The 72089-nt window shown below is 39.7% G+C and overlaps 3 protein-coding genes across 3 annotated transcripts in view; all 3 read right to left on the bottom strand.

Annotated features, from left to right (window-relative positions):
• DRGX (dorsal root ganglia homeobox) overlaps positions 1 to 4450 on the bottom strand; it is a 16316-nt gene extending 11866 nt beyond the window's left edge. The window contains exons 1-3 of the mRNA XM_059477509.1: positions 4417 to 4450; positions 1703 to 1800; positions 1358 to 1459 (exon numbers count right to left, since the gene is read on the bottom strand). Of these exons, the coding sequence (XP_059333492.1) occupies positions 1358 to 1459; positions 1703 to 1800; positions 4417 to 4450 (234 nt within the window). The remainder of the gene's footprint in view (positions 1 to 1357; positions 1460 to 1702; positions 1801 to 4416) is intronic.
• A 9652-nt stretch (positions 4451 to 14102) lies between these two features.
• LOC132076399 (bone morphogenetic protein 2-like) lies at positions 14103 to 18916 on the bottom strand. Its single transcript, XM_059477452.1, has 5 exons — positions 18628 to 18916; positions 18385 to 18527; positions 17543 to 17659; positions 16163 to 16364; positions 14103 to 14548 (listed from the first exon to the last, which is right to left on the bottom strand). The coding sequence occupies exons 1-5, from the start codon at positions 18914 to 18916 to the stop codon at positions 14103 to 14105; spliced, it is 1197 nt and encodes a 398-aa protein (XP_059333435.1).
• A 5491-nt stretch (positions 18917 to 24407) lies between these two features.
• ERCC6 (ERCC excision repair 6, chromatin remodeling factor) lies at positions 24408 to 67537 on the bottom strand. Its single transcript, XM_059477411.1, has 20 exons — positions 67038 to 67537; positions 64569 to 64689; positions 62508 to 62616; positions 60139 to 60856; positions 53598 to 53723; positions 49705 to 49863; positions 45687 to 45822; positions 38974 to 39144; positions 38353 to 38529; positions 36855 to 36971; positions 35352 to 35447; positions 33393 to 33611; positions 32566 to 32676; positions 32012 to 32131; positions 30888 to 30982; positions 29186 to 29331; positions 28397 to 29098; positions 27580 to 27781; positions 27179 to 27257; positions 24408 to 26766 (listed from the first exon to the last, which is right to left on the bottom strand). Exons 1-20 carry the CDS (start codon positions 67535 to 67537, stop codon positions 26338 to 26340), a joined length of 4533 nt encoding a protein of 1510 aa, XP_059333394.1. The 3' UTR covers positions 24408 to 26337.
• Between the last annotated feature and the right edge of the window lie 4552 nt (positions 67538 to 72089).

Below are 72089 nucleotides of genomic sequence, written 5' to 3'. Positions count from 1 at the left end.
TGCATGAAAGCAGGCTAAACAAATGCTTGCATCTATTGTCTGTTTGCATAATAGCCAACAACAAGGCTAAACACCAGTCCTCAGCAATCTAATTGTCACCACCCCTATCTCACCCTTGCACCTTTCAGGAAGAAGTTATGATCTTCCACTTCTGAATGCTCAATAATTGTCCCATTTATCTCAATTTGCAGTTCAGTCTTTAGGCACCAATAGCCAAAATGGCATTTTTTATTATTTTTTTAAGCCAGTACCTACAATGCAGTGGTAAAAGGAGATTTTCATTTCCAAATAATAATCAGTTTAATTTGCCCGCATATGACCAATGATTCATGTTCAGATTTAATAATCAGGATCACATAATCTGATTATAGGAGAAATAATTTGTTTACAATCCCCAATTTACTGTGGTGAATTCCATTATCTCTCTTCAGCCATTGGGTTTTAAGAGATACTAACATGACCCTAGGGAACAAAAGGCAAGCTATTATATTTCCTACAATTAGATCTTTGCATAGTCTTAACCCCAAGCACCTAAATTAAAAAAAAAAAATAGAAGAACACCATGCAGAAAAGCCCCATAAATAAAAATGAATGCATAATCGTGTTCAAAAAATGGTTTGCAACTCTGTTGTGGATGCCTAAAGAGTTACGGGGATCCATCCCTGACGACTGCAGGACTGCTTGTTTTAGCAGAGAACCTGCATATACATATGGACTGGACACGGAAAAACAAACATGGAAAAAAGAAAAGAAAAACTAAAGAAAAAGATAAGGAGAAGGAAGAAAGGAAGGGCTGGAAAAGTGTGGCTGTGGACAGAGTAATCATGGCCAATGGTATTTATTGGATCATATTAAAGGTGTGGGAATTGCTCTGCAGGCTCTTTATCTGCCTAAATTAAGTGTTTAGAAAGAAGGCAAAAGGGAGAAAAGTTGAAGAGGTGGAGAAGCTTTCTTCCTGGCAGCCGGGCTCCCTGCAGTTGACTAACCTCACTGCTCGACAGTGGTCATAGTTGCTTTGGAGAATCACATCTCAGCTCTTTTCTCTGCACCACGCCCCCCCTCCAAAAGCAAGGAAATGGATGTGCATTGATGTAATTTAGTACCTTGGAGACGAGGACAAATTAGTGTAGAACATTATCACTAGTTAATTATGAATGACCGATTAATCAACCTAATCTAATATTCCACATTATGTTGATGTTATTAAAGTGCATCATGAAAATGACAGATCGTCTTCATTTGCGTTCTTTGGCCAAATGTGCACTCTGCAGTCATGATGTCAAATAAAAAAAAAAAATTAAAAAAAAAAGTTTGCCAGTTTGAATATCCGAGTTAAGTAATTCCCCAGGATGTTTACCTGCACCCTGGCCTCCGTGAGGTTGATTTTCAGAGCCAGCTCTTCCCGAGTGAACACATCGGGGTAGTGGGTTTGAGCAAAAACGGCTTCCAGGGCCTCGAGCTGATGGAGGGAACGAGAGCAGAGATCTGTGAGAGATCCGTGAGGATCCGGCCGCCCCACGGGGGTGTCCGCCAGGCATGGATGAGGCAGCGGGGCAGGATGGGCTGGCATGGCGCAGGGCATGCGGGAGGGAGGCTGGGAGCGGGCAGGGAGCAGGCACGGGGGAGGCAGGGAGCCGGTGCGATGCAGGCGAGCAGGGGGCAGTGGGTGCCGAGGCCGGGGGCAGAGGGAAGCGGCTCCTACCTGCTGCAAGGTGAACGTGGTGCGGTTGCGGCGCTGCTTCCTGCGCAGGAACCCGTCGTCGAAGTCGCCGGCGGAGTGACCTCCGAAGGGGGCAGCGCCTGCGGGCCGAGAGCCGCCTTAGGGCCGCAGTGCCCTGGGCACACCGGGCCGGGCACGGAGCCGCTCGGGCGGGCAGCGCTGCCCCAGCTCCAGGGCCGCGGGGTTCTGCTGCCCAGAGCGCACCCCGGCCCGGGAATGAACATTTTTTGGGCCATTTGTATTTTAAAAGAATAAAGAGACCAGGCTTTGGCATAGGCGTGCGGACAGCAGCTGGCAAAGGCCCTGCCCATCTGCCCGGCCGAGGGGGCAGCGGGGCCCTGGCTGGCTCCTCTGCACGCACCGCGGGAGTGGCCGGACCGGCCCCGGCTGCTGCCCTGGCTGCCGGAGGAGAGCGCGGGCACGGCGCTCGGTGCAGCCCAGCACCGGCCTCTCGGCCACGGCTGAACCGCCGGGAGTCGTTAGTGGGGCTGGGGAGGCCGCCCTGCCCTTCCCCGAGCGGCGTTCGGGGGCCCGACTGGGGCACCGGGCGTTTGTCCCCAAACCGGGGGTCGAGGGAGGGCAGATGGGCCACCGGGATGTGAATCACGTCCCATGGAGCGGACCCCGGCCTTGCGGCTCCCCCCAGTCACACATCATCCGTGCGCGCCTGTGTTGAAATGTGTCACTCCCTTTCTGTTCGCTAAAAAACACAAACAAAACAAAACAGACCAAAAAAACACTCAAAACTTAAAGCAAAGCAAAAATTAAAACCAAAGAAATCAACCCCAAACCAAAAAAAGAAAACAAAAATAACTCCAAACCAAAACCCACAAAGGAGCAAACAAAACCAAACCAAAATAAACCCTCACAGAACAGAAAAACACCAGAATGCCCAGAAGTGTTGCTGAGTGTCCCTGTGACCCCACTCGCAGAGCTGCCCCTGGAGTGCTCTGGGGTACGTGGGCTGGAGGTCACCGCTCATCTCGCAGCATCATTTGGAAGATAAACCCGGCCCCGAGCCCTGTCCTCGCACAGCCCTCACACCGTGTGGGCCTGGCTGAGGCTCATCAGAGAACAAAATACTGTCCCGGTGACCCCCAGAAAGCGGTGTCTTCCCTGCGGCACCGGGCCGAGCGCTGGCCGGACAGAGCTTTTCTGTTCCCCTTTCTTTGGGTCGGTGGCGGGATTTGGACAGAGTTACATATTTTTTATTTTTTACTTGTGATGCCCAGCGCTGTTTGCACCCTCTGGCAGGACAGATCGCCCCTTCCCCCCGCCCCGCTGCTGCTCAAGGCGGGAGAGCGAGGGGCCGGCCCCGGACAGCGCCGGGAGAGGCTCCAGCCCGCGGGGCCGCCAAACACAGGCACCGGCTCCACGCTGCCACCGGAGAAACAAACGTACAGCAAACAAACAAGCAAACAAAACCAAGAGCACGTTTCCAAAGCTGTCTGCCAAAAACAAGCAAACAAAGCCGCCCCAGAGTTCGGTGGCACTGGCGGAGGGACCCTCGCACTGTTCTGCCCAGTCCGACTCCCCTGTCCCGCCCGGAGAAAACTTTGGCGAGTGAATATTCCAGCCGGGATGCACAGACCGGCTTGGGTCCGCTGCCCCTGGGAAGCCGTGCTTAAAGAGGGGCTGACCCTCCCCGAAGTGGGATGGAACCGCTGGACCACATCCTCCTGCCAGCGCCGCCGCAGGGAAAGCCCCTTCCCGCCGGCGATGCCCGTGCAGGGAGCGGGGTGTCCTGGCCGGGGTTTTACGGGGCCGGGTCGCTTTCCCCGCCGTCCAGCCGTAGGGAGCCGGTAGCACTCGGGCACTGGGGACAGCCCTGCCGGGGGCTGGGGCTGCGCGGCCGCGGCCCCGGGGATGCTCCGGCACTGCGAGCAGCGGCCGGAGGGAGCGGGGCAGAGGGGCCCGGGCATCTGCGGGGGTGACACGGGGAAATCCTGAAGGCTGCCAATTTTTAGAAAGGGAATCAACTGCAGCAACAATAATAATAATAAAAAATTAAAAGTCTCTAATCAATAATACAAAGAAAAATCATCCTCCCAAATATTTATTTTCCCCCGGTTTTTTTTTTTCCTTCTGTTGTACCTCATTTTCCCCCATCCTCCCACAGAATGTTTGCAAAATAGCATTAAAGATTTATGCGGTCCCTTTGGCTGGAGGGAGGAGGCGTGACCACGTCCTGAAAGTGTCCCGATTACAGCCATGACACCAACATCTGTGCTGGGAGGGGAGAAAAGCATCTCTCTCTTAGCCTGAGGCTCAACTGCGGGATCGCTATCCACAGAGGGGAGGCAGGTGGCAAAATGACGGGCGTGGGGGTGTAAAACCAAGCCCTTTCCAGCAGGAATCAAATTTAAAAAAAAAAAAAAAAAAAAAAAAACCAAAACAAAAAAAAAAAAAAAAAAAAAAAAAAAAAAAACAAAAAACATGCAATCCTTCTTTCCTTCCTGTGACAAGAGGGGAAAGCTAGGAGGGGGGAGGGGGACAGGGTTGTATTTTCTTAAGGAAAAGGATGATATTTAGTTGTCTCTCTATAAATTTACATCTTATCCCAGCACGCATTTGTACGCGATAGTCGTGGCGCAAGTTCGGTCGCAGTTTCCCCTTCGGTCCCCAGCGCACCCCCGCCCACAGACACCTCGAAGTTCAGCTCTTGTACTTACACATCTCTGTGCGACAACACTCACCCTCTAGCTGCGGGGGGCAGTGGAAGTAGAACATGGCCCTGCGGCTGAGTGGGCGCCCGCTGCTCGCAGCTGCGAGCCCGACGGCGGCCGGCACCGGGGCCAGCCCGCAGCCACGGACCCGCAGCAGCTCCCGCGTCCGGCACCGCCGAGGTGCCTCCTGCAGGTCTGAACACACAGAGGGAATGAACAGAATAGGTGGAGAGCCAGAAGAAAACACCTGAAGAGACCCATTGATAACCCTAAAGCCCATCCCAGAGGAAGAAGAAAAAGTAGCGTCTGACCCTGTGCAAAGAATTAAAAAAAGACAGAGGCAGAAAACTCCGTGGTAGGCGTACAGTAATCAGAATCAGCAAAACTTTGTTGGTTTGTTGTTTTTTTTTTCCTGCCCAGAATAGCAGATTGTGTCTATCTTGTTTTTCTATATATCTATCCATCCATCTCTATATCTATCCATCCATCCATCCACCTCTATACCTATCTATCTATCTATCTATCTATCTATCTATCTATCTATCTATCTATCTATCTATCTATCTCAAATATTCCTTTATGGAGCAAATAGTTACATAAAGAAAAAAATGTTTGCAGGTAAGATTGAACTGCTTAAAAGAAAATTTAATTTATTTTGCCAAAATAAAACAGCAATAAATCCTAAAAGCTGCCTTCTTTTTAAAGCATCCAGCACACTGGGAGCCAATGTCCTCGGCAAGGAAAAAAACCCCAAGCAACAATTCAAATTTATATGCAGTCATACTAAAAACAAACAAACAAACAAAAAATCCAGAAGGTACAATGAATATAGTAATCCATACCTAAACCGAACAGAAGTAAAAATCACCGGTAAGGTTTGGGGGTGTTTTGCTTTAGAATAAGGCGCTGGGAGTTGTTGGCTGCAGAGACAGAAGGGCTCTGTGGAGTTCTGGAAGTGGCCAGATGTCTTTATATCTGTCTACAGCATGCTCTGCCTCTCAGCACTTGCCTTTATAATCTCACGCATAATTGGCCTTAATCTGATTATTTCCAGCGCTGTCTACAGTGAGTAACTTGGATAGGTCTATTGGGCCCTACAAATGGCCCACGTGGTGTGCAGAGCAGGGGGGGTGGAGAGGATGAAAAGAAAAAAACCGCGTAATTTCTCAGCAAACGCCAGGAATGTGAACGGCAACAACACAATCCCATTATTTTCCGAGCGCCGGCGCTCCGGGGCTCGCAGCCCCCTGCGTGTCCCCCCGGCCCGGGGTGCCCCGGGGTGCGGGCCGGGGGCCCCGAGCGCTGCCCGTAATTGCCGCCGGATGGGTTTTGGGGGGCCGCTCTGCACACGCCTCGCCTTTCCAAGCGATCGTACCACGGCAAAGTTTGATTTTGTTCGCAGCGAGGGGTCTCTGGATTTATGCTCGCTTCCCGTCTGCAAATGATATGCGGCGGGACCCTTCGCAATTACTTTTAAAATGCATCCGAGACATAGGCTCAGCGGAGAGAGATGGCCCTTGCCTCAGCCCGGGTGAAAATTAGACTTTAAAGTACCCAGATGAAATTTTCAAGTCAGGGACGCGGGATTGGATCAAATCACATAAACTGCAAAAAAAGCAAGTATAATGGCGCATAATTGGTTCTGTAATAGCATTACACAAGGATAATAGCCTGTTATGGCCCCCTGCACATTAAGTGCTTCCCTGGCGTAAAGCCTTTATGATATTAAAGGGGGAATATAATGATATTTTGGTTATTAAATGCGTGTAATTAATTTATGCACCACTGAAAATAAAGTTGGTATTATGACCCACTCAAGATGCATCAGAAGATGTAAGTCAGACAACTGTTGATAAGTTCTGGTGTCTATGTTTCGTCTAGACTGCTGATTTTATTTTGGAACAATTGCTTCTCCGGCAGACTACACAAATTTAATATTTTATAAAGATTGTAATGTTCTGTGCAGGAAGGGCGAGCAAATCTACACGGGCTCTCTTAGATCTGATGGGAGTTTAAAGACAGCACATTCATACCAGAGCAAAGGAGATGGATACAGGCAATACAGGTGCAGAAATAGTGATATTGAAGAGATGATGTCTTTGGAAAGTTGATTCTGTACATACGATCTCATTAAATAAACACTAATAAGCCTTAGAAATATCACCTGCTCTGTCTTTTACATTAGGCATAGATGTGGAAATTCCCCTAACGTATATTCAAGTTGGAGCTATGCCTCCATCCTGTGAAGCATTAATTTAGCAAAGTAAGGCAAAAATTAATTTTGAGATATGAATTGATTTGATCTGATCCTATCTTATCCATTCACTTATAATTTTAGCATAGTACTAACAGATGTAGAAGGCTGTCTTCAGGTGTGTTACATACGTTTAGATGTCTACACACACACTTTTAGGTATATCTTTGTTTGACAACAGACATTTGCTCGCCATCCAGGCAAGTCTCTGAGCAGTAAAGTATACTATGAATTGAGATGGTTTTTACAGCACCATGCAAGATCAAAGACCAGTGCTCTGAATCTGACTGTACTCAATAAAATAGCAGCACAAGCTTTAGGTCAAGTAACCTTAAAAAGAAGACCATAACCTAGAGGTGCTGCCTGCATCTCTCCTGACAGTCTCCCCCTCCTGAGAGGGGGAGAAAATCCACACAGGGCCAGTGCTGTAGGATCCCTTTGCACAGAGGCAGATGTGTCTTTTCCTTTTTCTCTGACATCGGGAAGAGATGAGTGAGATAGTGTTTTATCATAAGAACCCCTAATAAAATAATAATAACTTCATTATGGTGCTCTCAGGCCTTGCTCTAGTCAGGGGGCTGCATTGCTGTTTTGGCTCCAGGACTCACTTTCCCCAGCAGTTTGAAGCCTGCAAGTTCAGCGTATTACAGGAGGGGGAGAAGGCGGAATGGAGCACGGGGAAGTGCTCCAAGTCGCTGCTTTTTAAATAGAAGCAAAAGGACCGTGAGCCGGTCGAGACTCAACTTTCTCCCAAGGACCAGCAGCTGCAAAACAAGGAGATAACTAAGCAATATATAATCCCCCACTCCTCGCCAGCTCGGCGTCTGTTTAATTTTAATGCTCGAAACGCGGGGCTGACATAATTAAAAGTTAGCGTGGGGAGTCCTGGGTGCTGCTCTCGGGCGGACGGAGCCCGGGGCGGCGGCGCTTCAGCACCACGGAGAGCGCCCGCAGCTCCGGCCCCGGCCCGGCCGGCGCTCCCCGGGGAGCGGCTGCGGGCGGGGCTGCTCCGGCCTCCCTCCGTGTCCCCCTGCTGCAGACGCTTTCCTGACAATCCGGGACTACACGGGAAAAAATATGCAGTAGGTTGTTTGGGATCATGACTAGCATTTCTCTGGTGGTTCCTCTGATCTAGCAACCAAAGCACTAAAAACAAGAATGAAATAATGTACACGGCTGAAATATTTCAGGAAAAAAATACCTTTTAATGTAAAGGTAAAGTCTCCTTCATAAACTTAATTTTCATTACTATTATTATTAAGGTTGCTGTTACTGTGACTATTGTGACATCAATATTAGTTACTAACTCTGCAAGAAAAATTCCAAATAAGTATAATTCAGGATAGACACTTTGCTGATCGTGTCTGTCTTATAGCAGAGCTGTTCCTGTGCTGCACACACAAACACACCTCTTATATTTCACCCATGAAGACAAAACCTAGGGCTGAACTGCTGAGCAAAATCACTGAATGGATGTTTTCCTTGGAAACACTGAGCTTTGAGGGGATCATTTGAAAAACCCAAGGAACAACTCAGTCTGAATAAATGGCCCTCTTGCCCCTCCATGTCCAAATGCTTCCTTTCCTGTGATTCTCAATACCTGACCACAGAAAAAGGCTGGCAGCTAAAAGGTTATTTTACCCTAATTCATGTGCAGTAAAATGTATTTTCCAATTAACCAAATTTGCCGATTTGTCCCGCTTGGACACTCTTATAATTTATAATGTAAAAGTGTTCTTTCTTTATCTAAAGACCAAGGTGACTGCTTTTAATTTTCTGTAACCTCTTTACACTTGATGTTCACCAGACTCATAATGTTAATTGGCTTCATATACGGATCATCAGTTTAATGAAGGAATAAATCCTATGTTGCTTTATGTCCCTCTGTTTTAACAATGATTGCTTTAATGAAGAATGTGACGTGTTTGAAATCAAAGCTGCAGGAGACATTGGAGGTTTTTTTTTTTATGATGACTGCATTGCTTATTTAAAGCTAAAACCATGAGGTTTTCATATTTCAAAAGCTTTTCTTTAAATAATTTTCCATGGAAAATACTGGCACATTCCTCATCAGAGAACTCTTTCTTTGCAATTACAGGCAGGTACTGAGAATAGCACAGTCCTGTAATATAAACACCCCAATTAAGTTATGAAATTATCTCTAAGCTTTTATATCACTGCAGTTTTCATTCAGAGTTTAAGTAAAACTCCCATTGAGTTATAAGTAGTTATGCCAGCCTAAATAAGGAGTATTTGGGGGTAACTAATAAACCTCTTTGTCAACCTACTGTATTTCCACTGTACATGGGTAGATAAAGAAATTTAAAGGAGAGGAAGGATTGTCAGTTCATACACAAAAGCTCTAAATTGCTATAGTCTATTTTTCCCCATGGGAATTTTAGGATTTCAGGAGCAAGGGTAAAATGGAATGAAACATGGACTCATAGAGGTAAGGTGACTGCAAATCAGAGCATCAATTAGGTCAAGCTGGAAAGCAGCAATTAGACCCAACTGCATGTGCTAGTTACAGTAGCTACAACAGGTTTAACATGTGCAAAGAAAATGAATTCTGGTAATTGAACTTCTACATTCCTGGTGCCATTTATAGTAAGCTTTCCTTCTCTCTCTTCCTTCTGCCTTTAATGGAGACTTCATATACTGGTATGCATATACTGGGTATATTTTCTTCTAATTTGAGAGCTGTTGTTAACAGAAATTACATGACCGTTAGATAAAGGAACATGCAACATCAGAGAGGAAGATCTCTGATCAGAACCTAGACAAGGGCTAAGCAATCAATTGAATTGGATAGAAATTTCATGACATGGCAAAGGAAGTGCATGAGACTGAAAGGGATATTAGCTTAAATTACATACCACTGAGAAGTTATTCAGTATGCCAGGCCTGATCCCATGATTTCTTGTCTTGTTTATATCCTGGCAAGTGTTAGACTCATTCAATCCATCAATCAGGTTGCAAAAAGCTTCATGTATGTACACACAGACCTTCATCACTGCCCTCCATATAGTTCTCTTAGTGCTGCATGTTTCACTTCAGAGCTGGCCAGAACCCTATGAACAGCCCATCATTCACTCTTGCTTTCCCTCTCAATGCAAAACAAGAAGGAACCTTGTGGCACTTCTAGTGGCACACAGGGTTAGTCTGCCAGGAGCCTTCCTCAATATCCAGCACTCTGCCTGGAGCTGTGCCTTTATCAAACCTGTGCTTAGCACAGGCAGGGTCTGTGCCAGGATGAGGCAAACAACACTGGTTTTCAGGGGGATTATCTGGGTTTTTAGTGAAGATATCATACAAAGGTGCTTCTTCCTGGATAAAATAAGTATTCTAACCAAGAACTGTGAATGAAGACTTCCAAGGGAAGGTCTTTCAGTCTATGGCTTTTGAGGACACAGTTGCATGGCTACAAACACTGGCTCAGCACAATTAGCAGAAAATATGATGCAGATGAAGAGTTGATTACAATGTGGATCACAGCAGAAAGTGTACACAGATTTTTAAACACACACACGAGTTTTGTGCTGCCTGACACATGTAACCTGATGGTTAATCAAGCAAGGTTTCTGTGAGCAGATCTGAACCAGCATACTGGGGTTTATGCTGCTTTGTGTCACAAGGCCTGAATTTACAGCATCACCAAATCGTGGTTTCAGTTAAAGTTTAGTCACTTCTCAGTATCAGGTCATTTTCTCAGGGAAAATCTGCAGCTTCTGTTTTCCTCGATAAGGCAGGCCACGATCTAGCTCTGAATAAGGGCAGTTAGTATATGCAAGAATCTCAAGCTGCACACATTCTGCGACAACAGAAAGTTAGCAGTCTCCCTTATTCTGTGAATGGCTTCTAGCAGTAAACCCAACAGGAAGAAATAAAACGTTTTACTAGCTGCTTTAATGCACTGTTGTCTCATTCACCAAAGGTAAGACAAATTCACACCTACTAATTACTCTCCTTGGAGGTGGGCTGCACTCCAGGCCAGCAGAGAAGAGGCCTAGGTGTGACATACTTTTGCACAAAGCCATTGAAATGCACCCTCTGGATGTGGCAATGCTCTCACATTAGCCCAAGCACTCCATCTCAGTTCTGGGAAAGTTTCACCATCCTTGGGGCTGAACCAGGAGAGAAGCTGCCTCTGAACACGTGCACCTGGGGGTACATAAGAATGAACCCACGTGTGTACACGCACTTGCACGTGCAATCTGAAAGGGACTGGGGATAGTTTGGAGGGTTTGGTACCTGTAGGAAAGCCCTGGAATTTACTATAGACACCCAGTCACTCCTCTTTCCCGGAGACAATCTCCAGGACTATGAATAAGTACTATCCACCATGGCTCTTTCAAATAATAGCCCCATTTCCTATACGAAGAACAGGAACCATAGTAATTACCCTTGGCAGTCTGGAACAAACACCCGAGCATTCCTAGAAGATTGCCTCATACCAAACAGCATTTTCAAGCCTGCAGAGTGGATAGAAGAGCGCTGTGCTCCAGCTTCCTCAGGGCAGGCACATAGACGTTTTCTCTTCCTCCCCAGCTCACCTCATCCCCCAGAAAAAAGGAAACGACCTCAGGTCAATTTCCCCCACCCCATCCTTTCTGCCTTACCTGTTCCAGGACACCCCCAGCAGATCCTTTTCCTTGCTTCAGTGCCAAGGAGCACCTGCCCATCATCTACACCTTGTGAAAGGAGTAGCACAGAAATCCCTTAAAACAAACATTTCTACAATCAGGAAACCACTCCTGTGAATTTGTGCTCTTCACAGTTGGCTCTCTCCCACAACACACTGAGACCCCACTGCCATGTTGGCTTAGTGCTCTCCCCACCTTAAGGAGCAGAGTGTGACTGCACATACCTCACCAGCCTGGACCACTTTAGTTCCAAATTTGGACCAAATGCTTTGTCATGGGGCTGAGTGTAACCCTTCAGCTCTACCATGAGTAGGATTTTCTTCTTATTTTGGAATTTGTACCTGTTTCAGTTCATGAATGAGAAGAAAATTTACCTTTATTTTAAAGCAAAACAAAACAAAGGCGACAAAAAGAGCCTACTTGTGCTTAATTGTTATTCTAATTATAAGTTGTGGTGTAGTGTAAATTTTTTCCCTTGGCATTATTATGAACCTCATTTCCTTACAAAGTCCAGGATAAACAATTCCAATATATTTTGTTTTAATTATCAGGGTTTAATGGGGCATAATAAGACTAAGTTGAGTGGTGCAGAAAAAAAATAATTTAATGTGTGCAAAACTACCTAGTGCTCCTAGCTTGCCTGTGCATATTTCACCTATTGTAGGGCAACAGTATGTTAGCTTATATTCAGTGTGCCCATCATTTATTTATTAATCATACTTGCTTTTCAGTAGATTTTTTTTCCCTGGCATCTGAAACAAGAAGAAACACATTACAACATCCTAGAAAAACAATGGGCAGTTCTCTGGGTTGAGCAGTGAAGGATGAAGCTGATATACAGCTAATGGTGCTGGAAGCATTTGTCATGCATGGACAGAAGATGCAATGTTGGACACAGAAGATGCAATGTTGGGCACAGATCCTGCCTCTGCCAATCCACTCCAAATGCTGCCAGTAAAAACTTCTGGCTTCAGTTCTTAGGGCTTCTACCACAAAAAGCAAAAATAAAACATCAGCTGAAGTCACCATTCAGAAACAACCTGGTCCATACCCTCACTGTAGATGCATCTTGCCACTCCCAAGGTGTGGTTCCTACAGAGTGAAAACACTGCAGGTACTTCTGCTGCGAAAAGGGGAAAGTGCATAAGAGCAGCCTGGGAAATAGAACAGTTAAAGGGAGATCCCTTATGGCCCTCTATGCTTCCCAAGGTGCCTCTGGCAATGGCACTGAATCCCATGGCTGGGTGTGGCTGATGCAGCAGTTAGAACCACCCTGCTACCAGATTTGCATTCCACTGTACCAGGGCAACCACATAGCAGGACCAAAACATTTTCACTTGAGGAATAACTACTGGATCCTCCCTAAAGGGAAACGTGTCTATCCTCCTTATCTGTCATACTCCTTGGCACAGAGGACTTGATACAGTACCCACTGAAGCCATTGGGAATGTCCTTTCTTCTGGAAAATTATTTGATTCATGACTCTAGGAAAGGTTCAAATACAACATACAAACCATACCAATGTTACATTACATTTATTTAAAAATTTGCATTTTATATTACAGATTAATTTAATATACTCCAAGTGTTTAGGTTTTAAATTAAATAAATCTATTATACACATCAGTATTTACAGAAAGAAAAACATTACTTTTTTTTTTAAGTCTCATTGGAGTAAAAAAATTCTCCATGAAGATTCTAGCCATGGGAGATGCCACATTCTGTGAGAGGTCAGCCTCCTTCAAGAGTTCATGGAAACAAGAAACCAACCAGGCTTAAGATACACCTCAATGAACTGTCTGAGGAATGGCAATGAGCTGGTTACCTGCAGGAAAATGCAGCAAGACTGAAAGATCTCAAGGGGCCCCATCCAAGCCTGTGCCCTCTATTCCTCAAAGAAGGGAGGGAATCAGCAGGTACATTGTGCATTCTAACAAACCTCACCTCAGACACCAGACCAGGCCAGTATCTAGCACATTCTCACAGACCTCCAAAGCTTCATGGTTTTCTTTCCTCTTGCTAAACCACGAGGATTTTGACCCAAGCTTAGGATCCCACAGTACAGCAAATATACAGAGGCAGTCTCTGGTGCCACACACCCTGACAGCCATTACAGGGACAGGCACTGCCTCACCTTACAGAGTTGCAGCCCTGAGTTAGAAGCCAAGTATGATTCCCAGACAAATACTGACCCATGGGCTCCTTCAGACTGGCTAGCAAGTCCCATGGGGACTTATGAGGAGTTCTCTGCATTTGGTAGAGCTGCATAAAGCTCAGGGGAAGAGGTCTGTTTCCTGGTAATGCATGATCTACAAGTGGTAGAAACCTCTAAAATTAGCTCTGGGCAAATACTTACCCTGAAAGCTCAAAGTAGGACTGCACATCCCCACTGGACTGTGCATCCAAAACTGATTAGGGCTGTGCTACTGACACCTGCATCCCGTCCTGGATGGAGGCAGGATGCCATGCCTGGCCTGTTAAATCACTAGAAATTCTGAGCCTTGGTACACAGAACAAGACCTTAATTTGAACAGTCAACTTAATGGGCTTCAACTCCTTCACATAGTAAGTTCCTGATTTTAATATTTTCCTTGGTGAACAGGCACTCAAAGAGTTCTCCATGGAGGTCTTGAAGTCCTCAGCTCTTCACAAGCCAGCCACCTTTCCACAGCCATGGTGAGAGGAGAAGGATTTGAAGCACAGACCAGTTTCTGTCTCTCCTGCCCTGTAAACAGAAATGCCATCTCCTTCAGTATCTTCAGTGGTAAATGGGAAACTGAATCCAGGTGCACACAAATGCAGAGAAAAAAGAAGTCTTGCTAATGACAACCACACCTTGTTGCCACCATGTCTTTATAATTTTTAAGGACGACATTCTGTTTGTCATCAAAGTAGAGAAGATTGAGGGACTTCAATTCATCTGGCACACAGCAGGGCATGCTGACATCCTGAGACAATTTCAGTGTATAAACAATGGACTGAACTGTGGCATGGTTTGTTGCATTTAGACTTTCCCCTAAAGGGAAGATGCAGGATCCTCTGCAGTAAAATGCATTGTATCCACTTGGGTGAATAATCCATCCTGACCAGCCAATGGCATGGAAGTCCACATAGAGCTCCCTCCTGTGACATGCTGCCAAGGGGCTCCTGGCAGCAGGGGCTGCAGCAGCCCGGGGTCTCCTGCTCAGGCTGGCACTGCTGCTTTCCATGACAGCAGTGTCATCAGGAACACGTGAAGATTTGGCAGGGTGGTTTGCTTCTGATTCTGAAAGGAAGCTGTATGTTAATATTTCACAAACAAAGCTCATCTACAAAGTAGAGTATTCTGTGTGAAAGTCTATTAAGTAAATCTACATCGAAGCCTTCAGAGCAGATTTTAAAACTGCACCTAACCTGTGAATGTACCAGCAGGGGTGTGTATTCAATTGCCACTTCAGCAATACTTCCTAATCTGTCAAATCTTGTGTCTTGGAAAAGCCCCAATTCAGCAGAAAGAGGAAAAAACCCACAGTGATCTACTAAATATTCTGAACTCCACAGCTCCTCTTCAGGGCTGAATCTAGTCAGAATGGTATTAACTGCCTTCATACAACCACTCCTACAACACACATTATTCTGGGCAGTGCTAACAGAGGGTGGAGATCACAGCCTTTTTCTCTCCAGTATTCTCCCAGTAACTATACCCATACACTTGCAAAGCAGAATGTGCAGAAACCTGGTCATGTGCAAAGTAACATTGTAAAAAATTATATTTTTCAAATTTGTGATCCTAAAAAAAACCACCACCAGGTTTACAGAACACTAAGGAATTAATTGTACTGACAATAGGATGCTTTCTTAAAGTATGTTCTGAGAAGCCCTGGGATCCATGCAGATGCATGTACACAAGCTGGAACTCACTGATATGTAGAACAACCTGTGTGGTCACTGACCTCTAACAACGGGCAGGTCTGGAGAGTTTCTTAGTTAAGAAATTTCTCAATCCTGACACAGTGCAGAGCTTGATGCTCATTAAACTAGATCTAGGATTTCACTATTAATTTTTATTTGGAAAACAAAAATAAACAGACCAGCCTAATTTTTAATTTGTATATTTTATTTCTAAATAATTTCACCGCCTACCTCTTAATATTGTCCTACCTAGCTTCTAATATGCAAATACAACCGTTTACCAGGAAAGCCTGGAAAGCCAGAACAGCATGATTTTTGCCCCTCCTTCAAGCTCTTTGCATTTATCAGGCCCTAAAATCCAGCCTTAGCTGATTTGACACTAAGGCCAATGGGAGAGGTAAGACACTGTTTTGTATTTTAAGGCACTAGGGCGTTGTCTTTGATGAAAGCAGCCTTTAGTCACAATGCTAATTAGTCATTGAAGTTAAAAAGGTGCTTAAAAACCAAGGACATAGAATTTAAAATTGCTTGTTTAACAACCTCTTTCACTCTTAAAATCACACTTGATGACTCTACTTACAGATACTTTACCAGAATTTTGACAAAGCATTCCAGGTCACTGAGTTTTTTTTTTTCAGTATAAACCTAACATACAATTTTCACGCAAATTTCACCACCACAAAAATAATATAAGCAGTACTTAAAAAATAGAACTCCCATCCCTTTAACAAACAAAATAAACCCGATTCTCATTAGGACTAATGAATATTTCTGGCACACACAGTTTTTGTGAGGGATGGGGCAATTTAGGGTGCTGGTGACCTACTAGGAAGGACTATCAAATCAAATTTCGATCACTGACTAAGCAAAACTTCAAACCTGTTCAATACTGCACTAAACTAAATAAATAACTGAGGTTAGGTGTACATGAGGTAGCAGGAGGCGACAGAAGATGAACAGGCAATCCATATTCTAAAAGTGCACTTACTTGTAGCAGAGGGTACAAAGCTGTGAGACCTCCGTTTGTTACTGTTGGTGAAGAGAACAAGGAGAGCATTTCTGCTCTCCTGCAAAGTGCTCTGGCTCTTGGCAAATGTAACCACGTCATGTTTCATTCCATTGCTGGAAATATGTGTCGCAGTTATCCAAAAGCCATGGTTGGAGCTGCTGTTTCCAACCCACTTGGAAACCTGGTGAAGATAGGGAAAAGAAAAAATATTGTTTCAATATTCTAATTACAGCACTATAATTAAGCAATGTTTATAATAAGTTTATATTAGGAAAAGAGAATAGGCAACAAGCTAGGAGAGCATAAGGACATATATTATGATAGAAGTGAGATAACTGTATAGCTGAGACTCCATTGACTTGAATATTTAAACAAGTAATTCAACACTTCAAATACAAAATAGCATAAGCATTCCCAAAAGCTACATTTGCATACAGATAATTATTTTCAGAGAATTTACCAGTGAACATTTGAGTGTACACTCAACACTTTTTAATATTAAAATAAGCTCTCTCTGACTTTCAGCAGGAATTTATTTTTCATAGCAATCTGAACACAGCAATGTGAACTCTCCAGATTTCTCATACTGTTAAGACTTATGTAAATCTAAAAAAACATGGCATTTGAAGAAATTCACAATCAAGCAAATTTACTCATCTAATTCTAATAATTGCACACTGATCGATTAGGCCAGGTCATTCTCTAGCAGGAATATCATGATTTAAGATGGAACTCAACCAATCATCCAAGCATGCTGTTCAGCCTGATCATAAAGCTTAGACAATGAAAAGCACCGTCCCAGAGTACAGCTCTAATCCACGTGTGGGTTCTTTTGCTATGGAAAGGGATTCACCTACTGTTACAATTTATGGATAGCTACAAAGCAGATCCTGAAGCTCACAGATACAGAAGTCTATGGAGGAAGCTGAATGACAGGCAACCCAACCATGACAAACTCCGGAAACACAATGTTGAAGCAATACTGCTCTACAGAGATGCTGCCAGAATAAAAAGGAGAAAATAAAACCTACTGTTAGAAGGCAACCAATGCCACAATGCCAGTTGCTTTGGCAGCCTAAAGACTAACACAAGGTTTTAATCAGTACTTGGCCTGACATCCCTTGATCGGCTAGGTTTGGGTTACTCAGTTCTCACCATGCTTGTGCTCCTAGCAGCTCATAAACACTTCTTTATTCCAGGTAGCACTGGGTGTATTTTTAAGGGTAGAGAGAAAGCTTCTCCCTCTGCTGCTGTCCTGTTTGAACTGACCTCAAAACCCAGCCTAATGGCAATGCTGGAGTTATAAGGTGTCATTTCAAGAGTTTAAGAAAAAAAATTAAGTCAGACTTCTCTGCTTACTGTCTGTGTGACGTTGAAGACTTCCCAGCCTTCCGTGTAGAGGGACAATAATCTTGATGCAATGAGATGCTTTTTCTGTGGCTTATTTTCACCCTCTAAGAGCTCATACACTTCCACCTAAATAACAGCAATATACAACAAAACGAAGAAGAAATTAATTTGATTGTTCTTACAGCAAACTAGGAGGATGAAGATTAAGCAGGTTTCTGCTACATCACAGCTATGAAACTGTACCGTCATTCTAAAAGAGGTAAAAAGAAGATTTGGGACAGTTTAACAGAAAAAGTTATGGCTACATACATCTGCTTCTAGATGTGTTCAGAGGCAGAATACCAGATATAGGTACTATAGAAAATTATCCTAACCATCCCTATCCTGTTTTGAACACCTGACACCGTCAAAGTCTTCTGTTCCTCCTCATATTTTTCTTCAGGTCTGCAAAAAGTCCAATTCTGCCCTTTGCCAGAGGAATAGACACACTCAGTTTCCTTACCGCCTTGTTTTCCCATGAATCCCTGGCTGTTATTACTACTTTTCGGAGCAGCTCCAGCAGATAAATTTCAATTCGAATTTCGAAATATCTCAAATCCCAGAAAAGTACATTTGAGTCAGGTCTGACATTGGTGTCTTTAGGGAAGGCTCACTGCCATAGCACACAGGCCAGCATAAAGGCAAAGTCAAAACTTTAGATTACTTCTGCATGGTGGTGGCAAAGAAAACGTGAGGATGACAAAACAAAAATAACAACAAAGCAGGTTTGTGTGACACTTAGTTGCACTCCTAGTTTTCAGAATTATTAACAAAGATAGCAGAATTAAGCGTTTAACTATTTCCCCACTTACTTTGCAGAAGTGTTGCGTGTCGGACCTTCTGGACCGATGTGCTGCCCTCTTAAGCTTGAAGACCCTGAACTCGGCTTTCAGCATCTGCTCGCTCTTCTCCATGGCGCTGATGTCGAAGTAGAAGTGGTGATGGTCTACGTGAACTGGAAAAGACCCTTCTTGAGGAACACAGCCAGGCCCCTCGGGCCCGCTCCCTCCCGCCTCGGGGATTCACCGGGGCTCGGCCCCGCCGCCCGGGCCCACCTCGGTCCTCGAAGCTGCGCACCACGTCTCCCTGCAGCAGCCCCGGGGCGCGGGTGATGCCGTTGGCGTCGGCCACCTTGTTGAAGAGATCCACCATGAACTGGGGCGGCTTCTTGCGGGGCAGCACGTCGGGCGGCAGCTCCTCGATGTCGAAGACCTCCCGCAGGCGCTGCAAGGCCGCGGCCAGCACGGCGTCCCGCGGGTCGGGCCGCAAGGGCAGGGCTCGGGCCGCCCGCAGGCTCAGCAGCCCGGCCAGGCACAGCCACAGCCACGGCGGGCGGGTCGCCATGGACGGCGGCGCGGGCTCGGCCGGGCCGCCCCGCGGCCGTGACCGCGCTGCGTGAGGGGGCAGCGGCCCAGCGGCGGGCCCGGCGCGGCCAGGCGGGAGAGCCGAGCGCCGCTCAGGCCGCGCAGCCCCGAGGGCCAAAGGCCCCGGGCAGGGGCGGCCGCGCCGCGCCCGGGCCATCAGCGGCGCTTAAGGGCTCAATGGGGCAGCGCCGTGCGCTCGATGGCATCGGAGCGGCCGCCTCGGGCTGCCGGGGACACGGCCAGGTGTCAGCGCGGAACAGAAGAGCACCGCACTTGCGAAACCCCCAGCCTTTCAATTTCAATAGGCCGTCTCTCTCTCTTTTTTTTTTTTTTTTTTTCCTTCAGCCGAAAAAGGTTTTGATTTGGAGATTGCTGAGCCCAGGTGATGTTTCCTGTCGTTGCCGTAGCAATAAAAAGTGTACTGGGACCTGGGCGTGAGCTTCTGTACTTCCCTGCTGCGGAATGCCCGGGATCATCGCCGGCCCCTTCCCCGGCTCCTTCCCATCCGACAGCCCGCGGAATGCCCGGGATCCCGGCCCCTTCCCGTCCCACAGCCCGCGGAATGCCCGGGATCGCCGGCTCCTTCCCATCCCACAGCCCGCGGAATGCCCGGGATCCCGGGCACTTTCTCCGGCATCTTCCCGTCCCACAGCCCGCGGAATGCCCGGGATCCCGGCCCCTTCCCGTCCCACATCGGACGCTGGTGCGGCCGCAGTGCCGGGGCTCGGCCGGGCTGCAGGACGGAGGCTGCAGCTCTCCAGGCACAAACTCCGGCCCTACAGCGGCCCATGGTGAGGAGGCTTTAAGGACAGAGTCTGGGGTTCTGCTAGTGCACTGCAGCAAGAACAGCCAGGCTTCCATGTATTCAGGGATAGGGGCAGGAATACACACACATTCTGACGAGCTATTTTAAGGCTTAACTTAACCCAGAGTCAACTAGCTTTCAATAATTTGCCTTTCCCCCCACCCATTGGTTCATTAAAGGGATTCCACACCCTCAAAGAAATACTAAAACGGAAAATCAGCCCAAACGAACCAACCCCAGCCCTAAGGATCCTGCATAGTCGTGCTTTTCAAGGCTGTCTGGCAACTTACAGAGGAGCACATAGAGCTTCCTGATGGTTCGTGCAGCAGTGCCTGTTCTTCTTGTGCCACACTGTGCTGTGTTCTCTTTCCTGGCAGGAAAATATTGGGAGATATTTTGTGGGGCAGATAAAAATGTCTACTGGCTCCTCTGCTTAGCCCCACGATGTCAGACAGGAGTATTTGCATTGAGCAACCAGATGGACCTATAGGATAATAAGGTGGGGAGAAAGAGGCCACAGCTCCACACAGTCCTGAATTTTTGCCCCATGAAGTGCAAAAGATGAGTGGAGGAAAATGAGAAGCAGTGATGGGTCAATCAGACCAGTGTAAAGAGCACTGTTGCTGCACATAAAACTTCAGCTAGCTTTGATCCTCAAAATTCTCCAGTTGTCTTGAAAGGGCTGCAGGTATCTCAGCTCATGCCTAACAACAGTGCTGAATAGAACACTACCCATTCAGCTACCTGCCTGACAACTTGGAAAAAGACTAGTAAGACAGGAGAAATCATCGCTACACTGTTTTTCAGTCAACCTAAAAGCTTTGCTCCCCCTTCACTGCTTTTTCACATTCTTATCCGCACAAACTCTACCGTGCCCTTGGGTCTCTTAATTTACTCCCAGTATTCTCTCTAGGCATATACCTTCATTCTTACTCTCATGGTGCTGCTTCCAGACATTAATGCCTGGGAACACATAGCTAGGGTTCCCTAAGAACCTTAACTCTGCCCCAGAGGCAAAAATTTATGAAAAAAATCCTCTCTGTTTAATATAAGCTGGGACTACAAACAACGAAATGCCTCTATCGTAGTGCAACTGCAGAAATTTCAGCCTACAGTTAGCCAAACATAACCCACTGAGTGCTGTGTTCTTTTATTTTCATATTTCTGATTAGGCAAACAACATAATGAAAGCCTCTCTCCCTATTCTTCTGTAAGACTGCATGACTCACCACTTATGTAAGCCTTATGCAGGAGTTGGTCATAGCTCCTCTGATGATTCTAAGTCCTGGTTTGCAATTAGTGCAAAGCTTCTACCTCCCTGTTCTGTACAATAAAAATAGGTTCTCTCAACTTAGGTGTTGTGAGCAGTGTGGCTTTGGGAGCCCAGGAAAAGCTGTGGCTCTGTAGGGAACTATGATAGGTAGTTCACTTAAAATTTTAGGTAGATTCTCTAGAGTTCAGCATTGGCATTGCTTTCCCTTCTCTCTCAAATGACTGGATGAACAGCTTGTTGGGTCTGAAGAGTTCACAATCATCTGGCTCTCAAGTATAGTGCATGGGTAGCAATGGGGATATTTATTGCATGGCCTGCCACATTGTCTTTGATGCCATTGTGGTGAATCTAGCATAACAATATTGAAAAAGCATGGTTATTGCATGGGTAGAGCAGGCTGGAAGGTGCTTTTTAACACAGCTGCCTGACACTTCCTACGTTTTCTGTGCTGGTTCTGTAGTTCCTAATTGAATGACTCACAACAGGTCTATTCTTTCTGGGGAAAAGAAGATTACTTTTCTACTCTGTGAGTGAAACAATGATCCTCTGCAGTCTCCCCCATGTTTTTCAGGCAGGGAGCAAGAACATGAAGTGTTTCACTCAGTTCCGTAGCAGCTTAGGCCCATTAAAAAAAAAGAAAAAAGGAATGGCCCTTGCATGAAAGATGTCAGACTCCTCTTTTAGTGGTAGGAGAGGTAGCAAAACCACGCCCACCAGAACAAGTTAAGAATTACTAAGGAAAGCTTCATCTACCAAGTTTCAGGTGAAGGCACAGGACTGTAGCACATCAGCAATACTGTGTGAAGCAGGAGAGGTGACATCACCCCAGAGCCCAGAATAGCAATCCCGTGAGGGTGGGTAGATGGAGAGAGCCACTGAGTTAGTAAGCATTTAGTATATTCAGCATTTAGTCTCAATGTTGGAACATGGATATTATAAATGGCCCTAAGTAGCAGAGTGTTTTTACCATGTATCTAAGAGATAAATAAATATCTCTCCCAGAGGAGATAAACTCCCAAGTGCAGACTCGCCGGCACATCCTGACTCCTAGACATGTGTCCTATGCAAGCCCTTCAAAAACTGCACTCTCAGCAACTTTCTGTGATAGTTTTGTGTAACTTAGAATTGCTGGGTTAATGATCTAGACAATAAAATACCATATTACCTGTTTTTCCAACCAGGGCTTCTTTGTACTGTGCTATCATTTCTTGAAGCATTTTTGAAAGATGTGTTTTTTCCCTATAAAGACTGCATCCATCAGATGGAGAAACCAATGCAGGAATTAGAGTACCCAGAGGTTTACAGCAGAAATTTCAGACATTCCTGTTCCTAAAAGACCAGGCAGGTAGATTACTCCACATTTTAAATCAATCTCAGTGACTACGTTACCAAATGTAAAACATGAGGGAAAATTGGGAAGAAATTTAGTAATTTCTTAGCCCATACATTGGAAATATGCCAAATTTAGATAAAATTGCTTAGGGTCTCTTAATATTTAATTATTTTATCATCTTTATATATCTTTTGAGAAGGCACAAGAGCACCAGCAGCACAAGAGGCATTGCATCATTTTTCCTTGCTGAATCACTGATAGAGCTGTTCCACTGTTCCTTAACACCTCCTCCCTTCAATAGAGAAAACTGCTTAAACTGTAATGACTGGGTTTTACATATGAATCACAGCAGTATGCAAAAAGGAATTCAAGTTAGATATTATCCCCACAGTTTAATTATTCATCTACCCAGTTCCTTATTTTAAAAATAAAATTATTTTGGATTAGAAGAAAAAGAAAACAATCAAGTTTCTCCCTTCTGTTATAGCCCATTGAAAGGCAGAGAATTGCAGCAGTAGAAGACAGCAACATTTAGCCAAGTTTAGCAATCTTGGAATCAAAAGCAAAGCTGACCTTATGACTTGAGTACAACTGTCTATAGGTGACTGTCACCTGAAGCCAAAACTTGCAGATGTAAAACCCTACTTCTTTATAGCTTTATTTGGAGGATGATTTATTATCTGCAACAGCCTCAATTCTCCACATGGTGCAGCCCTTTGAGAAGAGGCTGAGCCACAGACAGAAGTTAGGCATTTAAAAATACCATTTTTAATCACCATTTCTAACCAATCTATCCATTCAGCAACTTACATTTCTTTTGTGGTGGGTCATTATTGTCCAGAAAAGTCAAAGGCCTACAACCTTTAGCTAAGTCTTTTTTTCTCTATGTCAAAATTTAGTTCTATACCAGAGATGTGTTGGTTGGCTATACATCTTCAACAAAAGGTTGAACAAAGGAGAGTACTTACACAGGAGAGTAAGCACCTGGAATAATGTAAAAGGAGGATGGGATGGGAGGACAAGGGAAAACATCTTCATAAGCAAGATGATTTTTTTACCTTCCCCTTTACAAATATGGCTTGAAACCAAAAGGAACAATTATGATGTTTTAACTTCTGCAGTTAAAGTATCATTTCAGCAGGTTTTACCTAGGCAGTGTACACAGTTCCCACAACTGCTTACTGAGAAATCAAAGTTTTTGCTATTTAGCTTTCTAGATTTTTATTCAACTGTATTTGTCTGCTCAGCTGTGTGGATGGTAGGTCACATCCCACAGTAGCATGGTGTTCAGCTTTTAGCATCTTTACAGGAAAGATATTTTCAGTAGTTCTTTGTGGTATGCTTTTTTAAATTTAAGTTTATAATCACTGTTCCATGCTGACACATCTTTTATTAGTAAGATTTAGTGGTTTTATTCCCAGCTTTATTCCTAAATTAACATCTGTATTTTGATTTTTCATTATCCCCTTTTTTTACTGAGGTAAGAAAACAAAATATAAGAACACACACATTCCACATAAGTGATTTTTGGAATCATGCACAAATAAAGTAGAAACTACCAACTACAGCACTGGGTACTTGGAAACTGAGACAGCTAAAATACAAGATTTGTTTAACTATGCAACACTGTTAGTGAGGAACTGCTTCAGGTATTCTGTGAAGATGTGAAAGGAATTCACTTTACACAGGTAAAGCTAAATCAACAAAAATCAGATGTTTTATGGACTGAAAGTAGAATTTTTCTGAAATAACTCTACTACATTAAAATGAATAGTAGCTATATTATAGTCTAGGAAATCTTTTATCTATAAATCAGTAAATCTTTAATCACATGCTTTTGAGATCAACTACTTACAGATATTTTTGAGTATTATATTAGTACTTCTTCAGTCCTTAAAGATTTTCAACAAATGCAAGTACTGGAAAAAAGCTAGTTAGGAATTTGAAATTGTATGGATAATGGAAATACAATTAAAGATAATATGAATCATTTGGTCAGTGCACAGCATATAGGAGAAAATGCCCATTCTTCCCAGTGCCCAATGACTTCTAGAACACACTTTTGTTTTTCCTTTTTTAATAAGTCCATAAAAGCCAATAATTTATAAAAAGTACATGCAAGTCTATTTACATTAACAGATCAAGAAGCTGCAAAGTCTCCTTAGTATACAGGAATAATGTCTTTAAAATGGGAGTTTAAATAAAACAGGACACCAAAACTAACAGCTAAGGTGACAACAGCAACTTTGCTGACTGCTGAATTCCTGGTTTGTTGCTGGGATAAAAGATGGGGATATGACACCCAAACCAATTCACAGTCTGCATAGATATGAAGAAAACAGAAAATTGGTTTGTTTTTACTCTTTTTCTGATGAATTTCAAGTCATATCAACAGCAGTTGCAGCCCAAGTTCCTTGTTTCACCTGTTTTTGAAAGAGGGAATGTAAGTGAATATAAATGGGATCAGAGAAAGAGATGTTATGAGAAGTCCCATCTTCAAATGCTGTTAGGAAAATAAACATTCTTGAATTGTCTGTCCTGTCTAAATCCAGCCTCTGAAAAGCCAAGAAGGATAATTTCTTGCAAATCTCTACAGATCCTTTATCACTGAGCAAAAATAAGAGGAAAAGCAATTGGAAGTCTCTAAAAGGTTGGTTTTTTTTACAAAAAGAAAGTTTGTATTCTTGTTTCACCATTCATCTTAGAATATTTATATTTCCACTTAAAGTAAACAAGATAATTTCATAGTGAACAAAAAAGCTAAAACTAGCTCAGCTTTCCATAGCTTAGGGATAGGAAGGACATTAGGCATAGGTAACTATTCCTAGTTTAAGCCATACAGTAATTCAATGTTGCTGCAACCATGTGGTTTTCTTCTCAAAATCTGTCCACATTTTCCACTTTAAAATTACCTTTTGTAGTACACGAGTGCCCTGAAGACAGACCCAGTGTTGTACTTGGATTTGCTACAAATAATTGGTGTTAAAAGTCTCTTGACAGTTGGGTAAGTTCAAGTTTTCCCTACCCGTAGATGAATGACATCTAACACTGATATATGCTCCAACTATGCCCAAAAATGATTATGGTGAGTAAAACACAGTGACACCCTTCCCCCTCTGACCAGCTAACACTCCAGTCTATATCAAGGTATCAAATTTTAAGTGGTGGGAGGTAACTGGCCATAAATCACAGTGAAACATATGAACACTTAGTAAGTCCACAACCTGTGACAAACATAACAGTTACTGTCTCCTCAGTTTTAAAAAATACTGTAGAGCAAACAATTGCCAGTGGTATATGGGATTGTAACTGGATTGCTGATGATGGTGTTAATGGGTGCTCTGGAATTTAGTAAGTTTTCCATAATTGTCAATTGTCAGTTAACTCAATATCCTGCTACACTTTCAACTTTTTGTGATTAAACATCCATGGCATTAGAATTATTTCCCGAGTTAGTAAAACATTACAACAAAATTCTCAATACTGATGCAAGTTACAGAAAATTATTCTGATGCACTTGTCAGTACAAGTGAACCTCTCATGCTAACTACAATCATCTCCCCTCTGCCCTTTTTTTTCTTTTTTGATGGCACACTGTGTGCCCTATGGCCATTCAAGTAATAAACAGGAAATCAAGGAAGTAGTTTTCCAAAATTTCACAGAAATCAAAGACTTACAATCCACGGTAACATCCATGGATCTTATTGTAATAAAAGGTCAGTATATGCTCTTCACCCCATTTATATTAAGATTTCTTTTGAAGAAAAGGTGCTGATAGTTTGTATTGTTTCATCTATGAGGTAGATGGCATTTTTATATAAATAGTATAAATCAGAAAGTAAGTTAGCTTTAAGCCTGCAACAAGTCCTGCACCACTGACTGTATTCAGGAATACAAAATACTTCAAAATTTTCCAAGTCACACAGTGTTTCTCCTTAGAGAGGAGAACGGTGCTCAGCTGTACAGAGAGGCGCCTTCACTGATGGAGGGTCACCGGAATTCCGGCTTTAGCCTCCAGACCCCTTCCCCGTTGGGGCTCCTGTGGAAGGTGCAGATGTTGCGGAGCAGCTCTCTGAAGACGCACGAGTGCTCTGCAGGCAGCTTGGACTCAAACTCCTGCAGCAGCTCCCGGGTGCTGGCCTCGCCGTCCACGCGGGCCTGGAACGCCAGGAAGTTCCGCAGATCCACGAGCAGCTCATCGTACTCCGTGGAACCCGGGACTGGGGCGGGTGCTGGCTGATGGTTCTCATCGCCCTCATCCCTTGTCTGCTGTGGTAAAACAAGGTGGTTTCTTGCCCTCATACGAGCTAATAAAGATGAAGAGTCCAGAGCACTGGATGACGATTCTCCAGATTTTCCATTGAAGTGCTCACTGGAACTAGACTTCCTTATATTTTGTTTCTTTATTGTATCTCCATCCTGCAAATAAACACACAGACTATGGGGAAAATTGCATTTTGAGACCCACAGAATTTATTAAACAAAATCTGCCTGTTGTTTAGACCTAAATAACAAATACACCACTTGGTCATCTGAAATATACCATAAAGAGGTGATGTATTCTGGTCTCAATTTTAGAACTTAAGAAGCAAAAGAAAAGCGTTGCTGGTTTTGAGACAGATAAGCAAACCATGGTGCAATTTGTGACTGCTGTACCTAACTACACTTCATCAAAACAAAAAATCAGAATCACAGGTAAATAAAAATTCTAGAATTCTATATAATCATACAACAAATGTGTATGACACATCTAAGTCGGATTTATCACATAAATCATAACAATTCACATATATCAGCTATTAAAACTAAAATGTTAGCTTCTGCTTCTTACCTTCTGCTTCTTTGAAGCTGATGCACAAGTGGAATGTGAAGAAAGCAGCATGGAGTTTCTTTTTTGGCCAAACCGACTCCTAAAAACGCATGAAAGAATTAACTCTATGAAACATCCTTCTCAAAATGACTATGACAGTTTTTCAAAGACAGACTGGGTTTTTGTTTTAGGGTTCTCAAGAGCCCTCTACTAAGTTCTCTCTTCTTCTGTGCAACAATAATGCTTTCTTTGTACTTCAGAATGGACTACCTATGCTTGTAATATGCTTTCATGTCTATGTTAAATATAAAACATGCATGACTGATACAAGTTACTGCAAATACTAAGACAAAAAATGTATATCTTTAACATCCTATGCAACTCCTCTGGTTTTGGGAAAGCAGAGTGAGAACTGAACTCACTTTATTCCTGATGGTGCACCTGAGAGTCCACTCGTGCCTGTCCAGGTTGGCACACCAGAAGCAGCTCCTAAACACTGCTGACGAGAGAGTCTCAGGGCTCTCAAGGCGTCCTGGGCCACTCTGCTCGCTTCTGCCTCCTCCAGCACATGATCTGCATTGGAGGCATCCATAATGGCATCATGCTTCATAACACTGTGTACCCCTAAAACCAGAGGACAAAAAAGGTGAAGGAGGACATTTCTTAATTTCTGTGAAAATCAAATACTCACTTTTTAAGTGAATGCCACAATTGCATTTTTCCTTCTTCAGGGTAATTATATTAAGTACATCAGTATAGTAATTTCTAATGAGAGAACCCCCTTCTTTATCAGTTAAGTAATCAATCTGACAGCAAATCACTTCTGGTGTGCTGATGAGGTCATTATTCACAACAGACCTGGCAATTATGTGGGCAAATTGATCATTTCCATTGTTATGGACAGGACAGGCAGAAGTGAAATCCTTGTGTAAATGAAGGTGGATTACATCCTGGAAATATCCAGGAGAAACACTGCATATACTTCTATATCCAGAAATGCAGATCTCTCTAAACAGTTTGTGCCAAGGTAATTAGCAAATTTGTAACTGGAATTAAAGTCAACTGGAATTAAATTTAAATTAAATTTAAACAATGAACATTTTAACTTTCACTAAAGTAACAGAATGAACATGGTTTTTATTGCAGCTCTAACCATCAGAGTAACAGATCTGCTCTTTCCCTCATTTGCATAGGTTTTATATACATCTGTTTAGTCAGCAGCCAAACAACAACTGTTACCTGATTTTTTGAAAAGTTTCTGCAAGACATAGTCATCATTTTTCTTTGAGTCCTGCTCTTCACTGTTCTCCCTTCTGTATTGCTTTTGTTTCACTAGATGAGGAATGCGCTTTCCTTCAAATTTGGCATCTTTGTGATGTTTCTTCTTAGACTTATCTCTGTGGCTCTCATGTGACAGCACATCCACCTTGTGCTTTGTTTTTGAGATGCACTTAAAATGATTATTATCAAATTGCCCATCTTCAGTTTTAGCATCCTGTTTTTCCCAAGAGCTAGCTGCATCACAAGTGAGGCTGAGATCTGTCCTGGCATCTGCATTAGCTGCACCATCTCCCTCACCAGCCAGATCATCTGCTGTCAGACCTTCTGCATTCTCTGCAGAGCCTGCACTGCATGGCACTGACTGGGACATGCATTTCTCATCACTTTCCAAGCATTCCTCCTTGCTTTCATTGAATGAGTTTGTATCAGCAGCAGCTTGTGCATTATCTTTCGTGTAGCTATTTTGGTCAAAGGCTTCCGAGGTTCCCTTGGTTTCCTCACTTGCCTCTACTGCTTTAGAAGAAGAATCTTTCATGTGTGTGGTGGAATAGGAATTGGAGGATTTCTTCTTCTTGTGTGAGCTGCTTTCTGCAAGATGGACATCACATTTAGAAGTGCCATTAGCAGGTGGCTTTGGGACTTGAACATCTGAACCAGTACCTGAGGGATGAAGAAAATTAGTATCCATTTAACAAACAATTAAGACATTTTTTCTTCCAAACAAACAGAAAAAAACCCCCCACGTACCTGCAAAAATTGCACTTGTTTCTGTCCCCTGAGACACATCTGGGCTGTTCAGAGTAAATAGTTCATAAAGGTCATTGGATTTGAAGAAGCGATTCTGCTTAGGGTCTTTCAGCACTCTGTTTGTTAAAAACTGTTTGAAGATTTGTCTAAAAAAGAAAACAAATATTTGGTGCATGAAACAATGTCTAGCGATGTTTAAGTACTGAGTACAGTACTTAAACAGAAAACTATAAGCACAAACATTACCCTGCAGAACAATTAAGCAGTGGGAAGACGATGTTAGTTTCCAAAAGACCATCTTGAGTTAGTAACTTTCAAACAACCAAGTAAATTGTTAAACACAGGGATTTATTATTTTGCAACAACCCCATAACACAACAGGTAACCACTATCCTGAGATGTCCTATGAGGCATCCCTTAACTAAGCAATAAATAACTTCACAGCTAGAACTTTTTTGTCCATTAAAATTGAAAAGCTTGCATATGTAACAATAAAATAAACAGAACGCTCCTGAAAAAAAAAAAAATGTTGTTTTTATGGGTTCAATTGATTGGAGGAAACAAAAGCAGCAGAGTAGCTCAGTCTGATGGTGATGACTGTATGACAGACACTGAAAAGGGGAATCAGACTTGTGGCTGAGAAGAAAAGAGCCCACCTACAGAGGACCAAAAGGAACAAATCTGTACAACACTGCAAGAATCTTCTAGTATTGGTAAAACTGCTTCTATGCCATGTCTGTAGTATATAGTGCCTAAAGCAAAAGCTGTTTTATTCTGTACAAAAAGTACATCCCTAAATAGAACTGGAAATAGTTCTTTCCAACAGTTTTATCACACTTTTGGTTCTGCTGAGATTAGGCTAGGAAAATATTTTTAAATTCAGTGGTCAAAAAACTAAGTTTTCATTTACAGGCAAGAGAACACAGGAAAACAGTAAGCATGGGCATTTCATGATTTAGAGCTTTTTGTTCTTCTGAATTTTCCAAGAAGGTATTTCAGTTCTGAAGAATGAAGTCCAGACACAGGATTCCCATGTACATTCATCTGGAATTCATGTGAGTGAAGCTAACTACTGAGAAAGCTGAATGGCAAAGCAAACCAGAAAGATTTCATTGATTTTGAAATACAAGCACTTCAAAGGCTTTAGCTACACTTTGGAATAAATAACATGAATATGACTGGTAGTTATTGGGATTTAATTCTTTCACTTTGGAATGAATTGGGAATAAAATCAAATTGGGTTTGCACAGTAGTAAATAGATCTATGTACCACATACATCTTGATACATCCCAAGGAGAATATAAAGAACTTGATGATTTGAATTTGCATTTCAGACTATTTGAGTCTCATGTTGTGAATAAGGTGCTCACTGTTTTCTGTCTATGCCTCATACTATGTTTTACAGGGAATTCTGGATGTGCTGGACACAGCTGCTGGAACAGACTGGTAAGGTAAATTTAGCACATGTGTCTTGCTGCTAGGGATGGAGCAGTACAGCTGGAAGTCTAGTACAAGAAAAAGGTTCTCCATTTCTCAGTAGAAACTTTCAGAAGTTTTCCATGGTGTGCCCACCATGACCAAGGTTGGGGATTAGAAGCAATGTGTGGACATGCACAGTTATGTCACTGTTCCACCACCTTGGACTTGCTAAAAGCAGTTTCCTGAGCATGCAGCTATATCCAAGAAATCCTTCTGACTGACCTGTGGTATATCTTCTCCTCAATGGTCCCTGCAGTGAGCAGCCTATACACAGTCACCTCTTTCTTCTGGCCTATCCTCCAAGCACGTTCCCGAGCCTGGAACACAAAGGTTTGGTTACCAGATATGAGCCTCTCCAACGTGGCTGGCAGAGAGACAATGATAACACACTTTCAAACTTAGCTTGGACATTTAACAAATACTTCAAGAAATGGCATTTCTAGAGCATACGATAATTAACTCAGCAAGAGAGGAAAAAGATCTAGAAAGTCTCCAATTGTACCAATCTATGCAAAAATTACCAATACATAGATTATGTTAAGATCAGAACTTTTATCTAGAATATGTACTTTACATAAACTTATTCCAGAAGGAAATTTCCCAATAGAGTGTTAATACACACCTTTCCTTTGAACTTTTCTTCTTTAACTTAAATGAAATCTTTCCTACAAACATCTTGAACCAACCACTATACAGAGCAGTGTAAGTCAGACACTTGCAGATCTCAGAGCTACATAGCATTTCTATAAAAAAGCTTTTTCCTCTCAAACTTGTAAGCACAATATAACTGCTACATGATTTGATAAATCATGTAGCAGTTATATTGCTTACCACACTGTGAGATAAGATGAGATAATGAACAACTTCTAAAAGCTTAGAGCAGCTCTCTAAGGTCACAGCTACATATCATTATCTAGTGAGAAAGTCAATTTGAGCAGCATCTGCTCTCCTCTTCTCACCCTGCATTGTCACCACCGACAGTCCTGCCTGTTCAAGAGCTTGCACAGCTGTACTTTCCCTTCAGAAACATCTGGTTTATTTATTTTAAAAACACAGGCCATTTGAACTGTTTGTTTGACTGCACTGTAACTGACTACATGAATCAACAGGACTGAAGAGTGGTAAGGTATAACAGCATATAGGGGATGTGGTGGGAACCACTTAAATTGGCTTTGCCACAAGAGTAATCATAATGTGGAGCTGCACCCTAAGTGACCATTGCTGGGAACAGCAACTTAGGAAAGAGCAACATAGTGCTTTAACATTATTTGAGGAGATAAATGTCATTTCAGCTTCAGTTTTATTCCAACTCAGCTGGTAAATGGAATGTAATAAATCAAACTCACCTGTGTGTCTACACTGGGATTCCAGTCAGGATCATAAATAATAACCCGGTCAGCACCAACCAAGTTAACTCCAATGCCACCAACACGAGTTGTTAGAAGAAAAAGAAATATGGATTTGTCCTATGACACAAGAGAGAATTTACTAAAGCAAGAAACAGCAAAATGTAACATTAAAAAAAATCTTCCTGGCTTATTTTATCAGCATTATATGCAAAGATGCAAAGGAAGCCAAGAGAAGAAACACATTTCCTTGCTTGTCTAGTATTTCTTTTGACAAATACAACTAGTCTGATCTAAATTTCATTTACTGTTATCCAATAAAACTGCTTTTCCCCCTTCTCAAATGTGTTTCTTTCCTTAGCAGAAAACCCAACTTTATGAAATAAGAGATTACATTTTCCCCTCTCTCACAAATACAGGGGTTTCATTTCCCTGAACTCCTCAGTTTTGGGTCTCCAACCTGAAGAAGTATATTTAAAAATAGAACAAAAAGGAATGGAAGAACTCGATCATACTCATTAGTATGTATTCATGTGTGGGATGGAACATCTCACCTCATTGTATTTTGTTACAAGAGGCTGTCTGGAAGCTACTGCTGTGGTGCCATCCATCCTGAGGTAGGAATAGTTTCTGTATCTCACAAAGACTTCAAGTATCTGCATCATCTGTGGTGATGGAAAAGATTTAATGAAATCCAGATGTGAAGACTGAGCATCTGTATGATGAACCTGTAAGAATTTCTAGCACTAACTGCAGTGTCAATCAAACAAACAATGAAAAACTTGAAACATTTTCTTAAATGACAGAAAACCAACTTATGTAAATGGGGCAAAAAAAATTCACAGCTGAATGCAGCGGAATATTTGAGCTTGGTTTGGAAGTCCAGGGCCATGGCTTCAAGTTAATTAAATGGGCTGGTGTGCAGCACCCCAAGGAAATCCACAGAAGGAAGACAAAACTGTGAGTACACAGGGAAAACAAAGGTCAGTGTCTGTGCCACTGTCCCAAAGGGAGCAATCCTGAGGATCAGAGGTGCACAGGCACCACACAGAGCATGCAAAGTGACACCAACTGTGTCCTGGAACTACACAGCAGGGACAGCCTGGGACCATGTGGGCACAGCTGAAACAGCTTTGACACAGTGTATTGAAACTGGGCCACTGCCACAATGCTGTGTCATTTCAGTAAAGCTTACTGAGTTTGGGAACTGGTCACTGATTATTCCAAAGACACCAGTCATTTCAGTAACTTTGTCAGTAAGACACTGATTTTATGAGAAAGACACTACAAAAGGTGGTTCTACTTACACATTTTTTGGAACTCTCACACACATTTTAAGTAATAGTAATAGCTAAAACTAAAAACAATTAGCTCATCTTACCTGTCTTGACTGAGTAAAAAACAGCACTCTGTGACCTTGTTTGTGCCATATTTTCAGCAAGGATTCTACCACTATCATTTTTCCAGAACGTTTCCAATATCCAAACTGATTTGGATCCTCTGCTTCAGCATCTGGCACACTCTTCAAAAGTCTGGGACTATCAGCAACGAAGTCAGGGTGATTGCAAATCTTTCTCAAAGTTGATAGTCCTAGGAGAATCTAAAGAATACAAGAGAAAAATATTTCTTTTTTCATGACAAATACTTGTCTTTATGGCTTGTGGAAAAAAAAAAAAGAGCAATAGATTAATCCACTAACCATTAATGTTTATTTTTAATAATGTTTTCATGCTAATACTTGCTTAAGGGAAAGTTTTAGGAAAAATTAGTACAAAAGAAAGTGATTGAAATTTTATGTACTTGGGAGCCTATCCTGTTAAGGGAATTCTGCAACAATATCCACACTAGTAAAACCAGTCTTTACCTAGCTGTTAGGCCATGTTTTTCTCACTCAAAAGGAAAAATGCCATGAATTTGTTTCTTGAAACAATGAAATTATCATGTCTTTCCTTCCAACTCCTATCATATTAGCAGGTAACTTAAGACAGACCTTAGGATAGTCAGTATGTCCACCAGAATGCAAGATAACAAAGAATAAATGAATTAACATATTTCAACAAATATATAAAACTGAAATTACCACTTTTGAGGCCATGTTAGGAGAGTTCTATTCAGTTATTAATTCAATAATATTATAAGTGTTATTTATACTTCTGAATATTCTGAAAAATGAACTAGCTTGAAACAATGAATCCCTCAATCTTTTAGCACTACAAGCTGGATGAGCCTGCTCATAATTTATGGTTTGTTTTTACAATGCTGTTTTTCAGCTGGAATTTGCTGTTGTCATCACAGAATATCTAATAAAAGCATTGACATTTCCTGTTCAAAATTTTCAGATCCCTAGTAAATATGATAGCCCATTTTGTAACATCTTAGGTAAATTTCTGCAGAGTCTTGTACGAGTCATCTCTAAAAGAACAAGCTCCTTAAAGAAATTTTCACTGGGATAACTAAAATGGCTATGCACTTGAAAAAACTTGTCCTCTATACCTTTGTGAGATCTGGTAAATTAAAAAAAGTCAAAACAGTAAAAAGGTCAATGTGTTCTGTGTATGGGACTGCAATATACATGGCCATGCTGACCATACCGGTGACTGGAGCCCCTGGGTATGCAGAGAGAATGGATTTCACAGCTCACAAGACAAGAAAATATGGTGAACTACACATTATAGCCAACACATAATATCTCTCCTCCTACAAACAAGGGCTAAAATGGAAGGGAGACACATCCATTGCATGCATAAAAATGTCAAACAAACCAGATGTGTGCAATGGAGGATTCCACAGCAGATTCTACACAGGCAGCAGCAGCCAATTATGCCTTCCACTTGGCCACAGCAATTTCAACACTTACATCATGAGGATGGAGGCTGAAGATGTTGAGAAGTGACTAGTCAGACAGTAACAAGGCTGTTTGCTTATTTGCTCTGCTTTCTGTTAATACTGTGAAATCATAGCAAAGTTATCACACCTGAATTGTACTCCCAGAAGTAACTATGCTTTTCCTTTGTTTCACTTGGGCAATTGGTTAAAAGCATGAATACAGTTACCTACAACAGGTCATCCAAAAAGCCAGAATTTGTTCCCAAGATCACAAACATACTGGGAAGCTCATTACATTCCTACTTTTATCTGGTCATGTCACTACATATGGATCACTAACTCAAACATATTTCATCTAACATTTCTGAGAAAAAAACCAGACAACTACAAAAACTGAATAGAGATCACTGTGTTTGCTTCCCCTACTGCTCAGAATTCAGCTAGAAGAGTGCAAGGGCCAGTCCATGATTTTATCCATCCAACCATATCTGTCAGTATCCTTATTAATGCCCACCTGCATGTCTCCATTGAGAATCTGGTAAACTTCTTTAGAGTTGATGTAATTTTGATAGATTTGACGCTGCTCCTCTGTCAAACGGCAAAAGAGGACCTACAAAACAAACCAACCACTCAAGCCCAACCTGTGGGAATTTCAGAATTTTACCATGTGCTACAATGAAAGTTCAGAGATGTGTGACATACAGAAAAAACTAAGTCAAAAGATACTGCACAGAAATCACTAGAAATAAAAAAAAAATAATTTAGAGAATGAACATGATCATTAAGATGAGTTTCATGAGGTTTTATGTGCTCTTTCCCAGTAGTTAGATCTTCTTCTCAAATCACTTTAGTTTTGGAAGTGCTGCCATTTTCTAGTTTTAATGAGGTAAAACTAGAACTGTGCAATGTTAGCATTCTCTCAAAGCTGTTTATAGTCAACTCTTTCCATTGTGCATCTGTCACCTCCCTTACAACTTGCAAATTTTTAGAAGTTTAGCAGATGTGGTCTGTCCTGTCTTTAGACCTTAAGCATGAAATATAATGATTTCTCAGGTGCTCTGATGGGCTAAAATTGAACAAAATCACTTCCTTGCATCCTGCAAGGCACCCAATATTATGCTCTATATCAAACTGATGTAGTGCCCTGTGACTGGCAAGAGCAAAAATCAAATTTATTTAAACTGTCTATGATCACATTCTTTTGATATCTAGATATTAAGAAGTTGGTTAAAAATAGTATACAGAAATTAAAAAATTAGTTAAAAAAAGATCATTAGGCTGCATATACACAGTATGGCCTATTTATTTATTATGTACCTTTCAGCAATGTTTTACAAAGACTTAACATGTCTACTTCTCTTTAAAGTGGGAAGACAGGAAGGAGTCAGAACAGAACATAAATTCCTGAAGCACTGAAACCTGAAGAAGAAGCTAAAATAATTACAAGTGACTATTTGTAGGAATTTCTGTTAACCAATACCTTCCACCTCCTCTACTTTGAATGAAAATGTTTCCTAAAGAAACGTTCCACTTTGTAGTAGAGCAAACAAATTTGACACCACAAGCCTAATATTTTGAAAATTTATTATAATGTATAGGCCAGCTAGCTTGCAATATGAACAACTGCCAGCAAGTATTTCTGTATTATTTGCTGCCCAAATTAATCTTTCTACGACAGGAAACAATGCTGAATTGTTTCCTGCTGTAAAAAAAGGAAACAGACAGACAACTCATTTCAATGCACTTGAGACCCAAGGGGACAGCATTAAGTAGCCCTGACTACACTTCATCTACCCTTTACTTTTTAGATAAGTGAACTCATACAGACCCTGCAAGACAGCAGTAATTTAATACTCAGTACAATCATGAAAGAATATGAATCTTGAAAGCTCTGCTCCTTATCTTTAGTTAAACCACCACTTTATCTGCTACTAGCACAAATTATCTCCACATTTTCATCAAAGACTGAGTTTTGGGGAGAGTGAGGACTCAGATCTAGTTGTGAAAATAAGCAAACCTGTTCATTTTTATCTGGCAGTGAAAGGCTCATTTTTACATCAGCCTTCATTCTTCGCAGCAAGTAGGGGTTTATGGTGTCCCGTAACACACAGGCACACTTGTATGCAGTTTTTACCTGAAAAAAGGAAGAAAAGGCACAAGTTGTATTTTGGTTCTTGATATTAATTCTAGCAACTAGCAAAATTATATAATCAGCAATAGGAAAATACTAATAAAATTAGGTAATAAAAAATTTAAAATTTAAAAAATAAAATAAAAAGAAATAAAATCTATAGTTACATGTTCAACACAACATGAATTGCAATAAAATTCATGTTAGCAACAATAAAACTGAGTAAGTAAGGCTTCCTCAGATACATCAGATTTGTCTTTAAAAGAGACCAAAATAAGATATTTAATTTAGAAACCAAAGAAAGAAGTGACTATAAATCAGTACAAAACCAAGATCCTCATGAAAAAGTGCTAATACATATAGTAAGGATCAAAAAAGAAGCCTGCAGCAATGATGGTGGTTACCAGACAATAAGTGAAGATTAGTGCACACTTGAGACATCTAAAAAAAAAAATCGGTACAAGAAAATCCCCATGATGACAGAAACTGAAAGTCACTCTGGCCCTAAATGGAGAATACAGTTCTATAAGGGGTAATGGATGTGTGTATTAACTGTATTAACTGTAATAATGGCTAAAAATACCTGAATTTGTATTAAAACAAGACAATAAAAAAAATATTGATATATAAAAACAATTGAAAGGCCAACTTAGTAAATTACTAATATTTATACAAGAGAAGTACCTAAACTTGAAAAGAAAATAAAACTTCAGCAATGCATGCATGGAAAAACTGTGTTAGTAGTTAGAAAGATACAAACAGTAGTTAGAAAGATACAAATTTAATAGTATTTATATGAAACTTAGTCTGTAGATTATGATGCAGACAATTTATTTGCTATCTAGTTAAAAATAGAAAAACATTTAAGCTGTCATCTGAGAATCACAACTACAAAGATTAATAGACACTTATTCAAAATAATTTCCCAAGTAATTTTTTGCTTTCAAAATTAGTTTATCTACTTCCAGACTTCCAACACCTAATTACCTTTTTGAAATAAAAACTGTTTCTGAACTGGTTTTAAGAATTCTACTTACTGCATAATTTGCCAAAGCTTGATATTTGATCTATTTAAATACATTAAAATGTGGAATCAGTCACCTTCCACTCCAATCTGTTTATCTTCATATCAAAGAATACTTTTAATGACCTAAGCTTTAAGACTTTTGACAAGAAAACCTTGTATATAAAGTGCACTCCTGTATAAATGAAACAGTCTCAGTTGAATGATTTTTTTACACAAGCAGCAGTAATGCATACACACATTTTTCTGGTTAGTGTCCAGAAACATACAGCATTAAGTACATTTAGAAGTTGGTTTAGAAACAACAGTAACAGCTGGAATAGTTTCCTTCAAGCAAAATGATATGTTGGATGCATTTACCTGGACAGGAGAGGCATTGCAATATCCTCCCATGGTTATTGGGACAGAAAACTGCTCCATGAACACAGGGAGGGTTCCCAATTTTCCTGGGAATATAAAGTCAAAGAGGGACCAGAGCTCCTTTAGGTTATTTTGCATAGGGGAGCCAGACAAGATGATTCGATGGGGTGTGCGGAACTATTAATAAAAACCACAAAACCAAAAGAAAGTTATTTTCATGGTTACTGGTGTGTCCTGCCTCCTACTTCAGAGGATATTCAACTTCACCAACAATAAATTCTCATGCCAAAATATGTGGCCTCACACTCATGAAAAAAACAGATTTCTGCAATACATTGTTCATAAACTGTTAGCAGAAAATTCACACCAGCAATCTGACATTTATCAGTACTGGTAAATTACTATGCAATTTAAAATTTATAATTTTTTTCCTCTACCACACTTGTGTAAATTTACCCATGTAAATTCATTAGAAAAGTAAAGTAAGTTAAATAGTCAAATACAGACCATTGTGATGTATGCTTTTATTCTTTTTTAATGATCAAACATATATTTTTATGATAGGCTACTAGACATTGAAACCTCCCTCCAGAGCACATACATTTCTTTTTTATAAAGTACCTGCTTGCATGCAAGTGTGACTGCAGCATTTGGATTTCGGATTTTGTGACCCTCATCCAGAATGACATAGTGCCAATCATATGTGTGGATGTTGTCTTGCATCAGACGAATGTACGAGTAAGATGTAATTAAAATCCCATGGCATGAAGCAATTTCATGAATTAATTTCACCTAAAAACAAAAGGTGAACATTGTCAGTGGGACAGAATCCTCAGACCTACACACACACAGATTTGCTATCCAAGGTATGTACACAAAGTATTATGAAACCAGATCTATAATTTACTTTGCAATGAAAATAAGAATATGCAAGATTTTGATTATATTATTCTTAGCTCATCTGTGAAAGAATGAAGCACTTGAATACTGTGTTACAGCAAATCAGAATTTACCAAAAGCCTGGTCAGAAGGAAAAAATGGTTTTTATTTTCAACTTTTTAAAGGCAATGTCTGAAAAAGCAAACATTGGATTTGATTAAGGTAATGGGTTTCTTCAAGTTCTCCTGTATTTGCTTCACAAACCCAGCTGTGTGTACTGCAAGCAAGAATGTTAGAGGAAAATTAAACAAGTGAAATACTGAAAAACAAATACAAAAATATATTTGTTTAATCCTAAATTCTGTCTAAATTTTCTCATTATAAGACTAACATAGTTGCTACCAATCTTCAAATTTTGTGCTTCTCTGGTAAGCTTTAACCTTCCCCCAGGTTTTTACTAGCCTTTTTAGCTGCAAGTTATGTAGGGCAGGGACAGTCTACATAATTTTTGACAATGTTCAGGACTCATCTTTATTACAGTTATCCTCCATGTATAAATCTAGAAGACTTAAACAAGAGATGATGAGAAGGGAAAAACAGAAAGTACAACCACCACTAAATTTGCTGAAGTAAAGACAAACCCCTTATTACTAGAAGTGCCTTTTAATTAAAACACAGCCCACAAAAAACAATTAAAAACCAAACAAAAGAGAAAAACCCATGTCAAAAAGTAAGATGGTGTCAATATCCATGACCTTTTACTGTAAAATTACTTACACACACCCCAAGATTCAAAAAATTCTTTTCACTGTTCAAGAATATCTGCTTTCTGATTATCATCTCCTGATAAAACCACAACACATTATTTAATGTTGGTATCACGAGTCTCAAGAGAATATGTAATCTTTAGAATAATTTGTATTACAGACAGAACAGGATTTCTCTGCAGGTGTGGACATCCACAGCTTAATTCTACCTGGTACATTATCCATAGTCTGCAACTTTTCTCAAGTCTCAGGAATGGTCTGTCATAGAATATTGTAGACATCACTACCCAAACACTTAAGACAAATCATCTCGGGTGATTTAAAATTAAAAGCTTGTAAAATATGTAACCTCTCCTAATTTTTGCAATTAATAGGGTATGTCTGCAATTAGCCTGACTTACAGAATGCTACACTCTTGTCATTAAAAGATGTTTTGTGAAAGTGCTGCTGTTATTATGGAGGCTCAAGAGACCAATCCCTCCTAGAGGGCAAACAGTGGACTCGTAGAAAACAACAGCCATAAATCACGCTGTCAGGGAGCAGAGAGAACAGAAGTGAAACACAGGCACATGAAGGCCATTCATTGTAAACACACCAAGGCAGAATCCTAGTCAGGATTTACTGAACCTGTAATTAATTAAAGTTTCCTTCAAGCTAAATTTTTAATAAACAAGGATTTGTGCTGACAATGAAGAAACAGAAGAACACAATTTTATCAACTCACAGTACAACAATTACTAAGTCTCATTTTACTGCATTGGGTACCTTTTCAAGGTTGCCTTCCCTTTAAGTGCTGTTCTTGGAATAATTCTAAATATTTTAAAATATGCTAATGGGTATAATATTGGATACAAACTCTTGAGGGTGTGGTGTTTTATAATTTAGGCTATTTTACAATATTTTGCATATAAAATATATTAAAATATAAAATACGAACACACACAATATATATAATTTATATACATATAATTTCTTTAATCCACAGTTTCTTCATTTAGTTAGATTAAGGCATGTCTAAATTTTATTTTTTCTCTGGAAATACACTATAATGAAATATTTCAGGTCATGCACTGTTACACTAAGTTAAAAAAAGTGTGCTTGAGAGAGTCAAATCCTACTAATGCCAGATTACACAGCAGTTACCTAATTCTGAAATTCTGCACTCTGGCCTTTATCTGATGCTAATGAATAAGAGGAACATGTGAGTATATTGAGTAATTATGAACTTGCATTTTTGGTTAGCACAGTACTTCAGGCCTTTACAGTTCAGGGACAGTATTTTCTCCCAACCTTAGGTGGCAAGTTGATGGCGTTGCCTTGTCTTCACTGGAGCACAGGAGATGTACAAAGACTGGATGAATTTTGGCAAGCACCATTTCTTACAGCTAAAAGGTTCATTATTTATTCTCAGGACATATCTCTAAGCAAATGCTCTTTTTCCTCTTAATACCTCAATGTACCTACAAATGTTTTTCTGAAGGTACAAAAACAGGACAATTTTTAGGACTGATGTTTACAGAAGTAAGATTTTTTTTCTTTTTTTGACAGTATTTTAAAAATATTTAAGAGGACATGAAATCGGAACTCTTATGTATTGTTATTAAAAAAAAGGTAATTTTCTTAGACCAAAATATGTATGTTAAAACTGAACTTAAAGACATAGACTAGTGACAGCTACAAATTTCACTAAACATTCAGCTATCTTTGAAGCAAGCATGAAGTCAGAGATAGTATCTAGTCACTTATCCAACCATATATAATTTGTGAATCAAAAGTGCATTCTTCAGCAGGCTTATCACCATCTCATAACCAACCACTGGGCCTGGGGATCCATAAATTCAACATATAAAACCTCTTTATTATTTTCTTGCCCCAACAAAAATCCTAAATGGCACCACGAAGAGGCTTCGAAAGAACACATTATAATTTTTAATGATGTAAAAGTTGCAATAAAAAGAGCTAAAACACTTATTACATATTCAACAAGAATGCTACTTCTTGGAGCATGATACTCATTTTATCTGAGTCTGGTCCTTAACTCAGAGCCTTTTCCTAAAACACAAGTTCCATATGCAATCATACAGGTAACTGCAACCTCTGAAATTGACTTTTCTACATGTAGATTATGGACTCTACTGTGAGGCTAGAAGGTCTAAAGTTTTCCATGTGTAAAGTCATCTTGAAGTAGATGGTTTCACAGCTGCAAGCATCATGAACTTGACAATTACTTTCTAGGGCTGCATTGTGTGTCCTGCATTTGACCAGAATAAGGGAATGCAAAGTTACACATTTACAAACAGTACGTGACTAACATCAGCAGGAATTGTTAACCTCAGTGATACCTCTTCTAAAGATTAGGAAATTAAAAGTTCAGACTTACAAAATACAGCCTCCTTCCATATGTGATATGTTAAACACCATCACCAAAGTTCATGTTGCCTCTTACATTCTATGATTTACAAATGCTCATGTGCCAACAGAAGTTTTAAAACAACAGAACAAACCATGGTAGGAGCTTAATAGCATAAGACAGCACTTCAGGACATTTAGCCATAAATGCTATACCTTGTTCAAACTGAAAGCTGACTTTACAGGGGAAGGCTATTACTTAAAATCTGATTCCACCTACTGCTCCAACTTAAGCACATTTATCATCCTAGAAAAGCTAAATAACCTTTGTAATCACAAATAATAATAACTTTTAAAAAGAGCAAGTTTTACATTTCATCTGAATGCCTTAAACAAGCTCTGAAGTCTTGGAAATCTCTCCAGTTTGCTACTGTGTTTTCCTTCCATCATCTAAAATATCAAACTGCCTGCCCCTAGATAGCTGAAGGGCATTAGTCATAGTCCAAAGAGTGAAATGGGAAATTTATACTTCCCTCCTTTACTGTCAAAATTTTCTACCACTGTCATTTTAGAAAAAGAATGAGTGTCTCTTTTGAAGCTTTGCATATGCTAAAAACTCCACAAATATTATAGCAGTGAAATTTCTCAATGACCGAGCTGAAACAGGCTGACAAGATTTGCAGCCAATCTGGTGCTCAAAATTCAGGCTGTTATTTCACACTATTCATGTGAAGATCCTATAACTGCCTGCAAAGAAAACCAGAACAGACTGGTAAAAAAGTAAAAATCAGAGAACCGTTCACTTACCATGTTGCTCAAAGTCCATTTGTAACACTAAAGAAGTGTCACTAACTGAACAGCTTTGGAAGTACTGCCTAGAATCAATTTATGATGAAGCAATCAGAACAGATGTCTTCCCTACTCTTCACTGTCAAGTGAAATACTTCTGTGGGCACCTTTGAAGAGCTGGGAGACAGGCTCTTGCATCAATGCATGTGCATCTTAGAAGGTACACCAGAAAATGCCTATTCCTAAAACTGTGTTATTCCACCAATATTGAAAGATTTAGCATTTGAGAAGATTTCAGGATTCCTGACAATGTTATGGGAAAAATTACATCCATCCATCTCACCTAAAACATCAACTTAAATTTTATCATACGAAACTTCAGGTGTTGTGTGTTTCTGCTATGAAACACTGTCCTGCCTAATGGGATATCTGTCATTGCTTAACCCTTTTTCTCTGAAATTCTCATCCAATAGTTTTACAATTAATCTTTGTCCTTAGAAATCACCTATGCCTCTTTCACAGACTTGTAGAGAACAAGCTGCAATACTGGGTTTTACCACAACCTGCTGGTCAACCACTACAGGATAAGGTAGTCCTCAAAATCCATTAAGATCTTTACTGTCTGACATTCATTTAGTCTGGAGGACAATCATGTTCCTCCACTGGTACAGAAAATTGCCCCCTCAGAGGCTGAAATGACCTTTCTGACTCCAAAGCTGATAACAAAGTTCTGTTCCTCAATCCTCTCCTGGAGCTGTCCAACATGAAACTCTTCTCATTTACTTTAGGATAAACTAAGATACACAAATAGAACAGGTGAATCCTGGAATTGCCTGTTAATTCCAAACAAGCCTGTGCCACACTGAGACTACAGGTGAACAGGGAGTTGGCTTTTGGCTAAGTAAAATTAATCTCAAAGAACTTATGCAGTTTAACCACTCTTTTAATATTTATTTAACTTAACTTATTCTTTTATGTCTTATGCCAGAGCTCAAAGGCAGAATGGTCCCTGGACGAGCATTACAAAGTTAAGACATGCAAAAGTGGTCTTCTGCAATACCATAGTTTATCAGCAGAGGGAATTGCTGTAAGATCAGAACTAAAATATTCATAATGTATTTTGAAAAGAAATCCTAGGCAGGAGTAAATCGCCTGTCCTGTATTTTATGTGATATATTTTCAGTGTACTAGTGTTACTTATGCCAATTTATTAGTACCAAACTTTTACTGCAGGTATAGGGGAAGTAAAACAGGAAAGTTGTTTTTTTCCTTACTTTAGCTTGCTCTTCTCTGATTAAGAGGCATCTAGGAGAAAAACGTGCATGTGGTTAAGACCTTATCAGTGACACCTGTTTAAAGCACTGTTACACTCTTAGAAGATAAGGCATTAGGTTGAGTTCTCTAAATCTGCTCAAAAGTGCTTACATCTTCAATTTTAAGTTGTTGAATATATATTTGAAGGATGACAGTGGGAAGGTGAAATCTTGAAAACTTTACTATTCCTGCAGATGGAAAAATTTGAGTCAGTCTGTCAAGTCCATTAATTAAGAAACAGCCCAAAATAAGCATACATGATTTAATTTAGGAAGACATGTGACCGTGTTATTGAGGTCAACAGACTTTTAGGGCTTGAAAACACACCAAGTTAATTGAACAACAGGAAGCTATTAGCACATTAGAGTGTGCTACTCCTTTTTTTGCTAGGTACTGTAACTGCATCAATTACTTCAGAATACATTTAATCAAGTGCAATTAAGCACCACATAATCTTAATGTTATTACAAGAAATTCAATAAATATTTAAAGAGAAATTTAAAAATGCTTTGCTGAATCCTGAAAACTCATTTAAACATTTGAAATATGATGGGGAAAATAAAAATCTAAGTTTTCCTTGTTTTGTTCCTGCAATGTACCAAAGTTTCAAACTTCAGAGAAGTCAAGCTTTCCAACTTAAGCAACAGACTAAGAACATGCATATGAAGAGACTGTCAAAGAAAACTGAAAGACAGAAAGGGCAATGCTTGAAACAATGTAAACTAACAAAGTTACTCTGTCATTAAAGAAAATGACACTGAGTGATACCAACTGACAGCAACCAAATGAAGAGAAATTATCCATGCATGCAAAACACATTAGATATCAGATCAATGACATAGTGATGACACAGTGCAAAGAAATGCAAGAAGAGGATTCACAAGTTGCTACAAGCATTTATCTGGTGTACAAACAGTCTAGTCAAACTCTTAGCATGGACTACAGCACAAGGAAAACTCAAGCAAGAAACCTGTTACTATGTTTAATTTATTCAGGAAATACAAGTTTTCATCATAATAAACATGTATTCTATGTCAACCCTCTTTTAGTCCATTTACTATGAAATCTATACAAGACAATGAACTTTTTGTTCTTTTAATACATTCAGAGAAAGGGCACAAGAAGCCCTTTCCTACACAGAAGCATTAAGCAATTAAGCAACAGGGGATTTTGTTTTTTTGCTAGTGACAAAAATAAGAAGGCCTCAAGAATTACAAAATGAATGTCAATCATTACCTTACTCTTTGTATAAGAACCAGTTTCATGGAGCACAGCAACTCTAAATGGAGGCCACCAAGTGTGGAATTCTTTTACCCACTGATGCAACACAGTAGCTGGACAGACAATCACTGTTGGACCCAATCCCTGGTACCTAAAATAGAGTATTCAAGGAAAAAACCCTTGATGTGAAATAAATAATTTGCATTAAGTGGCTCATTAAAATACACACATTAAAATGACATTCTTTACTGTTTAAGTGCAATATGAGAGCTATGCAAATTAATTGGCAATTTGTTTTCCTGGAAGTCTGTTTTTTAAAGGAAGATGAAGAGGGTACTGCAAAAAGAATCCACTCATTGAACAGTTAATGGATGCATCTATCAAGCTAAACAGGAATAGAACAGCTCCAAACAATAAGGCATAAGGGAACTTCCTCCTGTGATATTACAAATCAGGTTTTAGTGACTGCTGTTTCTATAAGTGAAAAGAAATCATTAACAAGCAATTATTTTATTACTTCTATTATACAGAATGTGTAGCTAGAGTCTCACAAATGAACTTACACACAGGTGTTCTGCTTCATGTTGGTAATATACTGCACTCTCAACACCATAGTTTATTGATAAGACAAGGACTCTAAACTGGCAGACTATATCATCCATGGATGTTAAGATCTGAGCTTGGCTCAAACTGTCTCATAAGTTTCTTATTTGTAATTTTATTACTGAGAATTACTAAAGAGGTCTGAAACAAAGTCTTTCTGTATATGAAGTTCAGAGCTGCTCTTAAGGTTAATTAAGAAGGGAAAAATCCCTTGCACACCAGCCAAATAACTGCCACAAATAAATACCAACAATCCTGTAAGAAATATATTAAGTAGTGGTTACTAGCAGTTATTTTTCAAATATATTTGCTCTTTAAAAAATGGAAAAAAATGACTCTGCAAACAAAGGCAGTACTTCAGTTATCATACATTGATCTGTGTCTATGTACTATCCAAGTGACACTAAATAAACAATGTAAAGATCACAATATACATTCAAGATCACACACTGATAGCAATAAAGGATTTCTCAGACAACAGCAACACCCTGCTTAAAAAAACCTAAACCCCTTAATATCTTCAGAAACTGCTATCAAGAAGAAATAATATTCTTTATCAAAAGAATTATTATACATATGCAGAACAACAACCTGGACATTGCTTAATATGAACAAATATAACATAACCTTACATGGTCTAATTAAAACTCCCTGCAATCCAAAGGGAAGAAACAACTTGGAGACATGAAAAATAACTTCAACTATGCTATGAATCCAAAAAATCACTGCTATTGCTCTTAAAAATACCTACAGCAAAAAAGCCAACTTTCCCAGAACATACTAGTTTCTTACTCTTCATGGATAGTAACAAAACACATCTGTTTATTCCCCTGGTCTGTTTTCACACAAGCTCACATGTAACGTTTATCCAGATTTTTTTCCCCCCTCAGTTTACACAAAGAGTTCACACCTCCTAGGATCAATTTTCAGAAACTCCACTCCCTCTCTGCTTGGCTGTGTGAAAACTCTTCTGTGTCTAGTCTGACTTTACCCACTCTCCACTAGCCAACATTTTATTATTCTCCTGAGAGCTTTTATTTATTTATATAAAAGAGTCATCTAGCTTCTTCCAGTCTGAGCTGTTCCACAAAACAAAACAAATCATATACTTCTGCTTGCTACACTTGGGAGGCATCCTTCATTCTCCTAATCACTGCAACGCTGCAAGATCTGCTCTGCTGCCTATCCAATTTATATTTGTTTTCCTTGAACAAAGGTGACATTTAAAACATTCAAAACCAAAGTCTTACTAGTGCCTTGTACCAAGGTAATAATACTGTCCTGTTCCTACTCCAAATATATTGCCATATTGTATTCTGTCCCTTTTTCACAGCTGCATTGTATTAATAGCTTATGATCAATGTCATATTTGGTCAATATATCCAAATCTATTTCTTTTGGTTTATAAAGCCCAAATAACAACAATCCTTTATTTGTTGTTATTTAATTGGATGAAATTGGAATTGCACATAAGTTCAAATTCCTGCAACTTACTACCAAGAAAAAGCAAACTGTACTGATGCTGTATTTATAATCTTTAAACACTCAAAAATGTTTTATTATAACCAAATGTTTCCAAGGACTGGCAAATCACATTTTCAAGCTGAAACAATAACTAAACCCTAGTCAAAATAAGAGAACAGGGCAGCAAGAGCAACACACTATTTCTGGGGCAATGGATTTTTATTTACCTAAGCACCATGGAAATTAATCTCTGCCACTCAAAGGAGAGATTGAGCTGTTTATGTTTATGTCCAGTATCCAGAAGAGCACAGATGGGTAAATAATCAGTGTATAAACTTTCTGTCAGTTTCCCATCTGATGTTTCAAATAAATGAAGGCAAGTGTGTAGCAAAAGGTTTTTGTTACACACCAAGGTAAGGAAACCCAAGCTAGGCTGGAAGACACTGACAGCTCTGACCACACAGCTTTGCCCCTCTTAGTGCCGGCCCTGCAGAAAGGCTGCCCAGGAAGTCTCCTGCCTATCAGACTACACTCATCCAAGCAGAAACAAGTTAACCAGTACTACTGGTAACCAATATCACTGCCTTCTCAGCCCAGGGCGGGAAAACACTTAACTATTAAAGATGAAGTTGTTTTGACTGTCTGCCTTACAGCATCACACACACAAAATCAGAGCAAGCTTCACCAATATATTAAACCTTGTTTCCTCCCACAGAATTACAGTCATGATGCAGTGACATGCACCAGACAAAACATGAAACTCAAACATTATCTTACATGCAGAAAGAGCACTGCAACTTAGATGGGCAAATCGATTTTGGCCCTTTCGAACTTTTATTGTAGTTTTGTGCTATTTAACAGTGTCAAGAGATGTCCCTGAAGGATTTCCATCAACTCAGTGGTCTCCCAAGTGGGGTAGGGAATATAAAATAATCTGTATAATAGCATCCTTAACCAGGCAGCCATATTAAAGTAAATCAGCTGGCCTGAATGAAGGATCTATGGAGTTTATTTTTATATTAAGACTATAGTAGAAAGAAACCAGAGAGAAAACAGGAATATTTTCTCTTTAAAGCATTATTTTACAGTTTGTGTACAAGTTAAACATAATTTAAACGTACCTCTACATAAAGGTAATTATTTGCTTCGAACAGTACTATGATAGTTGCTAAATTTCATGCAGCTATTTACATCAGGTAAACAGGCCAACAGAAGTAGAAAACTCAAGTACTATTCATGAGTGCTTTTGCAAATCTAAGGATGCAAACAAGTATCTTGCCAGTAATGCCACCTATGAAGGAGCAATTTCAAAGCATTGTTCAGTAACAAAAAACCATAAAATACCTTGTAAGAAAGGCCATTCACACTAGCATAAGTCTTGAAAAGCAGCAACAACAAAAAAAAATAAGCAGATTGAAATTCCTCTGCATAAGTTACTGGTTTTACTCTTACTACTAATTTTTGGCATGGATAATTCCCTGCCCATCAGAAACTCTAACTTTCACTGCAAATCAGCTTGCTACTTCCTGTAAAACATTTACCTGGTGGCTTGCCAGAACAAATATTTTAATGTAAAATTTAATAAATGGAACTAAAGGTATTACATCTAATTTAAAATTCCATATTGTGTAAACTATTGATATTAAAGTAATTGAGTTTGTAAACAATCCATTTGTGGAAGGTAACCTTAGACACTGTATTGACCCAAAATATCTAGTGTGGCTCATCTGCAAAATGAAGCATCAATGCCTGGAATTCATTAAAAGTGTTACATGTTTAATTTTTCCTGCCCTACAGCTCCATTGTCTCGTAAAATTTTTCCTTTGATGTCCCCCACTAAAAGAATTAAAGGAATATTGTAATTGAAATGTCATTAATAATTCACAGGACCCTCCTCCACCAGTAATACATCTGATGAAATATTAATTGAGCTCCACAGACTGACAGTCTGCAGAGAAGCACTTGCCTGTAATTTGAACCACGAGTCCTCATATTGCTGTAGCTCAGACCTGCCAAGAAGGCAATTATCTGAATGGTCTTGCCCAATCCCATCTCATCTCCCAGAATTCCTCCTGCCTGCTGGCAGTGCAATTCCCAAAGCCACCTAACACCTGTCTGCTGGTACCTAAAACAAGGAAAGAGAAGATGGCAAATGTTTGATAATACAGATCATAACAGAAAGTACTCATGAATTAATCATTTGGCAAGGTTCTCATACCAGTTACTGTAACATGCTGGATGTGTGTTTTACATGAGCGCTGTATTTACTAGGTCATACATTTTTGATGCACTCAGACATTACATGTGACTTTTGTTCTTTATGCAACACTAAAACATTTGTAATTAAACCGACAGTCATTGTAATTAGAGGGTATTTTATTTCATATATATTTTAAGTGCTAAAAGCAACTTTGAAAGTTACTCTTATAAAGCATTATCTTTTCACAAAAGACAAGATGCAGGGGTCTAGCAAATAAAATTATTTGGAACATACTCCTTGAACTGAAGGAAAAAGTGGACTTGTAAGGGATACAGACTTCATACTCTACTAGAAAAACGGATCACATCTGCCAAAACATACTTTTTTAAGCATAAATTTATTTAATAACATTTAGTCTCTTTCAATGAAGAAAAAAACCCAAGACTAAGCAATAGATACTATTGCAGTGCAGGGGATACAGCAGAGCATTATGTGAGAGCATCAGGGCAATTTCTACTCTCAGTCCCTTCACTGGAAATAGTACAAGCAATGATGTAAAATACATTCCATTTAAAAGAAGTGGACTAAAAACAAGATTTATGACAGCAAGCTAAAAAGGTGAAGATAAGATACTGGGCTGAGAATCACTTTAGGACATACCTTTTTATAATAACACAAAATAGTGAGACCAGTAGAAATAACATATCATGTGTGGGGGTTAAATTGAAAAGAAATAAATGAAAAAGCATACCTTTAAATCACTTAAAAAAAAATCAAACATGTTTTAGCACCTCAGCGCCTTGTAACTTACAGGAAAAAAAGTTTACTGATAATTTTCTTGATGGCATGAATTTCTGGAGTGCAGAGCACAGCAAAGAGCAAAACACTTTTTAAATAGGGGTCATTCATTTTAGGTGATTTCTTATGTGCATTTCAAAATCCTGTTTCCATCCTTGAACAAATAATATTTAGGACTACTGACAGCTAATGACACTAGTGTCTACAAAGTACTATTAAAAATCAATTTGTGATGAGTTTGGTATGGATTTAGAGAATGCTAAATGGAGACAAACAAATGGCTTGAGTAGTTAAAAAAAGATGATCAAAGAACACATCTAATGGTTCAGACATCACACTATCTGCTAGTGTCTCAAAAGCATTATGCCACGAAGCCCTTAAGAAACCCTTTTATTAGAAATTAATTCACCTTAAAATGCAGCAATCTATAAAACAACTATGAAATGGCTTGCAGGATTAGCTATAATTGGATTAAGATGCTATCATTACTACATTTTATGAAGACAAAACATCTTCCGAAAAACATTAAAGAATTGAAAATAACCCTAATTCCAGTCAGAAGGTGCTCCCCCAGACAAATGTTCAGCATGTCTCTTCAGAAGACAACCATTCAATAACTTCCTAATACAAACTGTATGTAATACTAAAAAACAATACAAGAGCTTTAAAATTAGAATAATTTATAAACATATTTCTCCCTCTCCTTCCTTCTCCTGAGAAAGTTTCACAGTAGATAATTAAGCTTGTGAAAAATTCTACTGCATGGTTATATAAAAACATAAAAGATGCAGGTGCTGTTTTTGTATGATCATATAAACATGCAATGTAACTATTCAAAAGTTAAAGGAACTCCATTTTTGTGGTTATATGGAAAGATAATGAATTATTTTCAACCTTACACTTTTATTGCACCGATTTTTATAAGGTTTTTTGTTTGGTTTTTTGTTTTTTTAACTCCAAAAATATTCTGGAAGTAAATAAAAGTGCTGCTGGCCCTCCAAAATAGTTACATTGTATTGCATTGCACACAAGCAATCATGCTGTGATGCATCGAAATTCACCACAGCAGACACCAGAGTTCAGCTGCATTGCTGCAGAGACAAAATTGTGTTCCAGATTTATCAGGGAAATCACACACTGGAAGCAAACAGTGATGAAGGCTGTTTTCTAAAAAGAAAACATAGAGAGAGCATTCTTGCAGGCTTATGCAGATGGAAAAAGGCAATGTTTGCAGGTCTGCTAAGTTTTGTTCCACAGCAGCATCCATGTTATTCCTGATCAATATTTATAGCAAAGCAGACAAGTGTGCATGGAAGAAACAGACTGTCCACTTTAACAGACTTTCCAAAAAACAAACCTGAGAGTCAGGATTCTATTTCCAGCAGGTGCTAATTTCTTTGGAATTTAACTATGCAGGAAGATCACTTTAAGTACATGCTATACATGTCCTTGGGCCAATACCCTTCCTTGTTTTGTACTAAACTTGCTCAGAACTCCACAGTTTAATGCCTATTGACCATGGGCTTTCCTACACTGGAGATTTCAGCATTTAAGTTACGAGTCAGACAAATCATTCATCGCAATTGATCTTTCTAACCACTTAAGAAGTTTTGCCAACTGACTCATGCTTGCAGGGATACCCTTCATTAGTGAGGCTTGCATCTTCAAGATTAATTTTTAGTGACTGCTCTATTTCATTTCCCTTCGGGTTGCTCAGACCACACATCCGTCCTCAAGATGAATATTTGTGCAGTACCTTCGCATAAACAACTGGAGACCACATATTGGCTCTGGATGGTCCCAGCAACCAAGGCATTAATTCAACCCCATTTCTGAGCTAGTGCTTTCCTTCTGAGGACTACAGGACAACAGTAATAATTTCTCTGAGGTCAAGACTAAGTGGTTCTCTTGGAAGGGTTACCACACACACCCATTATAAACCAGGGCTTTCTACTACAGTAACGTTTCAACAGACTTTGCTTTCAAGAGACGAGAAGATTTTCCTGCTGTGTGAAATGTTGCCAACAAAACTGAATTCAAGCCCATTATGCATCAAATTTAAGGGAGAGATTATGGATAAAAATAACTGGTTAGCTGCTAACTTGTAGTTGTGTTGGTTTTTTTTTTTTTTGAGATGAACTTGAAAGCATCATAGGGCACTATGTTTTAAAAAACTGAAACAGAAAACACTTATGTTGAAATCTGTAATTAAGCATTAAATAACTAAAGAATGAGTTGTAGAGTGTTTTCCATCTACCAGAGGAATTAAGAATTTACTCTCTAGATTTTAAAATTTTACCTGGCAAAATGTTCAAGATTATTTTATAGTATGGATTACCAACAGTTACTTTGAAAAGACTTTCAGTAGTTACTTAAAGAAAAAGTTCTCCATATTTTCTAGTGGCAGAAAATTTCACTCCACTCAATCAGAGAAACACCTGTTTCTTGTTTTCTTTTATCACGACTTACCATCATCTTATGTTTCAAAGGAAAATTATTCTACCACTCCACACCTGAATTAGGAACAAGCATATATCAATAAAAGAATTCATTTATACAAATAGACAAGGAGAGCTTCTCAATTCATAGTTTAGCTAATTCACATTTACAATATTCACATCAGCCAGTTATCTTCACATAATTACATTTTGTGCTCACAATAAGTTTATTTCTTTGAAGTTTGATCCTGAAATCTTTTAAAAAAGAAAGAATCCTACTGAAACAATTGAAGCAAAGTTAGGCATCATTCACTAAAATACACGTTACAGCAAAGGTTATCTGGAACTCACTGTGACTACTTCTACTAATATTATTAACAGCATAGAGTGGCATCATACTGAAATAAAGTACATAATACATACTTAAAAAGCTTTTTGAAGAGAAATCCGGGTACTTTGAAGCCCTCTTCAAATTCAACGTCACTTTCTTCAGAAAGTTCCTCAGCTGTTTGATGTTCTTTATCCTTCAAACGTTCTTTTTGCCACTTCCTGGAGTAATACAAGGAATCAACATTCAATTATAGCATGGAAAAGATTCTGCATGAAAATTACACTGAATTTTGATCAAGTAAAAAACCCAAAACAACCCCACATGCTCTGATGTCATGATTTAAAATAGCAATGCTTTGGAGGAGAGAATTATGCAAGTAAATGCTTGAAATGTCTGATATATTAAAGTGTATTATAAAATGTATACGTTTTATAGCTAGTTATAATTTTCTAATTTTCTATAGACAAAATTGCTAATATAATGGAATCAGCAGCTCATAGCACCAAAAAGCCTGGCAACTTTAAAGTCCTAAATCTCACTCCCCTTAAACCCCCCTTCCACCAAAGTATTGATAAAGTTTAGGTGTTCCAAAGCAATTTTATTAATTTAATCGAACACTTAAATTTAACTTCCTTCCTGTAGAGAAAAGTGAAGCACTGTATAATCTTATACAGAAGACTCAGTTGGAAACATCACCATCTTCAGGGTTACATGCTTTAAATCTGTAACGCAGTTATTATTAAGAGAATGAGTTTTATGAGGTTCTGGAATTACAGTGTGATTTGTGGTTTGCAGTCTCAACTTGTTTGGACTCCAGGCAGCTCAGAGAATTACCCTCCTGTCCCATCATTCCCCCACCGCTGAGAAAGTATCAAAGGATCTTCGACATCACAACAAAATGATGAACTTGTTTCAGTGACCCAAACCCATCTGCCTCTAAAGGTAAAGTGTACTCTAGCTGGCTGTGTACTACTCGAACAACAGCACTTCACTGACAATTTGGCATTTGCTGGAATTCTCCCCTGGAAGTGCCATTTACTGCAGGCACACTGAATGTGGTGGGTAAACTGACAAAATCCTACAGAAACTGGCAAGGCACACAACAGGTTAAAAACATCCATAAGCTACTGTTCTGAATGCAGTGCAAGAGCAAACAATCATACACTCCTTCTCATGAAAGGAAGCTGATTGTGTGAGGTCTCTAGATGGACTTTTCAGCAGTATCTTTTGAGAACATACTTCAAGTCTGTCTTTATGGAACTAGTCATGAACTTGGTATTGTTCTATTAACTCAAAATAAACACCACCATCTCCAAATACACATAAGCTCCAACCACTGCCAAGAATGAAAGCACTGAAAAACTAAGACAACGCAACCCTGGTCAGGTTTACAGAGCCAGTTTCACTGAAGCATATTTTGATCTCTTAAGTTAAGATGTCTTCAGAAGCAAAAATAATGATGGGGGAAAAAAGAGCATATCCAGGGAAAAAAATAGATGAAACAAAAAACAGCCAACAGTTTGCTGTTTAAAACTGATGATTTGCTAATGCTTATACAGGATTCTTCTTATTTCATTACATAACATCATGAATCCAGCTAAGTTGTAAAGAAGAACTTACTAAAAACACATTAAGTGTCAGTGTTTTCCTCTTTTATACACCTATCCTAACAGGAATGGAAATCTTATTTTAGAGTAGCAGTCTGCTAAATCACAAAATTACACTCATGGTCTGCAGTCTAGCAGGCAGATATGATACCTTCTAAAGTCATATCATAAGAATGCATTTATGTTTATTTCAGTACTACAACGTTATGCTATCAGGCACAGGGGGTCTTAATTTTGAGTTCCAGAAAAAGAAATTCAAATCGACACATGCTGACAGTCACTGCTTCAGAGTGCATCACTACTGGAACTGAGACATGCCACAACTTGATAATTTCATCTGACTGGGTTATGACAGGACTCAAACCAAGGAAGGAAATTCCTACTTACCATACTAAAATCAAAACAACTACAGATTACACAGCTTATCAAGAGACATGTAGGTAAACAATCCATACTAAACCCAAGCAGGGCAATAATTTGTACAAGAATTTGCCATTAATTTTGCACTCCAACACGAATCACCGCCAGCCAGCACAGGAGCAGCAGCCTCCCCTGGGAAGGAGCAGATTGCCCTCTAGTGTGCATTGGAAAAAGTGATCCAGAAACAACCAAGAGGAAACTACAAGATTAACTCGAAGCTGTCCAGCAATTTAGGCACTTCACCTCCATATAGCTAGTACATTTTCTTCAAGAAGTGTGACCAACATTGAGATTTTTCCTAAAATTATACATGGAAAATATATAGAATTTGAAGTAATAAACTCTGTACTTAATTTTCCTGAAAAATATTTCCTTTTTACATGCTCTGTTACTTCACTGAAGTATTACATCTCTTCCAAATATCTAGAAGTTTTTAGTCATCAATGACCAGTTTCTGAAATAGCAGCAACTTGTTATCACAAACAACTTTCAAAGTTTGAAGAAGCTATTCAGTTTCTGAAAGGCTGTGAACTTAATGTATCACACACCATTAAGATATTCTACACTGAAATGTCATTATTTTATAAAGAAAAGTGTAACTATCCAAATGGCTGAAGCCATGGGAGGACAAACACTATTTCCAGGACCAGGTCAGTCTATTGGCTAATCTGGTCTTGTATCTTTCCCTCAAGTCAGACTTTGGAGTGAGAAATAGTGGTCATCATCTTTGACTAAAATACACAGTAACTTACTTCTCATTTGGTCAATAAATTCCTTACACACATCAGTTAAACATCATTAGTATGCCTAAGCAATCATAAAATACAGCTTTTACTATATTACCAAAGTCTCTTTAAAACAGAAGCATGACCTTTAAGAAATCTGTCTTATATTGTCCATTGTCACTGACATAAATGTAATTTTATCCCTGAAAGTGAAGTATGAAAACCATATATCATACAATTAAATTTCTTCTTAATATAGGAATGTATTCAGATACTAAGCCCATTTCACACTTATTGCAATACCCTAGAAAGAAATTTTGCACCCAAAACAGTAATGAACACAATTTAAGTTTTTTGGTTTTTTTTTAAATGCAGTCAGGAACCAAGCTGAGTATTTAATATAGTTTGCATTTGTGAAGCACAATATGTTTTATATTTTATACAGCTAAGAATCCCTTACAGATTATTCTAATTTGCTAAATTGAGGCATTCAGTATTGCTTTTTTGATCTAACTTTTTATGGTCTGTATGGGTGGATTTAATTGGTATGTCCTAACAGATGAAATACATGCACTTAGTACCACAAGCCTCCATAAGTAAATTAAGACTGATGTAGAAAATTACACACTTGAGTTTAGAATGAAAGGTGTACTCAGTGAGTGAGAGAAAATATATCTTCATTTGTGTCCTGGCTTTGTCACTTTAAAGAGCAGCAAGAATGCTTTAAGAAAGTATCTTTTAGGAAAGGTAATATTTAATCCTTTTTTAACTTAGAACTTTGAAACACAGAGAGATTCAATAACTCAGATACATCAAAGAAAGCTAGCACATGAAAACTGATCTATGAAAACCGATTTAATTTAACACAATTTTTTTCTTTATGAATCAACTGCTTTGCGTACTGGCAGTCAAAATTTCCTGCTACTCAAGTGCCTGGATATCACTTGAAAGACAAGAAAAGAAGCAGCTTCCCAGCCTTGCCTCTGTGCACTTGACAGCAATAGAAGTCAAACAATTGTACTTAACAAACTACACAGAATACACAAGAAAACACAGATACAGTACTGATCTCCCATAATATGACTTGTAATTCCTTCCTTGAAGCAGCAGGCAGATACATATTGACAACTGGTACAGGAAGAATGTACTTCAGACTGCTAAGGTTTATTATGACTCCAAGCTCTTACCTTATACTGACACTGTCCTGATATCAATAATGTAATGCATTAACTACATATAAGCAGGAAAAATACTTTATACTTATGTTTGGAATTTTAATATATGTAAAGGAAAACTTTAAGTAATATAAACAAAATCTTGATACTTTGTGGTTTCCATACCTGCAAAGCTCGAGAATAATAAAAAAAAAAAGTAGCAGTTTTCTTGTTGAGAAAAAAACCAAAAAAGTTTCACTTCCTACACATTTAATAGGCATTCAAGGTTACTATTGTTTTGTGCTTCTTGGTAAAAGAAGTTAAAAAACAGGTCCATTTTCATTTTTTCCATAGTCTTCAAATAAACTGACTGCCCTGGTGGGGGAGTGAGTGGCTGTGTGGGGCTGGGCTGCTGGCTGGGGTTAAACCACGACATCTGAGCATTCATCTGGGCAGGAGGGAACAGGTTTTGATCTGTCAATATACCTGTTGATGGAGATCAAGTCTCTGAGACATTCCAGTACCATCATAGAGACTGACTACCTAAGCCTCTGGGTTCAGCTGATAATAGCCAGTATGGATAGCTGGGAAAGACAATACACTAATTTTCAGTGAGTATTTGAATTACCTACAGGTGCATGACAGTATCCTATTTACCTTACTCTCCATAAACCTGATGTTCCCTGGTACTGTTCACTATTCTAGCAAGCTATGAATTCACCTTAGGTATAGACCTTTCAGAAGAGATTTTGTTCGTCTGCATGTCTACACAGAAACACAGCTCCAGTAACACTAACTAGAGAAAGGCAAGATCCACACAAGGAAAAACCCTGAAATTCCTGATAGCCTCAGCTGACTCTGCATAGCTAAATTTTAATTTTTCATGTTCCATTGCTCACACCTTGCTTTGAGTGACTAGGCCAGTCTCTGGAAGCAGTCTTTAGAAGGACAGGCTGCTCTCCTGCCCGACATTTCCTACAGACAACAGCTCCTATTCTGACAACAGTCTCTTGTTCTAGGGATGCTCTGCAGTCATGCAGTTAGCTAATTATCCTGCTTTAACAACATCAATGTAGTTTCCCCTTGACACAGACCAATCTCTTGAAGTCCCATCTCTGAAAAGTTTTAATGTTAAGGAAACTCATTTTCAGTCTCTAAGAGTGTAGGACTGAATTCATTGCCAAGCACAAGACGAGATGTTCAGAAGAATAAAGTAATCCTGAAGGACTTTCCTCTGCCTCTCTCACGGGTAAAATATACCATAATCTCACCCATTCATTTGCATTCAAAAGTAAAACTGACATGAAACAAGATATAAATGTAAGCAAATGACATCATTTCTATAGCATTCTTAATATGTTTCTTAATTCACTACATTTTATTTTCTCATGGCATTTCCCATAATGAAGATTACCTGGGGGTGTCAGCATAAAAACATCAATGTGGACAGCTGCAGCTTAACAGCCACAATAACTGTAGCTATGAAATTTTTAAGAGATGTAGTGTTTTGGTAGCAATTACAGTTATTGATATTTCTAAAATTCATTTAGGTTTTTATTGTAACTTCAGTAACCAAAAGAAATGTAGTCTATGATATGACTTTGCTAAGGATAAATTGTCACAATCTTAACGTTATTAAAAAACGTTTTTGAATGAATTTAAACTGTGAGTCATATTAAAACTTTCAATCAAAATAAATTACTCTTGATGAAAACACTGAATTAAAAATGATTTAATATTGGTCTACTTTAAATGTGAAGAATACAGTTTTATTCAATAAACCAGTAAATATTTTACTGATTAAGAACAATTACATTTGTTAATGAATGCCATAGAAAATACATTCTTTTGACCCTCTGGACATTGTTCAGATTAGCTTCTTGCCAAAATTTCTATTCAAGAGCAATAAACTATGCCTTACTTTTGAAAAGCAACATCCTGGGTTTGCAAACATATTGCCTTACATCAGTTTCTAATCTGCCTTTGTAACCTGGGATGTGAAAGTGAAGTTGGGCTCCTTCTACATGACATTTTCTCCAACTGAGAGCACTTCTGCTAGCAGAAGACACCTCTTCCTCCACAGCAACCCAGGCTCTCACCACAGGGGAGATGGTGCTCATACCTCTACTTGATATTCTCTGACACAGCACCATTTAAATCCATAAGATTTTATATTTGCACAGAAGTGTGAAATTTGAGCTTCCCAAGCATTAATCAAGTTCCTATGCTAGGCTTTATCACTACATCAATCACCCTTCACTGACTATCCTAATACATGTTCTTCCTCTCACTTTAAAGAAGCTGTTTTCAAGTTCCATGATTTTCTAGAGAACTGTGTAACTACCTGAAGGATATTCAGTAAAGGTACCTAATTAAAAGTACACATGCCATCAACAAGCTGAAGTTTATTTTATGAAACTCAACCCTTATACTAGAAAAGAGACAACACGCCTGTGATCACCCACACATAGGTTATACATATTTCATAAATCACAGATTAGCACAGGTGATCCACAAATAAGGACCTATAACAACAAGAAAAGTTCAACAGCAAAGTTGTTTTCATTAAGCTCCATGTTTGCATCCTTCTGGAAGGCTATCTATGATCCTTCTGACTACCTCATTTCCCTTACTTCAACACACTCCCTAGCATTCTATTATAGCTATTGTCCTTTGCATGTTCAACATACTAATTTATTATTATTAATAAAAATGTCTAGGACTAACCTTAGTCTCTGTTTATAATAGTCCACATCTCCATCATCTCTCCATCGTCTCACTTTGTGCTTCCCTGGTGTATGCTCCTCTTCCTCAGAGCTTGGAACATAATCAGCATCATTTTCAGCTTCTTTAAAACTCTTCTTTACCCTTTTTCTTGATAAACTCTTAAGTTCATAATCAGAATCATTCTCAGCAAGAGAAGATGCCTGCTCTTCTTCCTCTTCTGCTGCTTCTGGATCCAAGAGCTCCTCATCAGGTACGTACTCAGACTCCCCACTATCATCCTCTTGCTCACGCCTGCACTTCTTGGCCTCAAGATATTTCTGTTCCTTTGGAATCCTGGCCTTGGAATGAATCTGAAGGGCGTGCTTCTGAAGCTCTCTCAAGTGTTTTTTTAAACGCTTATCTGTTTTTGAGAGGGCTTTACCACTTTTCTCCTTTATGGCAGCTGCAGGAGCCACACACTGAACATTTTTGGCTTGTGCTTTCTTCTTTGCTCCCTTGTGACGGGATAACTTCTTCCTTTCAGATGACAATTTAGCCTGGTCTGCTAAGTACTTCTCAAAATCAGATGTTTCATTTAGCCTTAACTGTCGTGCCTTCCTCTCTGGCTTCTGAGGTATTTTAGTTCCAAATGGAGTCATCTGACCAGTTCGGATGAGCTCTGCCCACTCTGTTTCCTGAGCAGGCATAAGCATGCTGCCAAGGGATGATGGACCAGGTTCTGCAACAAAAGTCAGAACATACAGCATGCCTTTAACACCTTCTGTGTAGCTAAAACACAGGAACAAGGGTGTTACACATACTATCAAAATGCAAATATTTCTGAGACAACACTCAGCAGTGAGAGCTACCATAAAATTACAATTCGAATGATACATGAACTCTAATGCACCACGTATGTCACCATCAATATGTCACCATGTTCAGAACAAGAAACCACTGTGTTCCCATCTGCAGCAACACTGCCCACTTCAATTTTATTATTGATTTTTCAGTCCTACTCAAAAGCTTGAAATTTGACACTTTGATTGCCACACCACAGCAGACAAAAATGTCACAAAACACAGATTGTCCTACCATATGCTTCAAAAAAACCCAACGAGAAAACAACAAACAATAAAACGAAACCAAAAAACCCAAAACTTGTCTTCCTAGCCTACAATACTAATATGAAGATGATGGTTTTTAAAGTCAGATTGGCTGCACAGCACTCTGCCATAAAAGAGCACTTTTAGGTGCACTTATTATACACAAACTGTAACTGCTGTTTGAAACCAAAGAGAAAGAAAAGCTCTTGAATTCAGGAAGCTGAAGGGGAATTCTGCCCTGAAATCTATTACTAGGACCCAGAATTTCAAAATAAGTCTATGAGGATTGCCAGCACAGCTTTAAATGTCCCATTTTAAAGCACTGTATCTATCATATGTTTAATGAGTAACAACAGTGCACCAGGCCTGAAAACCCTTCCATCTCCACCCCTTCCTACTGGAACTGCTCCATTTCCTCTGTTGGGCTCCACTCACTTCTTAGTTACATTTCAACACACTGGGTGCCTGAGTTTTGCTGTATGAGCCCTCCAAAGAAAATAGGATTTAATATGCTTTTCTTCTGAGAAAAGTTAACTGAGGCTTTGACTCCTTTGAATCAGGAGAGAAGCATGAGCTGTACAAGATGAGAATCTACTCCAGCCACATGTGCAAGGGTCAAACAGCACAAAAAGTTTTTTCACCTCTGCAAATAATAATATAATCCACAGGTGATGCACAGACACAAATGGGACCCAAACTTACCCTGCAGAATACTTCAGGTTATTGACTGTGGCCAGGCTTAGCTTGCAGAGAGCAGGGAGGAAGAACACCTAGCAAAACACTGAGGCAACATATTCTAGAAGAAAACTTACTTTTAATTTTAAAAATCACACTGCAGCCTGAGAAGAAGAGCACTTCCCTCTTCCATTTCTAGTGATACTTCCCAACAGAAAGAAAAACCAATTTTGTTAATGCTGATTGATAGCATCCAGCATATAAAATGTAATTCAATCATGATGTTAGTCATCTTTATCAAATTAGCTGTGAAAAGAAATGTTAGGATTTCCAATTTATTAAGCCCAATACTCTAATGTGCCTCAGCTATCCCTACACAGCTGAACACAGATTAACATCCATTTTTTAAAACTTCCCACATGAATATGCCAAGATTTGCAAATCTGCAGGTGTACAGAATAAGTGTTCTTAACTCTCTTTGAACACCAACCACTGAAATTTATTTCCTTTCAAAAATCTTACAAGATAGAAACAGAAACAAGGCATTTTTCAAACAGAAAAAAGGCATTACAAAGTAGAACAGAACTTTCAGCCTTTTCCTACACATACCTTCATCTTCCTCATATTCAATCTCATTTGCTTCATCAGCAAAGTCTGTTAAACCAAGTATTCCTTGAAGACGTTTTTGTTTTGCTTTTATCTTCTTCAGCTGTTGCTCCTTTCAACAAGAATTAAGTAATTTAATTTTTAGTCAGCTTTATAAATTTGCTAATCTTTTAAACAACACTTAAATCAATATATTTGCAGTAGTTTCAAGCAGAATCTCATATTCAAATATTTACAGTATCACATGTGAGAAAAAAAGTGCAAAAAAAGCATCACCAAAATACCGCAGGGCTCCAACCCACAGCAAACACAATTTTGGGCGTATGATTATCTTACCATATGTGTATAGTAAGATCAAGCTGTTTACACACACAAAATTCATGTGCACACTGCATTTTTATGTACATTTCTTAAGGCCATTTTATATGTTGATTCTAGTGAAGGAAGCCCATCAAAGCAGGCTGCTGAGATGCAGAGAACACCAAGAGATTTGCTCATGATTGCAAGACTGAGTTCACAACTACCAAGTCACAAATAAGAGCTGTAAGATTAACTAAGATTTATTCTTCATCTCAGAAGTGTTGGAATTTTTTTTACAAAGGAACTGAAATTGTAAATCAGTCCAACATCCTGATAGGTGTTTGTACATTATTAGTTCAGGAGTGGTCACGGTTAATTTAACAGCAAAAAAATAAAAAGTGAAATGACTTCAAAAGATCAATGTTACAGATTATGTAAGGAATATAGTTTATTACTGCTATGAAAATCATTCTTAGTTAAAAATTCCTTTGTTACACCTTTTTTTCTGATTGTAATATCCTCAACAGTGTGTCCAGTTGTGATGGCATGGGTCTTTGATGTTCCTAACTTTCCTTTGTGAAACAAAACATCCCAACCAGTAAAACAAAGATACAGACAATGTAACCTTCACATTTTTAACTCCATGCTTTGGAAGTATTTCCTCACCTAGAAAGGCACATACTTCAGTAAAAATCAAATCCATTGCAAAATTCAGGTTATTAGGACCACTTTTATGGCTTAGGATTTTGAAAAGATTTTTTGTTTCACTTCAAAGATGGTTAAAAACAAACTTGCAAGGAGGTCTGAATTTCCCCTGCAACTAACAAGTGTGCAAATCTCCTCAAGCAGTATGAAAACAGACAGAACAGTGATCATGCTTTAACAGTAAGTCTGGTTCAATGCATTTCTTCCTACTATTTCCAGCTGCTTTTTTCTAGTCCTTTACATTGCTCTGTACTGGCTCATCACTTTCTTAATTGGCTAAATTATAAGCACGGTATTATCCCGGTTACTGAAATTATCAAGGTTAAAAAACTGCAAGTGAGTGAGTCAGTGGCAAATGACTTAAGACTGGCCTTCTGAGGGCAAAGGACAGGAGTGTCAGAGTCAGGTTTATCATTAGAGAAAGTATTAGGGTGAACTTCCAGCAGACAATGGGCCAATCAAGGTGCTACACTCCTGAATAGTAGAAGTTTCTCTTTTTTCAAATCTCTTCCCTATTCACAGCTGTAAAGGCCTATTGCCTACATTACCCTGATGCCAGCTGGATTGCTTTACAACTGCCTTTACTCTGCTCTGCCAGAAAAAAAGCTGCAGCAGTTTCTGCCAAAGCAATGAGTTAAAGGGGCTCACAGAGAGAAACTGTGTGTACTGACAAGATACAGATAATGAAAGAGGGTTAAGGAAAAGAACAGAGGGAAGGAATAACCATGAGACCTGAGATTTAGTTAAACTACTGAATCATGCCCTAACAAGGCTTGGTCAATTCTTCAAATATTACTATGAGGGTTTTAATTAATTTAATGCAAATCAATCTTCTGAACCGGAAGACCAGAACTTCAGTTTCATATCTTGTTCCAAAACTCAGATTAAAAAAAAATTCAGCACTTTAAATTCTTTAAATTAGTATGAAATCATCTCAAAGGAACAGCACTTCTAGACTGACTCTGAACTATATAATTAAGAATTATATAACCAAAGCCAAACCTTAAGACAAAGTAGAAACTCAGTATTGCTAACAGGAAATTACTGTAATCCAATTACCTTGTTATATTTTTGCCGTTTCACAGAATCTAGTTTTCTGTTAACATTTTTGTTGTCAGCAGCTTGAGGTGAAAGTTCCTCAATAATTTTATTTATATGTCTCAGAGATGTTGTACATGATCTGAAAAAAATAATAAGATTGCAATGACTTGGTTAATTTTAGAAAGAAAAAAAGCACTCTCTCCATTCTGACAATTTAAAAATTCCAGGAGATTTAACATAAGACTTAAAAAGGTCTAAAGGCAAGGTTCTGAATAAGGATAATATATTTAAACAACACTGGAAAGACTAACACTTGAAGTTGTAGATCATAAAATATGTTTAAACTACATTTTGATAATAGTAAAATGTGAACTGACAACCAGTGTAGTATTTAGTACTCAAAAGTTACAAGTCTGATGATGACAAGCAAGAGTGGTTATTTTCATTATTCAAGGTAAACAAAACAACCCAAAAACTGAAACAGTTTTAATGGTTTGATGCCATTATATAAGGAAACCTGCATTTTTTACCTTTCATGCAAAAAGTAGATTACAAGACAAAAATGCAATTTCATGAGACAGACTAGTTCAAAGAATTAAGAGCACATCAACATTAAACTTCTCCTACCCACACACTCTCATTTTTCATGTTTCCATATAAAATATGAAATTTAATTAGAACTACATGCTACAGCCTAATGTTTCTGCTGTTGAATTCATTTGCAAGGAAGAAGGAAGTGTCCCACCATCAAAAGCAAGAAACCTAGGTTTGTTAATTCATATATTAGCATACTTCATAAGGATACACAAATGAGACAACTGATGACAAGAGCTGCAAAGCAGCCATTATTCCCCCTGTATGCAAAGGAAAGCAGTAAGGAAGTCTCCTCCACTGCCAGGGAGGAAATTTTTGGGTCACGTTTACTTCCAGCTCTAATCTGAATTCTGCCACTGTTATCCTTCCTCAGAGATATATTCTACCAGCAATTACTGCCATCCTCACTTCTCCATTCTCTTTCAACATTTTTGAACCATCCCCTCTCTTTGTCACTCTCCAGTTGTGCTGCTTGCAGTACACCATCCTCCTGCACATCTAATCTTGGCTCTTGCTTCCTTGGCCCTGGAGTCTCTTGACACTCTCTTCTTCCACAAAACTTAAACTAACAGGACTTGGTAATTTACACAGGATTTAACTTCAAACATTTTTATTCTCATTTTTCTGCTTAAATTTGTGTGTATATTATAGAATAATGCAGCTTCTACCATGAACTTTGTGCCAACTACTCAAAAAACACTTCTTGCCTTATTTTTTCTCTAGTCATGCATTCACCGTGCTACAGGACTTTAAGCAATTATGTTATCCTTTACTCATGTCAGCTCTGTTAGTCCCTCTGCTCAAAATCAGCTACATCTGTTAATTTTATCAAAATTCAACTTTCAGATTCTCACATTACATTTTATGCAGCCGAGATTCTGCAAATCTGCATAAACCATTTGCATTCCCTCATGTAAATCTTGTTTTGTGACTTGGAGGAAAAGGTGAAAATAGAGGGATAAGAAAAATCATAGGATGCTTCTGAAAGAAAAATGGGAAAATATAAACTAATTAACAGTGCTGAGCAGCACTCTTTCAATAACCACATACTTTAATTGTAATGATTATGCTGCTCCATTTTCTCTCAGTAACACCTTACCCATTATGTTCTTCTGCTCCACAACACCTGAAATTACATTTCAGTGCTGCAAACTTATTTAACTTCACATCTCCACACCCAAGCTGGAAAAGTAATGAAGTACATATAACTGAGATTGACAGCACTCTTGAGCACTAAAAAAATACCATTAATGCAATACAGTGAAGCATTCACAGGTAGAGTAATTCACCTGCAGTAGTTCACATGGTAACTAAAATGAGACAGGAAATAGAAAGGGAGATCAAAACTTGAAAGATTACTGGGTCCTATTCCTCAAAGTCTTCTACTATCAATAGTATCAATGTTTCTTAAGCATTTGATTTCTTTAAGGTATCATTAAGCACTTTTTACAAACACTTGTGATAATGATATTCATGAGATGGAGTCATCCAAGTTACAGAAGGAACATAACTCAAAGCAGATGACCCCACAAAACATACAGAATTGAAATAGTGACACTTTTTCTCACTGTAACTTTGAATAACAGAGTATAATGCCACTGTCCACTGCCCAGAAAAGAGATGCATCTTGGTGAGGCAGGAGACAAAGCAGAAAAAGGAGTTGCACTCTACCCTGCTGCTTTGATGCATGACTAGATTAGTCAAATAAGAGCAATGAAGCACTGTCTAATGTGAAACATACTTTCTTCATTTTTAAAAGGTGACTCCAAAGAGTATGTGTGATCAAGCACTTTCAAAACATCTTTTCCTCTTTAAGATTCTAAAAACAGGAGACACCAAGTCCCATTAGATTGTCAGTAGCAGAAAAAAACAGAAAGAAAAAACACAATTTACCTCAAATCCTCCAGTACTGACTCATATTCTTTTGATGCATTAGCTATTTTTGCTGCTTTAGTCGCTTCATTAATTGCATTATCTACTTGCTGAAGAACTCCTTGCTCCAACACATCCTGGTCATAGACATCAACTCCTAAATCTTTGAGCTCAGCAGCATGTGCACTACATGAGACAGACTGAATCTGCTGCCTGTTGATCTGTAAAAGGGGATGTCCTCTTCTGGGCACCTCCAAAGGAACAGCCATGGAAGTGGAAGCCTGGCAGTCAGAGTTGGGAACTGCGGTACTGTTACCCACACCGTTGTCACAAATGCCATTTTCCTGCTCAGCTCCCAAGTCCTCATCATTGTGCAGGCAATCATTGCTTGAAGCAGTGGCAGACTCTGGCTCTTGGATACTGTCTGGCGGGTCACTCTTGTGTGTTGGCATCCTCTGCTCAAAGGCAACAAAGAAGAAGGATATTATCATAAGAACACAAACACATAAAAAGCTCTTCATGAAGACTGTGGCCCCCAAAAAAGTAAGCAAACCAATAAACACACGTTTATAATAAATTCTTGTTTCAAAACACCAGGTAGTTTACTTCTCCATCAGTCCTTCCTGCAGAGGCATCTCCACACCAACTTTCACAATCAAAAGTGACCAAAACCTCTCAGAGGCAACTACATTTAACCCTCCTGGGAGACACTGATTTGAAGACAAGTAAGACAACATATAAAAATTACTCTTCTTGCCAGACAGGGAACTCAGTCTTGTGTGTAAACGGTCATGCTCCAGAACACTGTGGCATAACAAAAACATATACAACTTAATATACCCAAACCTCAAAAATGCAACTTTCGGAAACAGGTTAAGACTTGCCATTGAAAGCACCAGCGAGTGTAGTAGGCCGTAAGCTTCAGTTTGACAATTCAAACTTTAAAGTGGAGCATAAAGCAATGCTGGGCTGACTTACTAAGGCAAGCCTGGAGTTGTTATGGTTCAGCATCCTCTCCTAGCACGGCGGCCCATGGATCTCAGTCCCACCTCACGGCTTCCTCCCACCCGCGGGGAACACGCCCGCAGAGGGCTTGGTCCTGCATTCAAGCACAGCAGGTACCGTAGCAGGTACCGCACCAGGCACGGCCCGCCCGGCCCGTGGAGCGCCGGGGCTCTGCCCCGCCGGCACCAAGCAGGGCTGGGGCAGACGCGGTGCTTCACCCACCTCTGTGTGCGAGCGAGCGCTGGACAAAGCGCGGCTGGGACGGGGAGGCGCGGGACTCCGGCTGCCGCCGGGCTGTGCCCGAGCCGCGCCCCGCAGCGCAGCGGCAGCGGCAGCGGCAGCGGCACCGCCGGGCTGGGCCGGGCCGGGCCGCACTGCTCCACCGGCACGGCTCCGGTTCCGGCTCCGGCACCGCGCCTGCGCCTGGGCGGCACCGCGCCGCACCGCGCGTCACTTCCGCAGCGGCGGGGACAGCGCGGGGACCGCTCGGCGGGCCGGTCCCGGTCCCGGTCCCGGTTCTGGTCCCGTCAGGTCCTGCCGGAGCTGAGCTGGTGTCGGGAGCAGACATGAACTCTGTCCCACAGGTCCCTCCGCTTCCTCTGAGTGTTTACCCCTTCTTCTGCCTCCCCATTCAGTGTCCTGAAACTCCCGCATCCAGCTCCCTCCTTCGGGCAGTGGAACTGAGTTTACCTGCTGGTACCCTTGGTCCAAATGTGAGAGGATAAATGTTTAGCAGAACACATATATATTAATAAATACTTCCCAACATGTTGCTGGTTTTTTTTTCGGCTTTATTCTGAACCACAGTTTCAGGTCCTTGACGTTCCTTCTTTTCCATTAATTTATTGCGACCTGGTAATGTCTGTGAGTCTCAGGAAAACACAGAATGGGTTTTCTAATACCTTTAAGACCTGGACCTGAAAGGTCTTCTTGCAAATAAAGCAGTGCTACATTGATAAACTAATTTTTGTTTCCTTTGCTCTGAAATACACAATTAATGAAAATATCCTGTAGTATTTGGTGACTACAATGAGGAAACTTCTCAATCTTCATTGCCATGTTCTGAGTAGTGGGAATGATGCTCTGTAACTGCTGAAACATCTAAAATTTGGTGCAAAGTCTTTCAGCTGGCTGAGAAAGGCAGCAACCAGGACATGTAAGGACAGAGCAATGTCAAGCTACTGTCAAAACTAAACTATGGCTTGGAGGAATAGGTTCAGTTTTCCAGAAACTGATTACTGAAGGTCAAAAGGTAAGTTGTCCTGGAAGCAGAAAAAAGGGCTTTGTATTATCAGCTAGGAGAGAAGTTTTCCAATGACAGGCTGCTTTTTTCCTAAAGGAGGAAATGGAAGCTTTTCCTACATGTTACCAGACTTCTATCACTAATGTCAGAGATGGTCACTACTAAGATGGGAAGAAAGGCTATAACCCAACATTAAATATTGTTGCATCAAATCAGGTACTTGCAAAACAAATCAGTTATATGCTGTATCCTGACTCTGAGGATCCCAGCAGAGCTTGCTGATAAAGATCCCTATTGTGCTCTGTATATAAGGGCATACATGGGACTGAAAATGGTCTTCCTGGGAGTGTTCTGAAACCATGATGAAAAAATGTGGGAGTTCCTTTCGGCAGCTCGTCAATGACATCTGTCCATGAAACACCACAAACCTGGGAATGACAAAAAGAGTGAAAAGCAAATTGTACAATGAGTCTGGGCAAACTGGGTCACACCCACAGGCTGTGTGCATGGAGGCTGTTTGACTGGAGTCTGCCGAACCAGATCCTCCAGCAGCTGAAAATCTCTGTGGCTCCATTAAATTCAGAGCAGGGAGAGATCCCACAGGCCTTTCAAGCTTGTTCTGTGGTGGTCCATCCTTGTGTGTTTGCAACACTGTGCCTTTCTTTAACTTTTCTGTCTTGACACACAGTTTTACCCAAGCAGGGGAGATCTGTCCTTTCCCTCTGTTTTCAGCCTCACCTATTGCCTGGAATGGTCTATTACAAAGGCTGTGAAAGCACAAAATCTGTATTATATACAGAATGTCTTTTAAGTTATATTTTCAGTGTGATCATTTTCACATAGAAAATTAATTTCTAATTAACCAAAAGTTCAGTTGTGGTTTTGGCTACATACACATATGGCTTCTTATATTTTCACATAGGATGTATGCATGCATGTTTACCTTTTGCTGAAGTGTTGCATTTATGTTCATTTTGTTTTACTTTTTTTAAATTTTTCTATGTTTATCTTTTGCTGAAGTATTTAATTGCATTTATGTTCATTTTGTTTTCTTTTTTTTTTTTAATTTTTCTATGTGTAGATAACTGCTTGCTGAAATGCAGCTACTCTGCTAAACCACTGGCAGTGTGGTTTCATGGGCAGAACAAGTTCTGCTTGTTTGATTAGTTTTTTAAATGTTTTAACATAGACACATCTTCACCCCCTCTGTATGCAAGCAATACTGATGACAACTGTTGCTGGAGCTGGTTTTGGCAAGTTTTGATATGCAGATATTAGGCTCTTTTACTTGAACTAGCAAGACTGGGAAGTTAAGCTGTGTCTTCCCTTACTATCAGCCTTGTGGGGTTTCTGGGAAGGATCCTGGCAGAACACGTGAAATGGCAGCTCAGAGCTCAGCTGTTGGATCTGGAGAGATGTGAAAAAACTCAAACAGACCCCAAGGAAGCTCAAATAGAATAACAACTTGGAAAGGAAGCAGTTTGTTTCTGTGACTCTGAATTGGGTAATGAAAAATTAGGTTCTGTAAATTATGGTCAGTGATTAGGGGGAAGGGGCAGTGATTTAATTTTTAGTCTGTGAATTTTTAAGTTTCCTGCTATGAAGTTATCCCTATAACTATGATAAACACATCCCAGGCTTGCATCCAGTATAACCAGTAACAACCCACCATGTCTAGGTGCTGGTTCTTAGCAGGAGATGATCCGCTCAAGCCCCTTGTGCTGGACAGCCTGGTTGTGCTGTTCAGGGTGTGACCTGCTGCCAGCTGGCCAAATCCTCATCCTGCTTTTCAAGTAGGCCTTTCCTCCACAGAGTTTGGTATGTATTTTGTCAAACTGGAGGCTAAGGAAGGACTTTGTGATAGAATATATTTATGGATTTTGTTGTGAGAAAATGCTCTATGTGGGCTATGACTGATCACAATGGACTAAGCACACAGAAAGGCTTGGACTGGCTGTCAAAGGAAAAACTGATCCAAACCAGTCCATTTTCAAAGTTAAGTGACCGTGGGATTTGAGCATCTATGAGCTCTCATCACACCAGTGTTTACATGCATTAAGGTGACCTGAGATGGCTGAGCCTCGGGCATGTGATTGCCACTTTCCTTTGTGGAGCAGTCCCAGTGGATGCAGTGCTTTGCTAAATATTTAAAGATGTTCCTTTGTCCCAAAGTGCTTAGGCCTAAGATTGTCATTTATTCATAGAGCTTAAACCCAGACAGGACCATTAGATCATTCTTTCTGACCTCCTGTGTGACACTAAAAATACTCAGTAACTTCTACATCAGGCCTGAGTCTTGGAGACAAGGTGACACAGATGGCTTGCCAGGATACCACATTTTGATTTAAATTCACTGAACAGTAGAAAATCCACTACATGACTTGGTAGATTGTTCCAGGGCTGATCCTTCTAGCTATCTTTCATGTAGCCTGAAACACACTAGATTTAAAAAAAAAAAAAAAAAGTCATGTGCTTAAAAGAGAGGCTGGTCTGTTTAACACAGAGGAAGGAAAGACTTCCATGTAATTTTAGAATAAGCCACAACTTTGTAAAATGTTGAGGTTGAATTTCAGAAGAATAAACTTTCCCTTACCTGCTTAGACTTCTGAAATGGCATGGACACCAGAGGTTCCATCTAAAACTTCCCTAAGCAGTAAAGTGCTTCCCTGTGCTATAGCTGTTCCTAGAAATACTGCTTTTGTGGCTGAGCTGATCAGCAGGCTACACTTGCCCTGCCTGAGCCAACTTAGAAGCCAAAAATCCCAACACTATTTTGGAGGGGTCAGTTAGTCAGGTATGGAGTGTCCTGGTGCCCACAGGCAGCA

The sequence above is a fragment of the Ammospiza nelsoni genome, chromosome 8 (genome assembly GCF_027579445.1).
Source record: "Ammospiza nelsoni isolate bAmmNel1 chromosome 8, bAmmNel1.pri, whole genome shotgun sequence".
NCBI lineage: Eukaryota > Metazoa > Chordata > Aves > Passeriformes > Passerellidae > Ammospiza > Ammospiza nelsoni.
The sequence above is the reverse complement of the archived record's forward strand: the minus strand, read 5'-3'. Positions and strand labels throughout refer to the sequence as shown.

Coding starts and splice junctions, on each gene's coding strand:
- LOC132076399 (XM_059477452.1), bottom strand. CDS start 18,916: ATGGCGACCCGCCCGCCGTGGCTGTGGCTGTGCCTGGCCGGGCTGCTG. Junction 17,660..18,384: donor ACACGCAACACTTCTGCAAA/GTAAGTGGGGAA, acceptor GCTGTTATTTAG/GTGGAAGTGTATGAGCTCTT. Junction 16,365..17,542: donor TCTTCAACGTCACACAGACA/GTAAGCAGAGAA, acceptor TATCTTCACCAG/GTTTCCAAGTGGGTTGGAAA.
- ERCC6 (XM_059477411.1), bottom strand. CDS start 67,537: ATGAAGAGCTTTTTATGTGTTTGTGTTCTTATGATAATATCCTTCTTC. Junction 62,617..64,568: donor AACGGCAAAAATATAACAAG/GTAATTGGATTA, acceptor TCTTGTTGAAAG/GAGCAACAGCTGAAGAAGAT. Junction 29,099..29,185: donor AACAAGTGCAATTTTTGCAG/GTACGTGGGGGG, acceptor TTCATCCCTCAG/GTACTGGTTCAGATGTTCAA.